Source organism: Balearica regulorum, chromosome 2 (assembly GCF_011004875.1).
Source record: "Balearica regulorum gibbericeps isolate bBalReg1 chromosome 2, bBalReg1.pri, whole genome shotgun sequence".
Taxonomy (NCBI): Eukaryota; Metazoa; Chordata; class Aves; order Gruiformes; family Gruidae; genus Balearica; species Balearica regulorum.
In genome coordinates this window covers 46,186,776-46,240,427 of record NC_046185.1, presented here as the reverse complement: position 1 = coordinate 46,240,427, position 53,652 = coordinate 46,186,776, and the positions used below count along the sequence as shown (strand labels likewise).

The following is a 53,652-nucleotide window of genomic DNA, read 5'->3' as shown; positions in this document are numbered from 1 at the left end:
TGGGGAATGAATTCCTTGCTTTGCTTTGCTTGTGTGCACGGCTTTTGCTTTACCTATTAAACTGTCTTTATCTCAACCCACGAGTTTTCTCACTTTTACTTTTCCAATTCTCTCCCCCATCCTGATGGGGGGGAGTGAACGAGTGGCTACGTGGTGCTCAACTGCCGGCTGGGGTAAAACCACGACAGGAAGATTAAAGTGATTTACTTAAACTGAGAATGTTTTCCTTACTCTATGCAATAGTCTCAAGCTCTGTAACATGATTTACTGCTGTATTTACCCTATGCTGTTAGTAGTTAAAATTAAGCTCATTGAAAAAACTCAAGTCTTTAAAGACTGGAATATGCAACCAGGGCAAAGCACTCCTGCCAGAAACTGGATATTCTTAACATCAGAAATGACATAGAAAAAAGGCATTACAGTCTTCTACACATTCCACAAAAGGCATTTAAAAAAAAAAAAGCCTATTGGCAGGAATTATTTATAATATATCGTATTGAGAGACCACAGTTGAAGCAATCTGCTATCATGTCTAACACTATAAAGAAGCTGCTGGTGAAGTGAAATAGAATGGTACTCTTCTGTTTCCTAGCACAGAATGCAATCACCGGTTACTGGAGGTGGGCAGGGAACCAGTACACGATAAACCAAAAATGTTATTTGCTACCACTGCTACTGGTTTCAAAGCTTGTACTTAATTTCTCTGCAAGCACAGATTTGATTGGAAAGTGACTTGATCCCAGTCATCCCCAGTTTTGGTAGGTGCTTCAGTAGGAACAGATGTAAACTCCAAAGTGAGAAACATCTCAAGATTACCCCATGTCCATCATAACTGAGGTAATGTACTCCTTAAGACTATATTCTAGTCAGCCTCATCAAACTTCAGTCTTTTTTTCGGCAGTCACTCTGGAGTTTTATCTTCCTAGGACTAGGCCCTAGAACTTCCAGGATTATCTCAGGAAAAGAAGAAAGTGCACTGAAGACTGCACATCAAATAGCTGGTCAGGGAAGTGATTCCATCCCATTTTTGGAGTGTATTTCTCTAGTTTGATAATCTTAGAACTATGTAACTTGCTGCCTGGCTACAGCAATATGGACTGAAGAAAAGAAGCACTTTGCATTTTTTTTCTGACCCTGCAAGACCACATGTAGTCTTTTAACAACACACGCGTACTTTACTTAAAAAAGCATGGGATTCACCATTTGTGACATAAACTGACAGTCAGTATGGAGGCTGTCATGCAATTCTCAGTTTGCATGACCACCTTAATAATGTTTGCAGACAGCCTGGCACCAGCTTGAATTAGTTAACGCTCAAACCCAAAAAGCTAGTAAATTCTGGGTTGTAAGGTCTCGAGAGTAGAGTTTGTCTATACAATAAGCACAACCAGACTCCCTTTGTGACTGGCCACTTTGGACTCCAAATGGATAGGGTAAACAAGATCATTGTATTTGCTACTATGAAAGGTATTTTAGAAGTCTCAAAATCTGAGCAGAAGACCTACTAATTATATTTATATAATTACTATATAATCATGTTGTAGATCCCTAAAGCGTTCTTTCTCGGTGCCCTGTATTTTGATTGCAGAGAAAACATTCACTTGGTTTGTTCAGTGACTCCTGATCACATCCCACCTCTCAACTGGGTAGGGTAGGAGTAGGTTTGGATTGCTTTTGCCTAAATTTGAGCTCCTTTTCTAATGGAGCATAGAGTTTCCAATTACTGTATTTTGTGAGTAGGAATCTTACCAGGAAACCACTGTAATGCCTACATAATATGCTTGGAAGATCTTGTTACATCTTCAGGTTAAATTCTTCTTTTATACACGTGATTAAAAACACCATATATTTTTATGTGGTTCTGTGGTCCAACTATCTTAACCGTTATCACACAAATTGTTTTTTTCAGTATGAAGCAAGCTTTTACTAATGCAACTTACTGACCAACTTGGATCAGACTTGCATCTAATTAAGACTCCTTTGTTAGTCTTGACCATCAAAAGCTTCAAACAATACAAGAAAAAAATCATAAAGTTTCCTCTAGTAAATAAAACCTTTCCTACCTCTGAAGCAAGAGCGATACAGTCTTTCCTAGCCTTGTGTATTGAAAACTACTAGGTGCAGTAATATCTAGACTCTTAAAAATACAGATAACTAGGTGTAGGAAAGCTACTAAACTTCCTTATGTTGGAGATCTATCAGAGAGTATCTCTGTTGACCACTAAAAGAAATGTTAGGAAGTAGAGGAACTTTTCACCCTTCCTCCATTTTAAGAGGTTAACTTTATGTTGTGGTTTAACCCTAGCCAGCAACTAAGCACCACACAGCCATTCATTTACTCCCCCTCAGTGGGATGAGGGAGAGAATTGGAAGAGTGAAAGTGAGAAAACTCATGGGTTGAGATAAAGACAGTTTAATAGGTAAAGCAAAAGCTGTGCATACAAGTAAAGCAAACCAAGGAATTCATTCACCACTTCCCATGGGCACGCAAGGTGCCAGGGCACCTGGTGATGGGCAGCCATCTCCAGGAAAGCAGGACTCCATCATGCGTAATAGTTACTTGGGAAGACAAGCACCATCACTCCAAACACCCTCCTCTTTTTTCTCACCCCAACCCCCCCAGCTTTATATTGCTGAGCATGACATCATATGGTATAGAATATCCCTTTGGTCAGTTAGGGTCACCTGTCCTGGCTGTGTCCCTTCCCAACTTCTGCACCCCTAGCCTGTTTCCTGGTAGGGTGGGGTAAGAAGCCAAAAAGTCCTTGACTTAATGGAAGCACTACTTAGCAACAGCTAAAATCAGTACGTTATCAACATTTTTCTCCTACTAAATCCACAACACAGCACTACACCAGCTACTAGGACAAAAATCAACTATCCCAGCTGACACCAGGACACTTTCTTACAGTTCTGGTGCAAGTGCTTCTGTGACTTGTGAGCTGTTACCTGTCTGATTCCTAAAGGTACTAAAAAGTTTAAAACATTCACCGTCAATAGTTCTGAATGCCTCTAACAAAGAAAAAGAGAAAGAGAAAAAAAGAAAGAAAAAGAGAAAGAAAGAGAGAGAAAGAAAAAAAGAACAAGACTAACTGTCTGTTCGTATAATTATTTTTTCTTGTCATAGTCTGTCAGGTTTGATGAGGCTTTGGGCTACTTGGTCTAGTGGAGATGTCCCTGCCCATGGCAGGAGGGCTGGAACTAGATGATCTTTAAGGTCCCTTCTAACCCAAACCATTCTATGATTCTATGTCCCAGACTGTTGTCAGAAGGATGGCATTTAGTATGACCATTCTAGGCATGTTCTGTCTACTAATCCCATTGGAAGTAGTCACTAAGACTGGTACAAACGTTTTTAGGTATGCCCAAGAGTTCGAGGGCAGGTTAAGTTTTCAGCCTCCAAAGTATAAGGAGACACACCAAGAAATGGAATAATACCAGTGTTTTGCTAGTTCCATGTACATTTTCTTCCTCAGCCAGGAACAGACGGAACATGTGAGGAAATCAGCAGACCTTTTTGCACACTGTAAGGTGCTTAGCTGACACTCAAGACACAGATCTAGCAGCACTGGTGACAAAAATCTAAAAAGCTGCACTTGCTGTGCAGCTGCTTCTGCAAGGGCCAGGGCGAAGCACACCATAAGGCAACGCACAGCATCTGGAAAAGGATCAGAAGAAACTAATAACGTGTTAGGGGAAGTCAGTGAATCAATTAGGTGGTGGAGGTTATCTCTGAAGCTCTAACACAAGCGTGGTAGGCATTCACCTCTTAAAAGCAGTTCTGTGAAAACAGAAGTAGGAGAGAAGGCTAAGGAGCTCAATTATAACCTGCACACTGACCATAACTAAAGACACAGCAGCTGTAGCATGCTTTCTGGGATACAGACTTGGGAGGACAGAGATGGCAACTTTTACCCTTAAACTTGAATTAACCAATCCAGCTCATACAATAGCTTCACGAAGATTGTAAATAAAAAGAAGATCCTGCATTTCTGGACAGGGACCAGAATGGACAGTTGGGGGAGAACAAACCAGTCTGATCAAACTATATCCTAGTTGGATAAGTGGAGAAGACATGCTGATTCGGGCCTCTAACCATCATTCATCCATTGGTTTTCACACAGCCTGGAAAAACTTACAGAATTCTCTTTCGGCCAAGCTTGACTGAAACTGGCTAGGAAGAGTCAACAGTTAGGACAGAGGATTGCTATACACAGTTATAGAGGAAGGAAGGGGGGAAATAAATTTTTCCCCAATTAAATCAAAATTAACATTTTACCACAATAGTTATATTTTTTGTTTTGGTAGTTTCTACTTCTAGGTATAACAATTTGTTTAACAAAACACTGGAGAATGCGGGCATCGATCCCGCTACCTCTCGCATGCTAAGCGAGCGCTCTACCATTTGAGCTAATTCCCCCTCCTCTTATTGTTAATAGGGATCACAAAACTCTGATCTTCAAGACGGATTTAAAATGTGCAGTTCCACATATGTACTACAGTTTTCTCTCTTGAACTGGTCTCTCTATTCACAAATGAAAACACATTCAACTGATTCCAAAACAGGAGTCAAGTAATAAATTTGTAGTTTTCCACTTAGCATTTCCAAATTAACTAGTAAGAAACAAGACAAACAAGAAAAGACATGTTTTCTAGGTGTATAAAATTAAAAAAAAAAGTTTATTACTTGCAATTCATGAGAGGAAGTACTTTCCAGCATTTGGTTTTCTCCCCATAAAAGTCAGTTTCTTCTTTTTTTTTAAATATGAGTAATTATTTTAATTTATGCTAGTCAAACATATGGCAGCATTTAAGAAATGAACTATGTACATCTAAAAAATAAGAGCTTATTTCACTTCAAAATTCCAGTTCAATAGAGGAAAACATCTTCTGTAGTTAACTGTTTTTTCTCTCACCACAAACAAAACATGACAGTGGAGAATGCGGGCATCGATCCCGCTACCTCTCGCATGCTAAGCGAGCGCTCTACCATTTGAGCTAATTCCCCCACAACACTCTCATTTATCCTGTAACCATAGATTTTAAAAACCAGAAATGGAAACTGCCTTCTCTTTACTGACTCTGCTCCTTTATCCCGGGTAGTAACCCCAGGGCAGCTGTTCAGACTACTTACTACCGTTTGACCTGCAGCTCGTCTATTTTTTTGTCCAATAGGACAAACTCCCCAAGTAACATAATAAGGCACTTCATGATAACTTGCATGACAAACTCACATCTTGCAGCCTTTCAGTGCCACCCAACTTACACTAGATTTATCCTTCTTTGAAGAGGGCAGCTCCTGCTTCTATGCTGAGGGAAGTCACATCACAGACAACACAGTGGAGCAGCTTGAAGACAATACAAAGCTCTCATTTGCCCTGATGTCCCATAAGAACACTATCTTAGAAAGCAAAAGTAAAACCTGATTAAGTTAGCTTATATCAGTTTACATTAGTGTTGCCAAAGAGATGCATCGAATTGATCTGTGTTAAATGAAAGTATGTGGACACAAAGCCTTTATAGCTGACATACCCTAGAGAAATGAAAAAACAGAATTAAGAAGGTCATTTTCAGCCATGTAGGTAAGGCAGTTCTCCCAATCAAGTAGAGAAATTCGAAAGTTTTATTCACCATCTTACATTAAAACTTAGCAATCACAACAAATTCCAGATCACAAAACAATAGACTATCAGTTATATGAAATACACATTTTAGTCACTGAAAATAGTACTATTGCAGAGGTCTTTCCTCGCCCTTATCTGACTTTAGCATCAAATAAACTGTTTTTCTGTGAGCTGAACTGTCCAAGCTTTAGGCCTTTTCAGTGGCAGCAGAGTGAGATTTGGAGGTGAAAAAACAGGGAGAGGTAATCTGCCGTTTTTAACTGACTCAGACTGCACAGGGTAGATAAAGAAAACTGTACATAGAGCTGCACCCTGTGAAATATGATATGGGAAAGATCACTGAGCCTAAGATGTGTGCCTGTGAGAAGGACTGAAACTGTTTTTGCATAATTGTTTTCCCCCTCCAGTTTACTCCAGCGACATAAAGTCAGTTACAATATATTGCAAGAAATGGTAAGAAAAATCTTTATTTACTGTTGTGCAGAGATTTAGGTAAGGCAGGAGAATATTTAAAGTCTAGAGAATATTTAAATTCTAGAGAATATTTGCAGTGATACTGCGGTTTTGGTTTCACATCTTACCCCAAATCTGGATTGTGCTAGATTTGAAGTACTACCTTACTTTAGACAAGTTGTAACTAGCTGATGCTTAATTCCGTAATTTATTTTCGTTTGACTAGATACTGTCATCCAGTAAGTTAAAGCCATTAGAGAAAAATCACCATCACGTGCATTGTTGAATTACTGCATTGTTTTACTTTACTAGCAGAACTCACTTTTCTGCATTTAAACAGCAAGTGAGAAATCTTTCATTATATCATTTTTATTGCCTTTGTTTAATAGGGTATCAGTGCAACCACTCACTGTAAACTACGTTTTTGTACTTTAAATCCAGAAAATATTCCTTGATTTAATAAGCTGTGAATAAAGCTTTGTCAATGTGCTTCCTACTGCAAAGTCAAGTGTATGACTACACTTGAACTTTTATACTTCTGAAGTGTTTTTAGTAACCCCATATATTTAACATTCAATACTATTTTAACTGAATCAAAGTCAATACAAAAAGGTAGACCTACCTAGAATATAATTTAGGAACATACAAATGAATACTTTCTCTCCACAAACTATGATAAACATGAACTTTTAAACCGTTATATTTATCATTTACATACAGCTAATTAGAAAATAAAGTTGGAAAAGAAAATAAAAAGACTTGAGAAACAAGGCAAAGAAAAATCTCATTGCCCTTCAGTGACTTCTAACAGTATACTTTCTAGATTTACAAGTCTTTTGGTATCTGCATTATAAGAGATGTAAAAAAATTCTTCTCTTTCCTTCCTGAATAAACCCCAGAGGAAGCTTTGTTAAGGAAAGTAAGTATTGTTTTATCAAAGTAACATAGCAGAAAATACATCTGTACTACTGCTTCTCATATGTCAAGTGAGTATTCTGACTTTTACGCTAACAGGCTTTCCACAAAAACACAGTGATGATTCAGTGTTATTAAATAAGCTGACTGACTCAACAAAGTAATTATATCTAAAGCACGCAAGCTATGATTCAGCAGAAGTAAATCCACCCTTCAGATTGTCAAGCAAGGGGAATTAGCTCAAATGGTAGAGCGCTCGCTTAGCATGCGAGAGGTAGCGGGATCGATGCCCGCATTCTCCAGTGTTTTGAGAGACTGAATATCTATGTTAGCTTAAGATTTTCTTCCATAAATTGTTCTGGTTTGTGAAAGAAAATATATAGCTAGTAATATATACTATTTAATGCAGCAAATCAAACAGGAACAAAAATCTCAATTAGCAGACTACACTTGTGAACTCTCTGAAAAACAATTTCTTCACAAAGGCATCTAATACCAATGTTGTTATTCTGTAATACAGGAAATAAAATTCACTTCTGTCCCTTAAAAGTGCATTGAACTTTAATGCAAGCATTTCTTTTTAAATTATTTTTTAATTATACGGAAAGGTAGTAAAATTATCTACAGGAAGATGTAAAAGTAAGTAGTTGTCTACATAATCATCAGCTCACCATAGAATTACTGCCTCTCTAGCTACCTTGCACCTGTTGTAGCTAGGATGTGCTTGACACACATGTTCTAACCCGAGTTTCAGGTGACATTCAATCTCTGACAATTTCACTCAATTTATTCTTCAACCCGTTATAAAAAAAAATAATTTGCTCATAAAAATGCTCATCTTTGATCAACATTACAACTTAAATAATTCAGATTGTGCATGTGCTTCTTAATATTAATTTTAATCCTTACAAAACTGCTACAGAAAAATGCATCTAAATTTGAAATAGCCCCACAATATAAGATAGTATAAACAAGTAACTAGAATTATATCACAGCCAAAAATTAGAAGAAACAGCGGTATCTGTCAGTGTGCTTTTGTTTCATTCTTTAAAGCCCATTAACAGGAATTTATTTCTTTTTTGTGCAGGCAGTTACCCTAATTTTAGACAAAATAGAGGTTTAGAAGCCTATTTTTTTCCAAAACAGCAAAAAAATTTACAACTGGTAACTGAAAAAATGAAGCATTGTTCACAGTAGTGATAAAAAGTAACACTTCTCAGTAGCAAATGGAGAATGCGGGCATCGATCCCGCTACCTCTCGCATGCTAAGCGAGCGCTCTACCATTTGAGCTAATTCCCCCTATGAAAAGCAAGTCCTGTTTACTGTCTCTTCCTACTTTCGTGTTTCTCACTGATAGAGTATCTCTCTACAAACTACACTGCAATTCAATCTGCTGTCTCGTGTACAAACAAACTTTTCTCCCCTAAATCACATTGATTTTCTACCTGAATAATCACATTGGTAGCCGGACAGTCAGAGCCCATTGCTGGAGTCCTAATCCTCTACCGAAGTTACTGGTAGGCAGTAACAGAACACAACTTTCCAGTGAAATGCAGATACAATTAGGTATTTCCTAAAGCACACTGTTTTTGACAGCCTTAGTGGGAATTTTGCCTAACATGAAATCTGGACTCCTTGATATAACAGCACGTGTTTTATTCAGCTGAGCTGCATCTGGGTAACAGAAGGTCTGTGTTTCCAAGCAATTGCAGATATATGTTCACACCAAACAATTATGACTGTTTAGAGAAATCTGGATATATTTAAAGATTATTTTTTTAAAAAATAGTTTTTTCCTACGTTTAATCCCTGGGTGAAAGAGAATCAGCTAAATGACTTTACTATTTCCACATTTCACAATATAATAGATTCTTAAAGTATGACTGTATCACCAGATAGACACGCACACTCACACATACTTATAAAAATCAAGAATACATAATTAAAATATAAAAAATAATCATGGCTATAATGAAACAGCAGTGAAAATTCTGTTCAGCGGTTTGGTTTCAGCTCTGCAAGATTAGAGTCAGAAAACACAAAAAAGTAGGGTCTCCAATGTTTCCTGTTATTTGAAGCTACGTACCGGAGTTTTCTCCCTTTGAAAGTGGCATTTAGAGGAAAAAAAACAACAAAGTAACTGTTTATGATTTCACACTATCATAAAATAGAAATAAAGCAAGCAAGAGATCTACTTTGCTAGAACGGGAACAGGCAGATTTGTTGACCTAATGTGACTGACATAGCAGGACAAACATGTATCAACACACTTCATATGTTTCAGCGTCTTACATCCTCAATCTCTACATACTGTCATTTAACTCGGAGGATCGAAGCCATATCCAGCATATTTAGATTTGCGCAAATAGCTGCTGATTCAGAATGCTGAAAATGATCATAATTTATGTTACTAATCAGTGATAAACTGTTCATTAGTCAGAAAATAACACTGAAATAGATAAAAGAGGAAATGGCAGACAGTAATGGAAAGACACACAATTCATTTTGCTAAAACCTTAAGAAAAGAACCTTGGGGAAACGTGGTCTTCTTCCCTGTAAAAAGAGGAAGGAGAATTTGAGTGAACCTTTCAAAAAATCTTGTAATAGTCTGGGACTTTCTTTTGCTTTGATTCTAAAAAAAAGAAAAAAAAAGTAACTCTAGAAATAACTCTCTTGCAGTTTCTTTTCTGATTTGCCCAAGATCCTTTAAGACACATGAATCACACTGACATATAAAGACCTTTCAATTCTCTCCTCTCCAAGGACTCAGTGATTTCAGAAAGTACAATAACCAAATTGCAGGACATCTAGGTTAATAGGCGATTAATATATATTTGATTTTTTTATAACTAGGATTATATGTGTGTCATGAAATAAACCAGAGTATCAAATTTTAGAAAACGTTGCTGAACCAAACATTTGAAGAACACATCCTAAGTCATCCTCTGCATACACAGTTCTTACTGTGCATATATAATTCAACAAGAATGTCTTCTGAAGTTCTCTGCAGTCAACAACTCAGTACTTAGCCATAACCAAAAGTTACAGATTCAGAGACAGCGGCGGTTTATTAGACAGTATCAAATCTCTCAAAGTCAACCCATATGTAATCACGCTTTAAAAACAGTTGACCATCCTAACATAGAAACAACTATTTGTATGGCATTTCCTCCAGACTTTCTTACCTGGTCAACCCTGAGAATTAAGCTCCTTCCCCTTGTGCTCTTCCAACTTAGATCTGACTTTCAAATGCATTACACAAATTTTTTTTTTTTTTCCTCCAGAAGACCCCAGAGAGCATGGTATTGTGGAACTATACCATGGACTAGCAGAATCTCAAAAAGGAGGAAAAAAGGTGTTAGGAGAAAAAGATTTAAAGGAGAACATCTCAAGTTTACATTTGTACATGTATGAATGGTTTTCTTACTGTAGAAAGTTCTAACTGTAGAAAGGATGGGGATACCCTGTGAAGATACATCTGGCTTTCTAATGCAACACCACTCCCTCGTTACTTTTTCTGAAGGTTCCATTCACAGTATAAGACAATTTCTGAATGACTGTGCTTTTTTCTGAACCTTTGGCTTTCTTGTCTGAGCAACCTACATCATCCTTTAGCAGTGCAAGTCACCTCCTTCTTCTTTTTCCTTTGCCCATCATGGTATCTGTAATTTCTGAACACTGTGTACATAGAACTCTTAAATGTTGACAACACATTTTAGGAACCTCACAGCATGACATGGCTCAGAATTTGCAGTGCTTCAAAAGACAGCACAGAAAACCTCTAAACAGCTTAACTAAGGGAAACCCAAGTAGGCCTGCAGTTGCAAACTCACTTTTAAGATAAAACAACAGCAGCAGTTTAAGACAAATCCAGTGGGGTTTTTTAATCCAAAGGTACTCTGGGAATATTACTATTTTAGGAATAGTAAACCAATTACCATAACAAAAGGAATAAAAACCAGACTCTTCTAGAGAATGCAGGAGAACCAAAGAGGTGAAGGAGAAGCAAGACTAATTACCATTGACCATAGAGAGAATTCACAAGCTAGCACTCCCATTAGTTATAAATCACTAATGCTAACCTCACTTTCTGAAATTGTCAAATGCTGGTGCAGCATCCAAGATGCCAATTTCCTCACTACCTGACGAGGACTGGTCTAACCCCACATCCCTGTATCAAAAGTCCTGTACACACTCTCTCATTAACAAACTCCAGTATCTTGTAACCTGCTCCCTCACTCTGATTGAAACAGCTGGCTTTGATTATTTTTAATGTAAGAGTGAGAAACATTTTTTCCCAGTGTGCAAAGAAGCATCTGAAATTAATTTGTAGAAGATAATTAAGTTCTTACAGCTGGAATTATTCTGCAGATACCATAGACGCTTCAGCAACTGAAAGCCCCACTAGTCAGTATGTCTGGCAAAGTAAGCAAGTTTGCTGCTACTTCTACTCTGTGATGTCTTCACATGACCAGTTGGATTTTTCCACCAAGACCTCTGAAACATCCAGAAGTTCCTTTGCTTAGTCATACAGTAACAAGAAACACAGCACTTAGTTACGATGAAAACATTCCAGAGCACCAGAATGACTAAATCCCACTTTTAGAAAGTGACTCAGAGTTGTGCCACCGTTATGGCACTACAGATTTCAGTACACTACAGAAACAAACTAGCTTTAAACGAGTTGGCTTGATTACTAAAAATCCCACTCAATATTTTACCTTGTTTTAGTCAGAGTACCTTCTGCTCTCTGTATGACTGACAAATGATCTAAAATCACTCACAGACAAAAAGCATGATTTTCCTCCAAAGAGGAATACATAACTCTAAGCTTTGTATTTCAAAGCAATTAAAAAACAAAACCAACTGTAACTCTTACGGATTTTCATTTGTGTTTGGTTGGTTGATCGATTTTTTTTTTCCTTAGTATTCTTTCAGAATAAAAATCACCTAAGTCTTAAAACCACCCAGAAATAACTAAATTAAGCAGTGACAAAATAACCTAAGGGCAGCTACAGTATGTTCAATTCATTCTTTTAAATAGACTAGCCTTCAAGTTTATAGATTTATCATTGAAACGAACCAAGTATGTCTCCAGTTCTGTATCCAAATCTGTATTTAAAACACTGAAGGAAATGTGTTCTGGACCTCAGAAATAATTTTACTGAAACCAATATCAAAATATAGATTTGAGCAACAAAATCAACACTCTCCCTTGGGAAAAATAAACCAAACCAAAATAAACAACTCATACTGTAAATCACACAAAAAGCCTCACAGTAAATCTGTCATGAGTCAGAAGAAATGTCCTCCCAGAATACCAGAACTATTTGTGTTCTTAATGGCCACAATAAGAATAAAATTTGATTTGTTGAAGATTTTACTGATTGCTCACAAAATTTTGCCTCCATTTTACCATCAGTCACTATTTTGTACCCAAGTCAAAAGACAAAAATGTGCTAAAAAACCCCAGAACAACTAACCAATGAAAAAAAACAAGCAATAAAACCCTAGGAAGATTTGCTACTTTTAGAAATACTCGCCACTGCCATTACCTTGTTTGAGGAAAATCAGCACAGTCCATCTGGGACGTAATATATTAGTACAAAATGCTATAATATTGATCAAAGGATCAATGTTGGAAACAGCTTAGCCAGGCAACCTAAGTAACTTCAGTTAGCAGCAGCAGCCACAACAGAAGCTTGCAAGGGCCCAAACAATTCATATTAAATATGCTGCTTTTGTAAGAAGTACAAAACCATAATGTTCTTTGTGCGTATTTACCAGATCGGCATTTAAGTTAGACTAGTGCTAAGATGGCAGTGAACTCAGATGTCAGCTCGGAAGAAGATCAGACTACCCTTTATGCTACTCTTCGGGATCGCTATCTGGACCACACAAAAGTCACCATCATGATTGCCACCCGTAACACCCCAAAACTAGACAGAAAAGTTGAAGTACTGAACAAGACATCTGAGTTACCATTCTCCTTCTTTAAAAGCATCAATGGGTTTTAAACTTCTGTCTAGATAATCACAAGGCTTCCAGATCAACAAAGATTTCATTCTGTTTCCAGATGGGGAAACTGTCAGTCATATATTAATATGACTATGCATTTAGGTTTCTTTTTTAGGAAAATGGCTACATTCACATCACAACTTCATCCTCTGATTTTTTTTTCTTAATACTTGACATCTCTACCAACTTCATGAGGGTTTAAAAAAGGTTGCAACATCGTGATGCTTGTGCACAATACCCTCCTTGAACTAAGATGGCAATATAGAAAAAAATGTATTACTCATTTTACATACCATCCAGCTTCAGAAAGCCCTTCCAAACAAACTGTTTAATAATAATAAAGATAATAAAAAATAAGGTTGCGACAAAAGCAGTGAGATTGACTATGCCTGAATCCAAATGGATCTGCAACCTTTGTCTTCTAAATCACCACTGTAACAATCCCAATTTTGCCCACATTCCCTATAACTCCAGAAAGGAGAGAATGTGCGCTGGTTATGCCTAGAGCTCTGTGCAGGCCACTTGGCTAATCAGCTATCACTAAACAGCACATACATTATCTTCCCCGTATTTCTTTAGAGGCTGTGCAGAGCCATCAATTTCCACAAAACACAGAACAATATATTTATCTTTCAGATTTTTATCCATCTTTCATTGCTGGTGCAAGTTAAACAGGGGTGGGAGTGACAAAGACTTCCCTAGTTTAGAAGATTAAGATTCCTACATCCTGTGGATTTTACTAAGGAACAGAACTACCTACTCGCTAAATAAGAATTTCTCCACAATAATAGAGTAGTCTTAAGAACAGAAACCTCATCTAAACAAACAAAACAGAAAAAAACCCCAAGGAACTCGTTACGTAGAATGATCTGAAAAACATGTTCAAAGTGCAATGTTCAAAGATTACATGTTTAAGGTACACTGAACTCACTGAAATGCAGTGTGTGTTTAGCATATGATTATTTGGGTCTATATGAAAATCTGAGAGCTTGTCTTTTTTTTAATTTATACATGACCATACTATATAGTCATTTTAGAATTAGAACAGGGAAACCAGACCTATCAGTAGAAGAGCCATGTTCACTGATGAAGCTACCTGCTTACAGTGTACTCAAAACCGACATACAGTGCAAGGCCATCACAACCAAGCTGAATTAAAACCACAGAAAGTTTGTTAGCACCCACTTCAATAAGTTCTTCAACCCATGTTACCCTCTGATTTGGTTCTTCCACTTCTTTCCTCACCTCAATGAAGCACTCTGAGTGAACTCTGGCTGAACAGCATGAGAAGAAAACAACAGCTATTAAATTTTTACTAATATAATGTAAGACTTGTGGCATAGCAGGTGTTGAGAGCTATCGAAGGAGAGCTGGAGCCTGAGTCATGGCAGCACAACACAGTAGCTAGAAGTGCCCCAGAAGAACCCACACACCCACCCCCTTCCTCTGAGGAGCAGCACCACCCACAGCACCTCGTCCTTCAAGCAAGCACCCCCATGACCTCAAAACTAGATTTCATGAGACCCACTAAGATGACCACCACGACCAGAAAACCCCTGAATAAAAGGATGCAAACAAACCTCCTCCGCCAGCTTTGTCTTTCGATGGCCTCAACCGGAACTGGCTCAGGCTGACAACAAGCTCCACGTAGCTCCTCAGAGCCGCGGATTCCCGCCTTCCCGCCCCCTCAGGGCCTGCCCTTCACACGGCGCTTCCTGACACCGAGCGCCGCCCCGCCCAGTGCTAGAACCTTCTGAGGCGGCGCCGCCCCCCACCTGTCCCGAACGGCCACAGTCGGCTGCTGGGCAACTGCCTCCCCTCCGCCTTTTTTTCTTTTTTTTTTTTTTTTTCGCTTTAAACATAGATAGTGGCGTGGAGAGGCTGTGCTGGGAGACTTGTCATTGTGTGGAACGGGGAAATGCTGTAGCTTGGTCTCTTCCTAGTCCTTGAGGCTATCGTTAGGACGGTGGATAAGTCTTCAAAAGAAAAGCCTCGCCTGTGTGGTGAGCCTTCCTGGCGGCCAGCTCTAGTGTTCCCCTCAGCTTCCTGGTGCTAAAATTGTCACTGGGAGGGAAGGCAGTGTTGGAAAGAGTGGATTTTGTCCTGGATTTCCCAAGTGCAGTGACTGTAACAGGAATAACAGATGAGTCTGTATACCTTTAAATAAATCTACTTTAATTTTCAGACTGTAAATCCATAATTAAGCTTATGCTTAATTATGCTCATGCATTTTCCTAGGCATGGCTTTGAGGGTGGAGGTTGGAAAAAGTAATTAAAAATGTGTATATTGATCTTTGTTTAAGGAGGGTAAAATTCTTGTCTTAAAACCACGCTCCTGGTGGTTTCTAGCACTTGAGAGCATGACTCTTACTTGGATACACAATATATCTTTCTCTGTCACTTTCCTTTTTTCTTAGAAATTATAAAACTTAAGGCTTGTTTGCAACTGTAAAAGCTTTTCCTGTCTTATGAAAAAATCTTGTCCTCTGAACCTTTGACACCAGACATAAGTTAACTGTGAGCAAGAAAAGGCAATTGTATTAGAAGATGGGAAAACCCACCTTTGATATATCTTGCTAGCAGGCTTGGTGAAATTGTGTAGGCTAAGCTGCTCCAGTTTGTACCCTTCTTCCTCAGTTCCTTGGAGTCTCTGAAGTTTTGGCAATAAGTATCTCGTGTGCATTTGTAACCTTGTTATCTTTGCACATTGCTAGATATGAAAACAGGCTGCCCAGGGAAGTGGTCGAGTCACCATCCTTGGAGGTCTTTGAAAGACTTCTAGATACGGTGCTTAGGGATGTGGTTTAGTGGTGGAGTTGGCAATGTTAGGTTTACGGTTGGACTCAATCTTACAGGTCTTTTCAACCCTAAAAGATGCTATGATTCTATATTTTTCTGAAAAAAAGTAAAAGAAGGAAAAACAGGAATTCAAAAATTTCTTTCAGCAAGAGCTGAGCTATTTTTGGATGACAGAAGCCTTTCTGTAGCTCATGAGTACTCTTTTTGCTAAATGTTGTTAGTAAAATTGCAGCTACTTCAGCACTTCTCAAATGAATAAAAGGTTATGCAACAAAGTTAATGGAGACAACCTGAAACAAGATCAATACAGACTTTGAATTTTTTACTAATCAATTAAGATTATAGCAACATTTGAATTGATAGTAGCCATCCCTATATTTTCTGTGAGGAAAGCTTTATCTTTTCTGAAGATAAAGACAAAAATAAGGTGACTTTGTTTAAACCCCTTTAGAATAACAATGTGCATCCAGGAAGTTATTCAGGAATGCCTGGTCTAAATATGCACTTTGTCATCACTGCTAAAAATTATTGAGCTCTACCATAGAATAAGTAGTGTTGGTTAGCTTCCTTGTTCTAAAATTCCTACAGATGATCAAGCAAGCAGGTGCTATTAGGCCCAGATGAGAGCCCAAAGGTGGTTGATTCTGCCTAAATAAGAGCCCATGAAAAACATGTGCCTTACTTCAGTTGGATTTTGTATCACAGTTTCTACTACAGGTTAAATACTTGCAATAAGAAAGCTTCCCCAAGTGAGAAATACGGTTGCAGTTTTTGTAGCTTTCCTTGTAACCATCCAAAGACTTTATTTCTGGGTTGAATTTTTTTTTCATTTAAGTCTGATTTGAGAGTTACATGCAGCTGATGATACCTTTCAAGGCTCTCCTTAAGCTTTGTGTTACAGGAGTTGATCAATTGTTTTAATTAACTTTCAGAAAGAACAAGGAGTTTTTGAGACAGAAAACTATAATGTTTTTCCACCTGGTGTTTTCAACACAGAAAACGTGCTGAAGCTTCTGTGCATGTTCTAGCAGCTGCCATAGAAAAGTGAATTATTTATATGGTAAAGATCTCTCCTTACTTCACAAATGTTACAAATACATCAATTTCATGCTATTGTTAATCTTGAAAACATTCTACAAATGTTAAAAAACCTATACACAATCATTCACTACTCCCCCCCCCCCAAAAAAAAATTTCTTGTTTTTAACTCTGGTGGGACTAGCGTTATTACTAAAAAAGAAAAAAAAAAGCATCTATCAGAACTTAAACTTACAGATGGCCATAAATCCACATCAGCTTTTTCTGATTATTACTTTCACTTGCACCATTCATGCTCTTAGAGCTGACAACTAACTATGTTTTTTTTCTGAATAGCATTATTCTTTCTTCCCCTTCCTATCTTGTGGCTGGCACTGTCAGGAGATCTATAGCAAATCAGTGCTAAAGCATGTCAAGCGCTGAGTAAAGCCAGTGGGTTACTTTCAGGCATCCCTACTTTGTGCAGCCATCTGCCAAAGAATCCAGCTCCAGGAACAACTGAATGCAAAGGGACAGTAGCTCCAAGCTACGTGTCAGGGCTAATGTGCATAAACCAGCAGATTCGGTGTCACCAGAAGCCAGTAAGACAATGTGAGAACAAGCCAGACCAGTTGGAAACCAGTCAGGTGGCGATCTTTTCCTCCATGCTCACAGTGGTTTGATTTCCCTTTAGCCTGACTGAGACTTGATGGATGAGTAACACCTCCCATTCTGCAGTCATACTCCTCTGGAGTGAGAAATTAGCTTAATTTAGTAAAGACTCAATGTCTGGTGTAGTGTTGACACAGCACAAGAACAGTCTACCTTGTAAATGAAGAAGTTTAAGCAACAGTCAGAATGTCCCCATGTGGTAGATTATGGGCTATATAGTTCGGCTTTGTGTGCAAAAGTCCATAGAGCCTATGGAGAAGAGCACGAGTGCACAGTGCATGTGGAATCAGGCAGAGTTCCTAAACTCTTCTCACCCTGTAGAAAACTAGAGTCCCAGTTCTTGTGCTCCTTTTATACACTGTAGCATGCTTATGTTTTCAAAGAGATACCTGAGGAGAGACTACTGTGGTTAAAATAGTAAGTAGGGGGAAGATGTAAAGTGCAACTGAGCCTGGGTTTGGTTGAGCTTAAAAAACCTGGGTTGATCAACTCTATGCGCGTGCAACTTGTTACAGATTCCTTCACATCGTGGTGGAGCTCAAGTTCGAGGCTGTCTGCTGAGAGCTTTCCAGTCCCTCTCCTGACTCCCTGACCACACTCCTCCTTTCATCTGTGTTTCAGGTTGTGCGCTGGGTTCAGGGAAGGAAGCAGCAGCCAGGAGGCCGGGGGAAGGAGGGGATGGAAGAGGGGGGCGGATGGATGGCAGGGGGGATTCGGGAATACCGAGGACAAGGGTTTGGGGAAGGGGAGAAGGCTGTTGAGAACCCGGGGAAGCAAATGCAGGCGCAGAGCGGTAGAGGGCGAGGCCCGGGCAGGCCCGCGAGATAGCACAGCTGCCGGCCGGGGCCCTTCCGCTCCCCGGGACGGCAGGAAGCGGGACGGCCTTGGCCTTGCCCTCGCTACCCCTGGCGGCGGCGGCGGAGGCCCTGCTCCCGCGGGGGGACAGCGACGCTTCCCCGGGGCGAGCGCGTTGCGCATGCGCCAGCCCTCCTGCCCTTAGCGGCTGCAGACAGCCGGTGTGGCGGGCCGGGGGTCTATGGTTGAGTTGGTGTAGTTCTTCCAATTTTCTGACAAATATCGGAAGGAGGACTTGTGCAGTCGGAAGCTTTTTCCAAATATACGCATTGGGCTAGTAGTAGTAATAGATAACTCTCTCTCTCTAGATCTGCATTTTGAGTTAAATGCTGGCTGTAAGCAAGTCAAGGTGAACATTAAAATGGTAAAGATAGCTTATTAGTGTACATCATTATGTTCCTTGCCTATGATGTAGGCTTTATGCTCTACGTCAAGTCCTGCTTGGGTGTGTTCATTTTTTAAAAAGCCAGTGTTTTAAGGCTGTTACGACTAGTGTATTAATTATAGGGAAGTGTGTTTGGTGAGGTAATAAATAAGAAAAATACAGATATGTTTTAATTTTGCTTGACTCTGTCACCCTAGAGAAGCCAGATGTGTTCCAAAAAGATGTGTGTTAAGGTTTTGACTATAAAACTCTGTTTCAATCAAGCATATAATATTTTTCACTCATTAAACATTTCCTGAACCAGGTTTTTCATGTGTATGCCTTGAAAATCGGAGAGAACATGGGTTTCCTTGTTTAATTTGGAACAATTGTTCAATAAAAGTTGGGGTTGTTTTTTCAATAACTCATTTGCTTTCTTGTATACAACTCAAATCTTTTTGAGAGTTTCTTGTATGAAAACAGGTAAATAACAAAGACTTGTGTTAGAAAAGAGATGAATAAGATTATTCTGGTAGTGTACACGCTGAAAGATTTATCATGATTCCAGCTGTGAGTTGCAGTCAAGTTGTTGTTAACTGGAAGGAATGACTCAGCAAGAAACAATGAATTTATAATCGAGAGTGTTTGCATTGTAGTTCTTGGTAAGCCTAGAGTGTAACTGTAAGTTTCAAAGTGTTTTTTTTCAGGTGGGGAATTAGCTCAAATGGTAGAGCGCTCGCTTAGCATGCGAGAGGTAGCGGGATCGATGCCCGCATTCTCCAGTGTATGTTTTCAACATTTACTTAATTATAAACTAAACAGCAGCATTAAAAATATTTCTTATTCACACTAATTTTTTTCTTGTATAATGGTATAAAGAAATCTGAAATAATTGTAATCTAAAAAAAGTTAAGACATTGTTTCAATGTTTCATTTTTTCTTTTCACAATCATGTTTGTTCTTTTGCATACAGGAAGAAAAAAATATAATCATTGCATGAAATACCAAAACTTAATGACATTTTAATACAATAATAAACAAAATGAACAAATTATAGAGAAAAATAAATGAGGGATTTTTAATGTGCCCTTAAGTATTTGGTTTATGATTTCATTCATTAGTTACATTTATATTTGTTGTTACAGTTTAGTGTATAATGAAAAAAATTCTATTTCTGCTGTGAGCAATACTCATTATTTTTGTTCTGGTTTGGTTGTGTGGGCTATTTATAGACTATACTACCCCAGTTTTTAATAACTGTTACCCCCAGTAGCAAGATTGTGTCCTTTGCTTGTGAGTTTTCACATCTGTGAAGTAGCATGGAATTTGCTTTGTAAAACTACACTTGCACATTTTAAGTCTTCATGATATATTTTTATTCTGATTTGATTTTCTTACTTGCTCATTCAGGTCTTTAACTGTTTGTAACTCCAGGTTGAGGCAGCATGAGGAAAAGAGCAAAATGTGCTTCCTATAAATATATTAAATTTGTGCACTCAGGATCTTGGGTGTACACATATTAAAACAAATGGAAATCAGGAAACAAAACCTACAAACTGAGTTTCAAGTTAAGGAGCGAGGAGATACTGTGCTGCATGGCTGTGCAAGTAGCACTTGTGGAGAATGTAAGGGAGCTTGGAGATCCTCCCATGACATTACAAGAAAGGAGTTAACCTCTGGATGGATGGGATAGAAATTGAATTTGCTTATTTCTTTTGTATTCTCCATGTACTGGAGAGAGAAGTAGTATTGTAACTTTAAGACTGCTAGACACTTGTCATTAAAATGAAGCCTATTGGACAGAAGAGTGTTTATGGTCTTCAGGAGTCCTCTCTGGGCTCAGGTAATGATTTAAATATCCATTTGCTTGCAATGAGACTATAGTAGTTTTCTATGTGATTACTATTGATTCTGTGTTTTCTGTGTTTCTGTTACTGCTTAATAGCTGACACTTTCTATGCTTTTATAGAGGATGAGTAATGTTGCTCTTCTCAGCTAATCAGACACGAGTTCTGCACGGATGGAATGAGTGAATTTAGTGGGGCTCTGTACAGGTGCAGTCTGCAATCACTTGCAGAACTATGGCTTCTGACTGTAAGCTCTCTAGACTAATGACTGTTTGTTACATTTATGCCCAGATTCCTGTAATGGGGCTCTTGTGTCTGTTAGGGCTTGTAAATGCACCATGATAGGAATAGAAGTAAGAGCTTTTTCTCATCCCATGTGGTGTTTGATGTCCTTACTTTTTAGGTAAACTCTCTTGTGAAGAATTCACTGGATTGAGAGAGGCAAGGGTCCTAGCTCCCAAAAGCACTACCTCTTGTGGGAGGAAATTACCTGATGATGGGTAAGTAGTTTCCGGAGCCCTGTGTCAAAGGAGTGACTACTCTGGGTCTGTCTGTGCTTTCTGAGTCAGAAGTTGCATAGAGATACTCTATGTAAAGAACTATGAGGGAATTCAACTTTTTTGATTTAATTATTATTATTGCCATTCACACAGACCTATGTCCTCTCTAATATTTGTGTTTAAATGAGTTACACAAGTTAGTTATTCTTTGAAAAATAATTTGTACTAAACTTGCTGGAAGATAATATTTTCATATGCCAGTGTTTGCTATAATCTGAGAAAGGGGAGTAATTATTCCTTACTTGTCTTTTCCCAATACTTTGCTCCAAATATTACTTAGAAAATCTTTCCGGGGTGGGATGGAGCTTGGGAACCGTCGTTCTGGCAACTGTGGAGACTGTTTTATCAAGAGGGCTGTCTGTAGAATCTGCACTCAAAAACCTCAAGTCTGTGAAACGCTTCTTTTAAATAAATTTATTCCACAATATGATTGTAATACATTGATTTGCTGCACTGAGAACGCTGCAGTTCTAAGTTTTCTTACGAGGGATGCTGTGTGATGTTTGACAATAAAGTTTACAAAAGGTTTTTGCTGTAATGATTACCATTACCCTATTTTGACCAAGTTGTAAGCCGAGGTTGCATTTCAAAGACCACTTTTTTTGAAGAGAGGGAGATGACTTCATTACCACATGTAAACACTTGATAGCTTGGAAGAGAGGGACCTTACAGCTTTGAATGTGTTCAGCTTCTAGTTGTCAGGTATTTTTCCTTTCAAGTTCAATGCTGCAAAAAAATACATTTTATCCCAGTAAACTTCCCACGATGTCAGAAAAGTGAAACAAAAGAGCTGTTAGTCATTCAGCACAGGGTTCCTCACCTAGGCCAGCGACCTTATGCTTTTTTCCCTTTTGGCCCGTGTTTTATCTTCATGTCCTGTGGTTGCAATTAGTATTGAGATAATTTGTTGCTAATAACCATAAGATGGGACCCACATCTAGTGGATGGGTGTAGTCATAGTTGGACTGTGGAGGCTGCTGTGTGCTTTCAGAGGCTCCTGGAATACAGGCCTACAGCCCTATGTGTATCATGTCTCAGAAGATATGCAGGTGTACTATTTGTTGTTAGCATAGGATCACTGAAAAAAGGAGGACCAATCCTGAGAAAACAAGGGCACAGGCATTGGGTGGCTATAGTGTGGCTTTCCAGCCTTGGAGCCGAGCAGGTTCTAGTTTTACTGCAAGTAGAAGCACAGGCTGGGGAAACGCATTTTGCTCCTCCTGGCTACATTCTGGATAACTGTGGTGGGTAAGGTTTGCGTAGTGGTCTCCCATATCCCTTTTGCATTTGCTCTTGATCACAAAGAACAGGAAAAGAAGGACAGCTCACGTGGCATTTCCTTCGGTTTGAGGCCATGCTGTTCTCTCCAGTGATGTTATAAAAGAGGAGAAAAATCTTTAAATATTGTGACTTTTTTTTCAGTATCCTTCTTGTTTCCACTAAAAGAAATATTGAAATAGGCTACAGAAGAGAATCACTACAATCAACCTGTTGTGACAACATAGTTCCACAGATCATTAAAATGCAACTTAAGAAATAAGTTTCCACTGTACTTGGAAAGCTTACTTCTAATTCTGTTGGTGTAAACATTGAAACTACTGCTTATTCCTGTTATAGAAATCTGGGCAAAACTAGTAACTTTATAAAAGGAAATAGAAATCAATGGAAGAACTAAGAGCTATGGTAGATTTTTCATTTTTTATGTATGCACAGGTACCAACCGCAGTGTTTGATCTATAATGAGCCAACAAAGGAAAAATGGAAGGAGGCAGACTGGTGTGTGCACAAGGATGGTAGCAACTTCGTCGGGGAAGGCGTTTCGGGTTAGCTGGAGGAAAAACGTTTTGCATCTTTGCTTTTGGTCTCTGCTGGAAGCATCTGTAAATGAGTGTAATCCTCCTTGTAAACTGTAAAGCAAAGAATGAAGCGTTTTTCTAAGACAGGATGTTAAGAACAGCATTTGGTCACTTGTTAGCGATGTACGTGTGGGACAGTCATTTTTGTGAGAAAGGCGCAGGGACCCTGCGCTCGGGCCGCACGGGGCCTGTGCGTGCCCTTGCCGAAGCAATCTCACCAGACCCTCCTGCTGCACCCATCTGCACAGGATACAAAACGTGCCCTCCTTCAGGTCCGCTCGCCCCCCTGTATGTCGTCGGGGAGCTTTGGTGAGCGTTTCCCTCCCCTCCGCGTGGACACTGACAGGGCGCGCTCAGATGCCGCTGTTACCGAGCCCTCTGCAAGGGAAGCTGCTTTTTCGCATCCGCCAACAAGATCCAGGCGCGCTGTCGGGTAGGAGGCGCCGGGCGCTACCGGCAACGGACGCCTCGGGCAGAGCTCGGCGTTGGTTCCCGGGGACGGGCGGACGGCGCCGGGGAAGGGGGCGGCGTGCCGTGTGGGCGCGCGTTGGGCCCCGCCCCCTTTTGCCCTTCCCCCTTCGTTCGCGCGCTCCCCTGCCCCGTGCCTTCCCGCGCGCGCCTCCGTGCTCCGGAGCTGCGGTTGCCCTGTGGGAAGTGACGGACTGCGTCAAGCGGAAGTGACGCGCATCGCGTGCAGGCCCGGACCGGTGGGGGGGGGTTTGGACAAGATGGCTGGATCCACAGGTCTGTGAGGGGGGGGGTCGGTGGGCCTGGGGCTGGTGCGGGAAAGCGGGGCGTCGGGCTCGCGCTCGGGGGGCGCCCCCCGCAAGGGCTGGAGGAGTCTTCTTTCTCGGGGAGGGGGGCGAGCCGCCTGTGACGGGAGCGACCGGAGTGGGGAGGAGGTGTCTTCTGACAGGGGGAAAAGAGAAGGTACAGGGGCGCCGGGCCGGGTAATACTCCAGACACGAGCCCTCCCGTCTGTCGGTCAGCGACGCCCCTGTGAGAGCCTGGCCTAAGGGGTGAATGGTGGGAGAAAGGTCTCCGGTGTCTGTAATGAACGTACGGGGTGCTGGAGAAGACTTATCTACTGAGAGGAATGGGTAGATGCATTTGCTCACAGGGAAGGGGGGAGATGTCACTAGCCTGGTAGAAATGCTGGAGGCAAAAGATTTGTACTAAAGACTTGTACCAGTGTACCATTTGGTGATTATAGGTATCATGGGATAGCAGTATCTAAAATTGAGGATTGTCTCTTTCCCCTCTTGATGCAGCGGAAAAGGGGTCAGGCCTGTGATGTGTTTTGGGGCAAAGGTGCTTCAGTTGGGCGGTGACTGCAGCATGGTGGGGAAGAGGAGTGAAGCATCTTGCTGTCTTTCACTAGCCAGCCATTGGAGCCAGAGGGTCTCCCTTATAGGCAAATGGAGGGGCAAAGAGCTGCAAGTCATCCCGGGAATCCCATATGAGTAACCAGTGTAGCATGTGTTGAGCATTTGCGTGGCAGAATATTGTGGAAGGACATGGCAAAGAAAAGGACAAGAATATTGCTTGAAGCACTAAATGCAGAAATTTAAGCAGCACAATTCTACTGTCTTACTTTCATTTGATGAGAGGCTTGAAATATAAAAAGACCGTTTCCAGGTACAAAAAGCTGAAGTCTTCAGGTCCTCATTTCCCCTTCTCTCACCCCTGAGACTATAAGTGGGATTGACAGCTCAGGACAGAGGAATGAATTGATCTCAGTTGTCAGTCTAGGGTGAACATTGGCCACTATTTCATTTCTGCTCCTAATCCACTGGATCATTGAGGTTTTGAGACTATAACAAAACAGAAGAAACTTCTGAGTATTGAAACTGATCTTGATAACTTGCTGTTTATTCTGTGGGGAGAACTTGGCCAGATTTTTTGGGGTAGGAGAGTCCTCTCCACTTGATAATGTGACTTTGGGGATGTGGGATTGACATAGTTGAATTTGGTAAGGTTACAACAAACTGGGGCATATAGCAGCTCTTGAACTCTGTGAAAGAGCAGTCCAAAAAGATACAATATTGCCTATGATAAACTGAGCTAGAATGGGTATATTAGAGAAACTTAAGTATTTACTTGGCTGTGGATTACTGTATTTTATTTTGATAAAATTTATTGACTTCCTGATGACTAAGTTTAAAAGGCTTTTATTATTAGTTTTATTATGCAACAACTCCCAAAGACTTCAGCTGGGCTCTGGCCTGGGATTTCCTGTAATGCACAGGAAATAAAGTTGGTTTAGGTCATGAGTATTGGCATTTGGCATCACAATCTATTCAGTCTGGCTAGTATAGAATATCAGTTACTAAAAATTTCTATAGTAAAAAAACCTTTTCTTTTTACAGAACATTCAACTCTAGAAGAAGAAGTATTTTTGACTAAACTTTCTTAGTTTTACTGCTATAGATGCTCTTTACAGTCTTACATATAATATTTTAAAATCTCCTATATATACTTAGTACAGTTGTCTTTATCTGAGAAGTACAGCCACACCTAAAGTTCAAAAAAAGTGGGAGATGTAGAAAACTATTTATGTACATATCTGCTCTGAACAATGTAAGGTGCTAGTACTGCATGTATGAACTGTTCGAGAAATTAAATTGTTTTAGTAAAATGAAGTGAGCAGACAGAATCATCAACAGAACTGCTGTAAAAATTAGTCAGGGTTTCTAAAGCAAAATACTTATTCCTGTGGAGAAAATACTGTTAGCTTTTTATTGGTATATGCATAGATTGGTGGGGGGAGAGGAGTATGTGTTTGTTCTTTCCATGTAGTATGCAGAAATTTAGATTTTTAAGTCTTTACCCAGAAAAACTGTTTTGCCAGGAAGCTGTGTTACACTCATTTGTGGAGGAGGGAAGGGAATGATTTGCTATACACATAAGATTTAACTCTACCTAGCTCTGTGAATTTAATCTGCTCTTGCTGTAAAGTTATTTATTTCAGAAAAAAATGAATATTTTGGTTGCATGGAGTCCAGGAATGAAATTCTAGCCCCAAGGAAGTCAACAGTAAAACTGTTACTCAGGTCAACTATCTTAGCTTTATCCCAGAAATTCCTTTCCTGGGATCACTAGTTCTTTGAACAATCACATGCCTTTAACAACAGATAATTTAGTTTGAAAATAGGTGTTCTTTAATGTGTGCTAAAGAAACTGTGTATGTCAGTGTTGTATTGTTATTGAATAAGTATTTTACCTGCTTTCTAAAATCGCTTATATTGACTAATTTTACATGTAGATATTGCATGTCCTAGAAATGGATATTTGTAAGCTGCAGTTTGATTAATCTTCTGATACTGCAGCTCCTTCTGTTTGAAGCTGGGCCTAGGTTGTTTGTGTGGGTAGTGCTGGAGGTCTGGGGAAAAACAAGTCAACTTTCTAAATAAGAGAACAGGTATTGTTGATATAATCAGCCAATTTCATATTGGTTAGCAGGAGATTCATTCTGTTAATCTCTTTGAAAATACAGAGCAGAAGATGTAATTAAGCATCGTTTAATAGGTTAAAAGAAATAATTTACTAAAGCATACCATTTAAAATCTCTTATGTAACTTCAGAAAAATAAACCAATCAATAACATCATTAAAAGGAGTTAATTCAGGAGTTAATTTCTGCATTTCCATAATTTGGGTTTTACTTAAGATTACCTTATGTGTACAGGATATAGATATATCTATCTAAAATGTGAATGTTTCCTAAAAGCGGTGATCATGTCACCATGTGGTTAGAACTTAGGTGTGAAAAGATGAGAATTAAGGCAGCAATGTCTAATACTGTGCTCTAACTATAGGCTGCTAAAGCTTTTGTTTCCTTTCTCTTCAACCGAGGGCTTCAGTAGCTTGGGGGAGGGTGAGTAGGCCTAAGTTAATGAAAATTCCCCTTGAAACTCTGCACTCGGGGGGGGGGGGAATCAACTGATCTACAGTCAGCAATTATATGTGAGATTCCAGGTTTACTTCTAGTATGTAGTCACAAGCAACCTTTTTTGAAAGTGTGCTTTATGTCTTTGAAGGAGTGCAGATAGATCCCAAACAAGTATTTTTTCTGTAAAATCCATACTTCTAATTTCCAGGTATTCTAATCTTTAGGGATGAATTGGCTTCTTTGTGTGACTTAGGTTGCCCATGCAAAAATACCTTTCCCTTTGAATTTATATATGATTGATTCTTTGAATAGAAATGGCACAATGCTCAATGTCAATGCCTTGTTTTCTTAACTTTGATTTTTACTTCTATTTGCAAACATTTAGCAGTGGTGAAAGCAGTTCTAAAGTGTGCATGACTGCAGCTGTAAGGAAGCTGCTATAAAAAATGAAGGACTGGAAGTGGTCTTGAGTGCATTCAGTCTAAGTCCCTGAGTTGTGAAGCAAGGACTGACTGTATCTTTCCAGGTGATTGGGGTGGGTTTTGTGTCTTGTTTTTAAAGCTTTTTTTCCCTAAAATCCTCCATTGAAAAAGATTCCATAATGTGAGATAAGGTTTTGTAATACTTTCCCTTAAATCCTTTGCAACTCTTCTCCATCACAAATCAAGCTGATGTCTCTCTGTTCTGTGCTTAGTGGGATAGAGATTGATGGATCACCGTACCCTGTGTGGAGACTCCTGGATATTGAGAGCCATTCAAAGGAGTAATAAAGGAATTTATTCATAAGTGGAATGTGGAAGTAATGTTCTAAAGAGTATTTTTTCCGTATAGGAGATGGTATAATTTAAGCTTTGTATCTAGAAAACTTGTGTGTTAAACTCTGCACAGGCAGGCTTCTCTTTCCTCTGACCTGTTGGATGCCCATTTTCTGCTTCTTTTTTTTTTTTTTTCCTTGTGGAGGAAATAGTTGTCTATGTTTATCTAGTATATTTTACTTTCAAGGATGTATTACTCTATCCCCTTTTCTCTATTATGACTCCATCACATTTTTCACTTATCTAGAACCTGTCCAAGAAGTCAATTTAAAAGCTGTTTAGGATTTTACAGTCCTCAAAGTTTGTTCTGTGTATTTATAATGTTGGCTCTGTAAGCACAGACTTCTTGAAGCTGCAAGTAATCAGACAAAACAAAAGAAGTAAAATAATCTATTCTGTGAGGCAGCAAGCACTCTGCGTGGGGCATTTTTCCATCCTGTCCTATGCGCAAGGAATTGCAACTGTGATTGTTCTGCTTGCTTAAAAACTTCTTGGCAAGCCAGAAATAATTTAGATGTGCTTCAGCTGGGTTGAGAACAATCTAGCTTACAAATGACTTTTAAACTATATATAGACCATCAGTTCTTTCCAACTTGGTGGCATATATAGGCAAGATACTCTATTTCTTCTTAGAGCTTTGCCCGTACCATTTTCCTGTCTTTGTTGCTGGTATTTTAACAACTGTCTTTAAATGCAAGCCCCAACGTACATCTTTCTGCCACAATAGCTGTGTAAGAGTATGCTTACAGGCTAAGCGCCTTACTTCTGAGATAAAAAAGTGGCCTACGTTGTAATCTTTTATTTGTTTAAGAGTTTTTTGAAGTTCAAGGATGTTATCAGGCATAGTATTAAAGCCCACCGTCTAAACTATTCTGAAAATTTTATCCTGGATGAAGATACAACACACATAGTTTCAGGAAGATACGCCCTTCAGCAGTTGGAGGCAGATGGTCCATACTATAAATCTAAGCATGGATGAGAAGGCTTCTCGTGTGAGAATTAGATTTCCAGGTCTTATGAGCAGTTGGTGGAGTTGAATTACATACGTATTTGTTAGTGTGTGTGTTTTGCCTTATGGAAGATTTTTCCAAGGGCAGTGTTAAGTACATGCTGTGAAACTGTTCAGCCTTGTTTTGTTGACAGACCTTCCTCCTCCCTCTCCCTACTTTTATGTTTTTTTCCTAGACTGTAGCTTGTACTCCGTTCTGACCAAAACTTTACATACTAGATCAGCTTCAGCTACTCGTGTCATTTGGGTTTTGTTACCTTGCTGTTTCAGTTAGCCTGTGGGAGCCTCAGCAACAGTTCTGGAAAGACAAGAAGGTGCTATGGGGAAAGTGTTCAAAATAGTCTTGATTTAAGCTGTACTCAGAAGGGTTTTGCTATATGCTGTCCTGCCTAAAAGAGTGTTTTTCTTCGTATTTGTCATTTGCAAGACACTAATGAGATATAATTCAAACAATATTTTGAATAAAATCAGTACATCAGTGCAAAAACTTATGACTCTGAAGCTGTCAGACTGGTTCTGAATAACATGAGCTTCTGTTCCACAGCCTTTTCAAAAATGTGTGGTGCTTTAAGTACGTGACTCTAAATCATTTCTATTTAGCATTTTGGAACAAACAACCTTCAACACTTAGAACTTCAGAGCTCTAAATTCTTTATTCAGAAAAATGAGAACCTTCAACTAGGTTTAAAAAAAATTGTCAGAAAAATGTCATCTAACATCTAGATAGACTCAATATCCCCTTTAAAAATTTTTTTTGCATTGGACATATTTAAACTACACAACGAAAAAATATCACCTCCTTTGCATTTGTGACTATTCAAAACTGGACAGCTAAGTGCGTTAGCAATTTGCTTGAGTAAACGTATGTACATGTAAAAATACATGTATATACAATACATGTAAAAATAATGTTATTTAGTCAGAATATCAATATAGTCTTAGTAAAATGTCTGATTTTATTCATATAACTTAAAACTCTTTCAAGGAAGAAATTGTAAGCTTTCTTTCTTCTTGCTGTAGTGGAATATGTGATCATGTAAATATTAAATAATTTGATATTTACATGATCACATATTCCACTACAGCAAGAAGAAAGAAAGCTTACAATTTTCTATATGCTATGGTACATAGAATATAGCAGGTTGAAATATGACTGTCACAAAAATAATGTAGAAAAATCAGTTAACGGCAGTTCATGTTACTAAATATGTGGTGACCAATACATTTGCTGATTATATCCGTAAATGTATGCTCACATGTACACCTGAAAGAATAATAATGGATCACATAATTTGTTTTACATGGATAAAGGATCTTTATGTTTTGGACTGTAGATGGGTGCTGAGTCATTTTGGAAAGGACCTTCATGCAAGTCTTAGAACAACTGTTTACTAATCAATGACTTGTAACCTGTTTTAGACAGCTTTACAGCTTTGCTAAACTAAATCCTTGATGATACTCCTGTTATCTGGGTCACACATTGTAGTCTTACTGTTAAAGCAGACCCTGTGAAAGCTATTCCATGACAAGACATATTGGTCTCCGCTGAGTACCCTAGTCTCCCACTCCTACTTCTGATTCTGTTACCAGATATTTTTTTTTTTTTTACATCATCACACTTTAAAAGATAGCTTAAAAAGTATGTGTTTGAAATCCTTTCTCCTCTCTGCCAACACAATCTCAGGTTTAAAATAAAACTTCCAAAAATTGAGCTTATCTGCCATTATACCTTTCCTTTAGCCTCTTGTGCTAATAAAACCATACAGCTTTATGGTTTTAATAGTGGGATTAATTTGTGCTAAACAAGTTTGGGTGGGTTTTGGTTTTGTTCTTTTTTCTTTTTTTCTTTTTTCTTAGCTTCTGAGGAGACAAATTGGAAAGATTTATTTTTCTGATAAAATCTTGATTCCTTAGACTATTAAATCACAACTAATATTGCTGGTGGTTTTTGAAGTGACGGATATCTTTTCTAAACCCTCTTTACTGGCTCTCTGCCTTACATTGTTTTGTACAAAATTGAAATAGTAATAAAATTCTCAATTTGGTAAGCATCACAATGTGTCATTTTTCATAATCTATCGCTTCATATACTAAAGCCTGTGGGAAGATAGTTGAACCGTTTAATCTCTCATCTGTGTTTCATTCAGTGGTTGCCTATAAAGAGTTAAATTTTAAACCGTAGTCAGCCTATGCATTTCCACCCTTCACCAAAACAGCTTGGATATCAATTGATGAGCTATTTAGTGACTTAACTGTTTAATTCCTGTATGGTTTTTCTTACGGTTAGGCACAACTGGACATGCAGTGTCCGACATAAGTAAAATCTGAGTTAACAGTGGTCTTGTTTATAACAACAAAAAACTTGCACTTAAATATAATATAGACTGATAAATTTGTGCCATTAATATTGGTGTAAATTTGTAAAATTAGTTTTAAGCAATTTACACTGATTTTCTTTTAGGACTGCAATCTAGTTTAGTGGTTTTACACTATAGTTTTCTATTGGTGTGATAACTATTTTTTGAGGGGTTTTTGGATGAGGTATTTTAATTATTTAAAACTTGTGTGGGTTTTGGGGTTTTTTTACTGAGAGCTTGCTTATGCCTTCACTGTTTTGTAGTCTAGCAAAATTTGTTAGTGAAGCAAGTGTCTTCATTAGTGCAATTTATATGAGCACCATTAGTAATTCTGTGCCAGCAGCTGTACTTGATATGATTCTGTTTGCGTGAAAATACTGTTAACTGTTGCATCCTTGCTAACAAAGTTGAGTCCAGCTGGAGTTTCTCTCGGATCTGGACTATATTCTGTGTGTGCACATATCCAATGTTAACTACTCTGTGTGCTTCTGCTCACTGACGTACATATGATGGCTCTTATGCTTCTTTACTGTTGAACCTTGTATGACTTTAGGATGTTTAGGGTATTGTTGCTACATAAAAAATCAGGAGGGTGAAGAGGGCGTTTGGAAGTTGGAGTGCAGTAGGTGGGGAATGGAGGTTTTCAGTGAGGCATGAACTTTGGTAAGGAGAGATGGTGCAGAATGGGAAAAACATGCTGGAATTTGTGAGAAATGGCTTTTCTGTGCATGCTGATCAGAGTGGAGCAGCTCTGAATCAGATAGTTAATGGCAGCTGAATCTCCCTCTGTCTGCTGCTCTTCTGGGAAAGGTGAGTTAAGGGGAAAGGAGTGACTGACAGTGGGGAGCAGGGAAGGAGGAGAGAGAGGAGCGGCCATGAGCATGGTTAGAAGTGAATAAAAGCTAAACACTTTCCTGGAGGAAGTTGACCATCGCAGGAAAAGTCCTGTCCACAAGGCTGCCTTCAGTAAATAATCTCATGATTTATGGAACAGAATTAGTAGAGCTCAGAATTACTAGGATCAGTTAGATCACTTCCTTCTAGTTATCTAAGAGGTAGGATAAGAGAAAAGAAGGGAGACTTCTTAGGTGAAGGTGCCTTGATAGTGGAGCTATTTGTTCTGCTAGTAATTTCTCACACTTAAAAACATAGCTAAAAAACCCTAAAATTGCACATATTTTTTCCTATGAAGTTATACATTTGAAATGCTGGAGAAGTCAAGTTTGAGGTCTCATCATTCTTTCTATGAAACCAACAGCAACTGAAACACATTGAATAAACTGATGTCGCTTTTGCAGTTTTGATATGCTGAGAATTCTTACTCCAGCATCAAGATTTGTGGTTTAAGCCATTTTTATGTGTGCTTGTAAATCAGATATGTGTTTATGACATCCCAACTACTAATGCCTAGATCTATAGAAATTAATTTCTTTCTTTCCCACCCCCCCAAACTAAATAAACTTTAATACTGTTCATATATTGAAAGCTTTATGATTTTGTGGTGTCTAAATACACTTTTTTTTTTTTTTTCCAATTCAATGTAAGCTGGGTATTACCACCTCTGTTTTCTTGTGAGGCTGTCCATCACTATATACTACGTTCTCTATTTTGTGAGTGCCGTTGGTAAGATGTATGTGAAAGGTAAATGACAGAATTGGATACCACCAGATGCATCTGAGATGGGCTCAGCCTTGAAAGTGGGAGCTGACACATAGAGGACGATACTTGTGCTTACGGCCTTTCCTTTCCGAGTTAGTCTGCCTGTCCCTAAACGTGCAAGTATAAAGTAAGTTCTGTTTTCCTTTGAAGACCTCTTGTACTGTATTTGGCAGCTGAACCCAAAGTATGAGATGGAGCAGCTTAAGTTGTATTAAATGCAAATTTTAACACAGTGCAACTACAACTACTACTGAAAAAAACAGGAAACATGCCAATATCATTCTGTTTAGAATTTATCCTTCTCAGTTAGTATTGCTAGTAGATAACTGGGAGTGTATTAATGTTACGAATACGCATAATGAAGTTGAAAGTAAAGGGGAAAAAAAAATCTGCTTCTGTAAACCTGTGTTCTGTCTTCAATGAAATTACTGTTTGTTTTGTTTTTTTTTTTTAAACACTAGTGTTTGTGCCCTCTCCTAAAGGTATAAATACCCCTACACCCCTCCAGACCTTTTCGCCTCAGCCAAAATGTGCATGCTGGGTTGCAATAAATGACTGAGGCTTCTGCTGTATTAAGAGTTTCTCATTAGGTGCCTTCTTAATATAAGCTGTATGTAGAATATTTAAGGCTGTGGCTAGACTCAAATATAAAGGAAATTCCTAAGGAAGTTGTTTTCATACAGCTGAACTTTAGTTCTGAACTGTGTCTGTTAAGATAGCAAGAAATGTAAGATTTCACTTAAGGGAATTAAATAAAGGAATATTACTTTAGTTAGCTTTAACCAAAAGGTAAGTTTTAAGATGAAAGTTTATACCTTTCACACTGCTGTGACTATAAATATATATATATAACACTTTAGTCCTGCAAAGAAGTGGACTAGCCCATTCAGTTCTTACCAGCTCTGAGTACAGGTGACTTCTTTAATTCTTGTGAGGTGGCAGTTTTCTAATGTTTAGGACTGTAGCAAAACTGGCTCTAAATTATGATGAACATGGAACACATTGACAAAATGGCCATTTGCTCTGTACGGATTCACTGATGTACATTTACTTGAGCTGTGAAAACTTACCTGCTACTCATCTCTTTTCTTACTAATTCTTAAAGTTAGTCATCTTGTTTTGTCTGTTTCTTTTGGAATGAATAATTTCATTTTACAGAGAAATGGATTTTTACCCGATTATGTCAGCTTATTTTTCTTCTTGAACTTCTATTCCTAGAAACTTTCCACAGGTAAGCTTAGTTAGGTTAGTCTTCATGAGTCTGCAGATGTAAGCTGCTCTTGCTTACAGCTTAGGCAGTTGCGGACAATAATGACAAGACACAATTCAATTGATCTGACACAATGCACACTTTAGACACCAGCAAAATAGAGAAGAAAGCATTCAAGATCACTGTTGGTTTTGAGGGCTTGCCCATGATTAATTTTGGAAGCAAATTTTGGAGTGTTCTGGGGTCTCTGTTATCTGGGGGTTTTTTTATGTCATCTATCTGCAGCGAGTGGCTTTATTAAAGTCCTTCTGTATTGTGTTTTTGGTTTTATGTGCTGAAATCAGTGATGATTGGAATGTTCCTGTGGAAAACATTATACTTGCATTATATGGATGTTTCATCAATACGTGCTAGAATTGCTTGGTACCTTATTCACCGTCCTGGTCAATGTGTACACACATATTGTTGCTAAATACCTTGATTTCACCATTGAAGATAACATAGTATTTTCCTAATTTAAACTCAAAACTGTTAACGGAGAATATTCTGTTGCCCAAAAATTTATTGCTTTGGGACATACTTACTGAAGGAAAGTAGATAAAAATAGTGTATAGTAAATGTAGCTTGATGAATACTACTGATAAACAGAATCAGGAATTTGAATTTTACTGAAGTATATCAAAACTTGATTGGAAAGCAGTTCAGAGAAGGGGGATGTACCCATAATTCTAAGACAGCAGTAGTTTCAAATAACAGAAATATCCAGATGTATCAAACCCACGTAACGAAGGTCCAGTTTTCTCAGCACAGGCTCACCATACATTCGGTAGCGCATGTTTGGGTTGATTCACAAATTGAGTTCCACAGCAGCAACTGGATGATTTCGTAGTTACTAGAAAAAAATGTATTGCTTTTCACTGAAAATGTCTATTTGCCTTGAACAAGAGTCGTGTTGTTTTCATGGTTATTGGAAACAGTGCTTTTACTATGTCTATGGTAACATTATTGATTTAAAACAACAGAAAAAGTTCACTCTTGAATTACTGCATTCCACTATTAATGTTAGTGGTGGAGGTCGTTCGTAGACAAAACTCCCATGTCTAAGTTTGTTAACAGGCAAGTTCCTAGAAATACTTAATGGTTTTTGGAGCCAAGTTACCATGATGAACCTCAGATAATTACAAAGTAATTACAATAAACCTGGTAATACTTCTTGATAGTAGGTTCCTGATAGTAAGTCAGCCTTTTTTTTTTTTTTTTTTTTTAGTGTATTCACAGAATATTTTACTAGGCAAAAGAGTATGTGATGTCATGTTTAAAAAAAACCCAGCATTTTTTTCAGAGAAGAATATCTTCCAAAAATTTAATTCCACAGGAATATTTTTTGCAGCCAGAATAGAGTATGTTTCACATGATGCAGCCCTCTTTCCTCTCTTTTTTGTGTATTGTCCATTTCAGGGCCTATTTAAGGCTTTGGTTGTTTTATGTTCTTTTTGTGGGTGTGTGGTGTGTTGTTGTTGTTAGTTCAGTATTTCAGTTTCTTGCTTTATTTTGTCCAGAGCAAGATGACTTCTGAATTGTTCAGGCTGAAAGGAACCTGTTATTTTCTATGTGTTTCTCTTTGGAATTTTTTATTCCTTCCCCTCCCTGCCCCAGGAGAAATTGTATTATGGCTTAGAATTTGCAAGACTGACATCCCTCCCTCCTTCCCTGTCATTAAAAAATACTTATTTTTATGACAGCCTGAAGCTGTTAAATGGGATTTGAGAGTTTTTGGTTTTGTTACCAAGCTATACATATTTTTTTCAGTTTCCGTTAGCTGGAAGTCAATGGGCAAAAGATAACTCATACATTCAAAATTGTTTATACTTTTCCTGACATAGCTGTCTCAATCAGGAAGAATAGCATCCCTGAGAGTATCCTGGCTGTGTTAATGTGTAATTTACTGATATAACTTGTTCTTGGGTCCATATTAAGATTTATTTTTATAGCTGTGTTGGGGAGTGTGCTGGTATAACTATGGTAAAAGGCTCCTGGTAGGGTTGTAACTTTCAGGAGTGATTGAAGCCAAGAGCTAAGGAAGGTTTTAAGAGAATCTGAATGTTGGTATGGATATTGTAATAGACAATTATTATAAAAAATATTTTTGGATATAACAGAAAACCTCACACTTTAGGCTCTGAGTCAATCATCTATGAAAAATTAGAGTTATGGCTCCCTTTTATATGCGTCAGGGAGGAGTACAGTGTAGGTTATCCCACTCTTGCCTGTCACATGGCAAAGAATCGTTTGATGTGCAGAGACCTTGGACTCCCAACTGTATTTGAAGGTGTGTGTCCATGTGATTTGTTTAAAAATGTGATTTAGTGTAGCCAGTGGGCTCTGTCAAATTTGACATGCATGCAATTGTGTGTTCTGTCTTCATGATGATTAAATCTCTGTACCACTGGGTGATCTGGCATTACCAACTGTGGAACTGTGTCTTGACATACTAGCAAGAGCAGGTCCATCGAGGCAATTCCCCTTTATTGCTTCAGTGAAAGTTGTTGGTTCTACTAAAGCATACTGAAGATTCCTTTCCCCCTGCCCTGCTCCTTGCCCACCCCCCCCCCCCCCCCGATGTTTTTTTAGGTTTTGCAGCTTCTGGATAAAAGCATAGCTCTAACTTCTTTTCTGACTTGTCCTGTGGGATAGTGTACTACTTGCTTCTATTAATTTGATGGTTTAGAATGTGATGTCTGAAGTAGCTCCATATGTATGAAAGTAGACCCTCCTGCTTAATTTAAGTCTTTATTTACTGATTCTGCTTTTATTCTTTTCTCATTGTTCCAAGGTATTAAATTCACTGTTAATTTCACGGATTTCTAATCGGTACCAGTTACTGTAGTCCAGTTTCATGATTAAACTTCTAAATTAAAAACTATTGGTATGTGTAAGCATGAGTGGATGTTGTTTTGTTTGTTTAAGTGAAATATGTTCAATTCTTGGTGAAAACTTGGTAAATACTGTTTGACAGTTCCTGTGTATGGTTTTGGGGGTATCATGGTTTAACCCCCGCCGACAACTAAGCACCACTCAGCCACTCGTTCACTCCCTTCACGGTGGGGTGAATCAGAAGACTAAAAGTGAGAAAACTCATAGGTTGAGGAAAAGACGGTAAAGCAAAAAAGTAAAGCAAAAGCCGTGCGCACAAGCAAAGCAAACCAAGGAATTCATTCACCACTTCCCATGGGCAGGCAGGTGTTCAGCCATCTCCAGGACAGCAGGGCTCCATCACACATAATGGTTACTTGGGAAGACAAACGCCATCACTCCAAACTTCCCCTCCTTCCTTCCTTCCCCCCCCCCCCCCCCCCCCCCAGCTTTATGTGCTGAGCATGATGCTGTATGGTATGGAATATCCCTTTGGTCTTGACTGTGTGTAACCACTGCTCAACAATAATGAAAACATCTCTATATTATCAACACTGTTTTCAGCACAAACCCAAAACACAGCCACATACTAGCTGCTATGAAGACAGTTAACTCTATCCCAGACAAAACCAGCACGGGGGTGGGGGGGTGGGTGTGTGTCAGGAAGTATTTGTCAGTAAAATCCACAGTGAGGTAAGCTTTACAGATAAACAAAAAAGAGGTTGAGTGGGAGAGGTTCCTTTTGTTTTGTTTAATCTTGATGAACCCAGCTACATTTTCACATGGAGAGCCATAGTCCATCATTGCAAATAGCTGTGCTGAATGCAGTGCTGTACCTAGCCGTTAGTCAACAGCCTACTGAGTGGAGCTTACCACTCATATAGCTCTGCCAATGACAAAATTGCATGACTGCTTTAATCCCCTTCACTTGGAAGTGAGAGGTTTTAGCTGGGGGATGCATGTTACAGGGAGTAAAAACAACCTGTCTGCACTTGTTTGAAGCTGGTGAGTGGTCCCATCAGCAAGTGGAATTGGGGAGAACAGTATTTGGCGAATATTGGTGGTGAAAGGCTAGAGGCATTTCTCTCTTCAATTGCCACCACTTGTTCCAGGAGGTACACCTGAGGTCTGGTGGTTGGCTGAAGAATGGGGGTGGTTTCTGTAATTTCCTGTTGCTGATGAGCTGCAAACTAGAACAGAAGGATGTTGTTTCCTTGTCCAAATTCTGTAAATGAAATACTGATTCCTACTCAGATTTCTGTCGAGAACTATTTCAAAGTCTTGAGCAGATATTTGATGAGTTGTATTGTCCAGATTAGAGACAAAGCTGCAAGTTGTGTATGCACCATTAACATACAATTCAGGTTCTGCCCTCTGGAATACATGAAATAGTGAGAAGAACAAGAATTTTTTACTTTATAGTAGGAGCAAACTTAATTTCCAAAAGATCCAGACCATCATTACTTGATCTAGATAGAAATTCTTGCTGTTGTTTCACTGGACAGAAGGTGCAGTCTTATACACATATTCTGTTCTTCAAGCTAGCTAGATTTGGATTGTGTAAAGATTTAACATGACCAAAGCAAATATGTAGAGTGCAGTAGTGTGTACAAGTGCAATGAATGGATGTTCAGGACAGCACTACCCTTGAATTCAGTTCATTTTGCTGGTAGTTTCTAAGACTAATTGTAAAGGTAAGGTGTTGGGGTTTTTTTAACCCAGTGTGTTAATTTTGAAAGCATTCTGTGTTTCTTGTCAGAAATCTATCAACAAGGATTTTCTAGTAAAGCATTCAGTAGTGACTTCAATTGAAGTATTGAGTATAAAACATTAATTATATATGCCAGGGACATAGAAGTTTAATGGAGGATTTTGGGGGTGGGGTGTGGGGGGGATGGTGGTGGTTGTTTTGTTTGTTTGGTTTTTGTTGTGTTGGGCTTTTTTGGGTTTTTTTGCAAGCTGGGAAATAGTTGACCTGGTAATCCTTTGTTTATGAAAGCTCTTGCAAATACTCATAATTAAGATGTGCATGGCTTGTTGCTCTGCGCCCCTGATGTCAGTTGACAAATCAGGGTATCTCTTTGGAAATAGAATGGGAGAGGTTGTTGTCTAAGTCTTAAATATAGGGTTTCATAAAAAGAAAGATCTTGTGCATTTCCTGTCAACTCATAGATAAAAGAGTAGAATACGGTCGTGTAAGTGAACTCAGTACCTTAAATACGGAAGTACTCTTATGAAATAGTGGTTTTATCTTAATTTATACAATTATTTCTGGTGACCGCAGCGCAAATGTAGGATGTGTAACTTTCTGAAAGGGAACCTGTTTGCACATATCTTTGGTCCAGTTTTAGTTGAGAACTAACATCTTTTTTCTGAGAATTTTTTAACGGATTGGAATCTCAGTAGGATGGTGTGGTTGGTTGGTTGTTTTGTTGTTGGATTTTTTGGTAGTTTTTGTGGGGGTTTTTTCTCTTTTTTTATACTAGGTATTTTGACTCTTAACTTCAGAGCAGTGTTTTGCTATCTAGTTCTAGCACTGATAGGAATGTTAGTGTGTGGGGAGCCTGGCACTTGCTGTCACATGTTTTGGCTCTTTTCAGAGGAGATCTAAATTATTTTCTGGACATGTTCTGGAGGTGTCCCAAGTCCTTCACTGCTCCCCTTGGGCAGTTAGAGGAACTAGTGAGCACAGAACACGTAGTGGAAAAAACGTGATGAACACAGGACAGTTGGTCATAAGGGGGTGTTATTTTCTAGTAACTGTCACCTCCTACAGTTTTGTGTGTTGAATACAATTTTATGATACAAGTGAGCCAGTCCAGTGGCTTTTTGCCACAAAAAGCTTCCTCATCCCCACACCCATGGTTTCGCAAAGGAAGGCACTGAAAGACACAGCAGTCATCTCCGGCATTTGTTGATCTTTATTCCTGAGTCAAATCACTTGATTAACTGGTTAGATTTGAATTTTTTGCCTAAAGGAAAAACAGCTTTTTGCTAAATTAGTGTGCCAGTTTGGCTAATAGAGGAGGCTGGTTAGTGCAGGAACAACAGAGTTTTGGGAGAAGGCGGCATGGAACCTCTTCTGGCAATGAGCAGTTAGATCATCTCAGCTGCACTGAAAGGTGACAGCAGGTGCTCAGAAATAAACTTTGCTTCCATCCTTTATGTGCTTTTTAAAGAGGTAAACTATAAATCAGAATTTCTTCAGTCAGAGCAAGAATTCTGAGAAATGGTGGATTGAAACCACTGGAGAAGTCTAAGATAACGGTTGGATACTAAAGTACATGGATTTTGGGGGGTGGGGGTTGTTTGTAGGGGTTTTTTGTTTGAGGCTCCACATACCAGTCAGAAGCTATTCAGTCATGTGATGCAAAACAAGAAGTTTAGTAGAAATTTTTCCTGCTGGTTTAATTTTTTTTTTTTTTTTTTTTTTTAAGTTTAGCATTAGCCTTTTACTGGCAGACTCCATTCCAGAGCACATATGAATCTGGAGCAAAACTAAAAACCTTGTGCTCTATAATGTGACAGAAGCATGATTGTCAGTTCTCATCCCTAGTCTGAATTAGATATGTAAATATACAGATCTAATGTTAATAACAAGTCAGGATGGGACCAAAGGAATGGACAAATGAATTTCAATGAAGCTTTTTAAAAGGTTCTGTGCTAAACATTGAGAAATGATCTGCTCCTTGATGTACTGTGCTAGTACTTTCAGGTAATCATATGTGAACTCTTTATGTGTGAAAATAAGCTTCCAGAGTAGTTTAACGCCATTAAACCACATTTTTACATCAAGGTTGTCTGACTTTTTGCTGGCATGGCTGCACTTTCATGCTAGGACTTGTCAGATCTGTGAGCTGGGCTGGTTTGTTAAGCTGTCGGGAGACTAAGCAAAATCTATAATTTTCTACTCAGTTAGCAAGCTGAAGTAGCTTATTATGGGCTCAGATGAGTGGCAGTACCAAAGCAGGAAGGAAGGTGAGGCCATACATGAGTGATTTCATTTCCTTTCACTGTCCTGATACTATCCTCTTAATGCTTTTCCCTGGGAATTTCGAGAACTTGGAGACAATAGCTTCTGCAACTTTTAGCAGCCTCTCCCTAGTTATTTAAAAAAAAAAAACGTTTTAAACACAGTTGAAGAGAAACCATAGTTATGCAAGATAAGCTATTTGAATAGTTGCTGAAGGGTGTGTTTGTAGTGGTCCATATGTATTGACTGAAAAATCGTCTGTTACCACTTTTAATTTTTTGCATAGAGGCGGCTTGGAATACAGACTAGATGTATTGTAAAACCTGAAATCCCAATGACTAAATAAATGATATGAAAAACAGTTTTCTCCCCCCCCCATCTTTTTCAAACTTGCATAGTATGTATTCCTTGGTAACAACATTGTATGAACCCAGTCTCAGAGTTTTAGTTTTATAGAGTACCTGGATTCTTCCAGTACAAGAAAGAATCTGTAGTAAAAATCATGGAAAACACTATAGCTATAAGTAGCTGTGAGAAAAAAAAAAAAAAAGCTATAAGCAACTATAAGAAAATTGAAGTTTTATTGTATTGTAAATTGCTGCTACATCATTGTGCATATTTTATTTGAAAATAAAAGCATACCATAATTACATGCATAACTGTTAATTAGCTTTGTTCCCTGCATCCCAGTGCTGAAATACCATTTTAGCTTCTGTGATGTAAGGCAATTAAGCATTCACTTGTGTAATACCTATCAATATCTGTTTTCATGTATAATAATCAAAATTCAGTAATTATAGTTCAGTAAGTGAATATTACTTGGTTCTCTTTAGAGGCAGTACATCTTCATATTCTGTTGTGAATATGTCATTATCTCTCTCTAACAACTTAATCAGTGTTTTTGTGCTGCTTATTTTTTTTCTCTGTTAAGTGGGAATAATAATCAGTGAATTAAAAATGACTTGATTTTTAATTTGTTTTCAGATATTAAAGTGTTTCGGTTTTAAATCAAATGAAATCAAGTGAAAATGCTTCAGTATTTCTCTTCCAGTTTAAATTTATTAAGATCATGTTAAATGTTGCATTCTTTAATTATTTTTGAGGGAAATTGCCATATTAATTTTATTTGGATTCTAGTTGACTAGAACTTGACAGACAGTGAATTGATTTTTAAAATGTACTGGTTCCCAACAGTACTGTTCTTGGGAAAGAGAATCTGAATTAAGCCATGTCTAACTAAAAAGAGCTCTCTTATTATCTCTTTTACAGTTTGTATTGCTATCACTTGGGGGTAACTAGCTTCCATTGAAGTGGTTAGTTACTTCAAAACAACTTGAGTGCTAAATCATGCAAGAAATACTTGTTTGGCTTTGAAAGTATATTCAGCAGTTGCTAGTGCATTACATATAAAAGCAATGCAATTGTTTACCTTTTCCTTAATGTAAGAAGTATTAATTACATTCTTCCCTTTTCTCTAGTTAAAGTACCTCGTAATTTTCGCTTGTTGGAAGAACTTGAAGAAGGGCAGAAAGGAGTAGGTGATGGTACAGTAAGCTGGGGCCTTGAAGATGATGAAGATATGACACTCACCAGATGGACAGGAATGATTATTGGGCCACCGAGGGTAAGTGTGATGAATTTAAAAGATTTAAGTTTGTAGGCAATACAAAATGCAAAAAAAAAAAAAAAAAAAATTACTTTGCTACAGTGGAAAGGAATTGATTAAAATTCAATGTATGAAGTTGTAGAAACACTGTATGTTCATGTTAGCATCCATCACTACCTGGCATGTTAGTCAGTGTTTTCAGTCTAGCGTCCCCTAGTACGTTTCTGCAGCTGTCTGTGTAAGCCAGTTGGGATTTGAGACTTATTTCTGAGTTAGGAATATATTCAGTCTGTATTTCCACCATTACTGCACGTAAGTGTACAGTGATAGTGCAGTAAACAGGGTAACTGTCTTTCCACGGTTGATCATCTGTGCCTAGTAATTTCAATTCTGCAGCAAATTGGCAGTATATTTTCAACTTTCACAAGTTTTGTCAAATAGTCTTTCAGTATGGCGGTTCATGCATTTCAGTTGAATCATGCCTAAAGACCAAGCAGTTTTTAATTACCTCTAATAAGATTAAATATATACACAAAGTTCAAATCCTTCTGACCTTTTAAGTTCTGTAGAATGTCATCTAGACTGATAAAACCTGCAGGAGAAGTATTCATCTCTCATGTCTGAGTATCAGTCTCATGAAATATGAATGGGACACATCGTTACTTGACTTTTGTGCACACTTTCTCATGAGTTACAATATGATACAAAAGGTCACTGTGTAAATGAGAACTTTAAACGAGTATACTTAACTAGCTCTAAGTTAGCATCTGTCTTGCACCGCTAACATGAGGTTACTGTCTAGTGTGTCCTTCAGTGCTGCAGGGCTTATTGGAAGAACAAGACAAGAACTGAGATCAGAAATTGGCTTCAGTGAAGATAATGTTTTCCAGAGTAACACTTCCAGAGTTAGATTTAGTGTAATTCAAGCTTATTTTGCAAGTCAGAGTTATTTGCAACTTGCAGCAGACTGAACAGTCTGCATAATTTTGCTGAGCTCCTAAGATTTGGATGCATTTGAGAGAGAACAAATTTAAAATATAAACGTAATGACGGTATGCTTTGGATACTAGTTTCTGTGGAATCACAGTGTTTGAATACATTTTGAAGAAAGTTTGTAGTCTTACAGGTTTTGAAAGAACTTGCAAATGTGAGCTAACAAAAGTAATGTCTCCCTGACTCTCCTAAACAGCCTCCAGAACTGCCTGTGACTGGTTTCTGGTTCAACCTAAGGTAGACTCCTAACACGTCTTTGAAGGGAGTGATTATTATGTAGGAGCCCGTATGTTTTAAAAAATAAAATAAAAAAACCCAAAACACAAACAACATGGGATGCACTTTTAATTCTGGTCAATTTATAATGCTGTCATTATATTTTCTTTATGAAAGAGTGCATTTTGGGCCATTTTAGAGACATGCGGTCTTATAGAATGACTTGCAGTATGTGGTGATTGTAGAAAGTGAAAGCCACCAGCTTCCAAGCCAGTGGTGGCACTCTGATGAGAAGAATTGCATATACAGTTTCAGGGTTTGTAGAAGATGTGTGGTTTTGGAATTGGTTGTTACGTGTATAGTGTACAGTTAGGGAGAACGCAGAGAAAGTTGCTATTACTATCCACAGCATTTATTTCTTCACGTACGTGGCTTCTCTAGAGCTGTGCAAAAATTGCTTACCAGATTTTTTCTTGCTTCATTTGAAGGGCAAACCAACATGGAGGGGGGAGGGGAAGATTTGTTTTGGATTAAAGGAAACATTTTTCTGACCCTGAAAAAATGGGGTTTTAAGGCTTTTTGCAGTGCTGGCCAGGGATGCTTGGCTTGCAGTGAAACAGAAGCAAAATTAAGAAGCCACCTGGATAGGAATAAGGGAATGAGAGCTGTTGTCAGGATTTTTCAATTGTGAGCAGTGTATATACATTTTGGCCTATTTCCATTATAACTGACAGCGTCCCTCTCTGGGGAAGTAATTTTTTTTTTTTATCCGAGTGAACAATGAGAATTTTTGTTACTATATTTTCTTGCTGTGGTAGCAGCTATGTTACCTGTAGCAGGTCAAGATTACTTTTACTGGGACTTTAACTTTTAATGAGAAAGATTAATAGAAAACCTTTTTCTTAACAGTGGATGTCCTGCTTCACCTTGTTTCTTTCTGACCCACTTGCTGCTCAGTCGCTGTGGCTCCTCAAAATTATAGGACACAGTTAGGGTGCTTCAGTAGTCTGATTTCTGCTGTGCCTTTTAATTGACCACAGAGTGGACTGTCACTTGATAACTTGACTGCATGGTTGATACTTCTACTTGGAGCGAGTGACAGCTGGCTGATGCAGAACAGCTTAAAGATGGTACTTCTGGAAAGTTCAGAGGAATGTTACTGCTGTGGGTTCATGTTAGCTGTATCTGTTGTGCCAATGGAAATACAGGTGTAGAAACTGGGTTTATCTTCCATTTGGAGCACAGAGGCATATGCATCAGCGACCAGCAATGCCACTGATACTTTTGATTGTGCATGGCCTACTTGACAAGATTTAAAAAAAAGATAGAATTGTATTCATTTCTGGTTGGACTTTCTCAAAATATATTTGCACTTAGAATGATCTGTCCCATGGTCACTTTGAAGTGATGTCTTCAGCAAACTAGCTGTCACTTTACTGTCCAAATTTTGTAAATCCTCTAGTAAACTAAGCAATCCTCAGCTATGGAAGTCTGGGATATCTTCTGGAGCGTTAATTACTTCTGTGGTATGTTTTTTGCGAGTACTATTTTCATCTTATTTTTGGTCGTGTTTTAACTGTTGGGTTAGTGGCATCTTCGTCGTTCCCCATCTCCAATTTTTTTTCAGTGTTAGATTTTTTTTTATAGGGGAAAGCAGTAATTTTCCTAAAGATTGTTGATTTTCCATCAGCCCATTACTGTGCCCAAAGTTGTTTGGGGAATGCAGGTGGGTAGGAAGGATAAGAATAAATATGAATTAAAAAAAGAATTGCATTCTGTTGAAACTTTAGTATGGTACAGTCAATAAGTAGTGTAATTTATACATATTCATCAAGTAATCAATATAACCAAAGCAGTGGAATATCAATCAGTAATTCAAGACCATCAACTGGTACATAATATTAACAGATTTATAATTTTTTCATATTTCTTAATCTTTATTCCTTTTGCCTTTTTTTATTTTATTTTAATATTCAGCTTTCAGTAAGATGCATTAGTCTGTCTTTTTGCTTTCTAGACAAACTATGAAAACAGAATATACAGTCTGAAAGTAGAGTGTGGACCTAAATATCCAGAAGCACCTCCTACAGTTAGATTTGTAACTAAAATTAATATGAATGGAATAAATAATTCCAATGGAATGGTAAGTTGAAATGGTAAGATCAACCATGTTGTTAATCTGTACTATAAATTATTTCTGTGAAAAACCTAGGTGAGGAATATGCATGTTGGACAGAGCTTTCATATTTAAATTTTACAATATAAGTACTTTGTTTAAATCAAATTTTGGTTGCCTACTACTTCAAATCTTCAGGTATTTACAATATGTTAGTGGTTCTTAGTGGCTTATCAATGAGACGAGCATTATTTATAGCATTGAAACAGTTGTGTCTTTTAAATGAAGCTGAAGATTTTAGTTTTGAACAAGAAAAAAAAGTGTTTAAGCCACATGTAGGTGTTTCCCTTGTAATACTTTATAAGAGGAGATTAGACTCATATTGTAGCAGGAGTACTACAAACTTGTATCTGATGTTTCCATTAATTAAAAATTGAGGTTATTCCTGACGAGTCTCACTCTGGGTGTAGTAACTCACCTGTAATGAACCAATGTATTTAAACCCTTATTTTCTTTATACTGGGTTTATTCAAATCCAAGGTGATTCTGAGCTTCAGTCTTAATGTCTCTTGATGTAGATAGTACTCACTTTCATTTTAAAAATCAATTTGCAATAAGTTACTTTCACTGATCCTGCGCTTAGGGTGGGATGAGTTCACATACATGATCAATGGCAGCACTTCAACCATGTTTGTTACTCCATTATTCACTAGGTACTTTTATCCTGTGAATAATTCTGAGGTACTCCATTGCCCAGTGAAAAGAGGTGTGAGTTGTCTTGCCGTTTACAGTGGTATATGTGTATATCAGCAGGAAATACAATATTATATCACACTTGTCTGTGTGTACATTTGTCTCTAGTGAATGCAAAGTATTTGGGTTAAGATAATACTTAGAGGTGAGTCAGAGAGCATCTTTGGGTTTTAAATAATTTGCAAGATTTAAAAGAAAGATAGACTTGCATTTGTGTAATTAACAGTACTGAAATGTGAAGCTCAAGTATCTCAATGACTGTAGTGGAGGGAGAGATTCTTAGGGGTTTGTTTGAGCTATTGTGGGTGGTAGGGTAGTGGTTGTCCAAAGCCAGTGCACTAACACTTCAGAAATAATCTAAAATTAATTTGAAAGTACTTGTGTAGCCAGCTTTACCTGAAGATCTTATTAAAATTGCTATCTACAAACCAGCTGTTGCCCTTCATCACAACTGTGGCTTGTTGCCTAGGTATATATGTTTATTAAAATAGATGTCTGACTAGCAAAAGCTGCCAATCTGGAATGCAGCAGAGTTTTTAGTGTGTTTGTAATATTATTTTCATATCTCTCCCTGGGAACATGTTTTATTCTGAATCAGTAAAGAAGAATGCTCTCGTTGCTTCATCTGTGCATACCTGAGAGGAGGTGTTGGTTTCCGGAAGCAGAATCTCAGACCTGCAGAGCCTGAAGGCTCGCGTTTACCAAGTCTGTTGGCTTTTGTTGAAGAAGTCTACACTCTGCTTGCTGAGGAGCAGGGTGAATACTGTGACAGGAAATCCACCTGGTGATTTTAAAAGCATTGTTGAAATCTAGGAATTGCTACACAAAAGTTTGATTTTAATAAGTTTATATGCTTATACAAAACCTTCATTCAATTTTACTTCAACTTATAAACTAGGATTTGCTATGCAGATGCATAATTATTTTTTTAATGGATTTAAATAGGACTAGATAGTTTTTAATGAAAATGCTTTTCATAACTAATGAATTTAAAATGCATTTATTATGTAATTTTTAATGTGCCCATTTAATGTGTCCTGGTAACTTGCATTTTAGCTTATTTCACCATTGTGCTCACTAGAATTGTGCTCACTAGAATCTGTCAGATAAACTGGAGGCATGTTCAGCATCCTGGAACAGTTCACATTGCTGCTTCCTGTTTTAGTTCCTTTTTGTTTCTTGCAAGATGCTCTCCCACTTTCTGATTGTCTTTCATTTAATAGATCATAAGCAGTTTGCTGCATTCTTTGAATGAGTCATAGTTTCATCTTTAGACAAGCTCTACTATCTATGCTTTTGCATACACCCTGTTTTTTGACATGTGTCCAGCTTTTGATCACATTGCTTATAGATGTCGTGAAAAAGTTGGTGACTTCCAGAAGAGAGACCAGAGATAAACAGCAACCAAAATTGTAGGTCCTAGTGGTATTATCATGCTACTCAAAATGTTTGTAACATTGTTAAGGTACACTTTACAGGAGATGTGTGCCAGTTAACACCTGAGGAAAAGTACGGCCCCCAGTGTGGGTTTAGAGCGTGATTTCTCTTCAGTTGGAGTGGGAATGGTGGAGGGGGGAGGTGTATATGTGCTAGAGTTACTGGGGGTCTAAGGAAGCTAGTCTCATACTGCCTTGTTGGCGGTGGTTCTCCACCTTCTTGACTTATGTCTTTTTACACTTTGCATGAAATGTGTATGTGTGTAATGAATTTATCAATACCGACAGTTACAAGTTTACTGATTTTTTGTTTGATTATTCTGAGAGAGGAGTTTTGCTTGTGAGTAACTTTTCCATCAGCAGCATATCTTCAGGGATCACAGAGATTGCTGTTTGATAAATTTAGTGCAGGAAAGGAGAGGCCTACTTCAGGAGTATTTTATCTCAAAAGACTAAACTTAGGTGGTCTGACTCACCCTGTTAAATTGCCGCCTTTTTCTTAGCTGCATGTTAGGTTTTGTGGTTTTCTGCTTTTCAATTTGCCTATGGAGCTACTGCATTTGTATACAGAATTAGGGTACTAAGTTCAGAAAATCTAGTCCGAGTACTTATGTAGGGCTGGACAAAATGCCTGTATGTGCTAACGGCGTTACTGTTGTAAAACTGTATTTAAATTAGCATTCTTAATGCTGCAGTGTCTTTTCTCTTGGAAACTTGTGTATCCTGTATTGATAAAACACAGGTTGCATTCTGACATGCTACTTATTTTCCCATGGTCTTTTGAGGATGTCTGATTTTTGCATCAGAGCGCTCTTCAGCAGTCTATCTTGCAGGATTTGCAGTCACTTCTGTTCATTTAGAGACCATTTACAGCTGGAAATACTTGTTTCCTTTAAACTCCTTGGGACTCTGTCAGCTGTGAGTCTGTAAATTGTTGTCCAGTTATTGCTTTGAGTATGCTTATTGTAGACTAAGCAGTTTGCTACTTCTTAAAGTTAAGATCTTGGGAACATTATAAACACTGAATACTTCGCAACATTGTGTAAAATTATTTGTTTTAATTCCAGTTGTTTAGAAAAAACGACGCATTATACATATTGATTCTCTTGCTATTGTTCAAGGATTTACAGTGGTATACTCCCAGAATAAAATAGCCTTCAGGTTGCAGTTGTCATTAGCTTTTACGTGACCTTGAAGTTTTCCCCTCTGTGTCTCAGGATGTGTACTTGAATATTACCTAACACTTTGTGTGATTTGAACATAGTTTGTGTCATTCTTCCAAATATCTTATCATTGTTCTTCATAAATTTATGAAGAACAAGTTTATTCTGCACTAACTTGGAAATAAATGCTGCAACCCAGAAAACAGAACCTGAGCCAAAATCTTTACTTCTACAGGATGTCATGAAAAAAGTTGGTGACTTGCAGAAAAGAGACTTGAGACAAACAGCAACAAAAATGTCATGTTGCAGCAGTCTACTCAGAAAACATTCATAACATCATTAAAGCAGAGTTTACTGTCTATGAATTTGTTGTTAGAAATTCCCAGCCAAGAAAGAAAAGCTGGAGGAGCTTACTTTGAAGTGATCAGGTCTCATATTCCAGTATAGCCAGTGTATGTAGAATTGCATTGTTTGAACAGCACTCGTGACTGACTGCTATGTGCTGTAATTGTGGCAGATCTCCAGACTTGAGAGAGCCTACAAAGACAAAGTTGAGGAGAAGTGAGGAGAAGCAAGATGGTATGAAAGTGGAATTGCCAGGCTGAAGATAGATGTTCATTTGGGGAGTCCCAGAGTAACTGCCTTTCCAGCCATTTTTTGCTAACCCAGTCTTTATCTGAACAGATAATTATAATAGTTTTCTTTCTCGAACCTACCAAAATCGAAACCTACGTTTTTCTTCTTAGCCATGTTGGTTTACCAGTCGTCTTCTAAAAGAGTTTAATGGGCTTCCACCCCCAAGTGCATGTCTTTCCTTGTTGGGAATCTTCTGTTGCAACCATTACCTGGTCCTTGACAGTAGTTTACTGTGGCTTCTTTCTCCCCTATTTTTCTCAGGGAGATTATTGATTTTTTTTTTTTTTTTTTTGGCAGGTCATTGACTTGCCAGTGTGAACTTTCCTCAGCTACTTTAGTAGAAAATACTGTGATTCAGACTAACATTGACATTTTCTTAAACTACTGGTCTGCCAGAGGACCTATACCTAAGAATTCAGGTGGTACTCTCATTTGTTCCATTTTGCTAAACTGAAGAGGATGTCAGGTTAGCTGTAGAGAACAAATGTTAGTAAGTATGTCTCTGTGTGAGAAAGGGGAAGTAAGCTCTTAAACATCTGCAGGTATATGCTAAGTGAACATTTAAGATCAGAGCCCTTGTATCTTCTGTTATCATGATACTTAACCACCATGAAGTTTTTCTTCTTTCTGTAGGACCCCACGAGGAGAAATGGCCACGTTTCTTGTGGCATTTTCTTTGTGGAGAACAATTTCAAGTAGTGTGATATTTACTATTCTAATTTTTGAAATGAATTCATGTTGTTCCTAGTTTGCTGGGTCCAACTTGTTGGATAGAAACTCTGGAGCGTCCTTTAATTCTGTCTAGAAGGATCAGAGCGGAAGAGATCTCTTAAGAGCTTAGTACCTCAGAACAAAGATTCAGGCTAACTAATGCCTTACTTAAGCTGCTACTTGATAACATAGGTGATCTCTTAGCAGAATTTCCCGTTTACTCACTGGTGGTTTTATCTAATAGTCTGCTTTTTAAGAAAAGACAGCCTGTTTTCCAGTTGCAAAGATTATTCTGCTCTGATATTGCCTCTTATCTACCACATTAAATCAAATAACCTTTTAAAAAAAGAAGTAAGGAAGTCCCAGAATTACCGTAATGGTCTGATCAGGTTAGTTTCAAAACCTTTCTGTATTAGCTTATACACTCGTGCATTTAAAATTGGCATGATCTTGCTGCATAGTGGAGCTTTCCTTTTGATGCTCTTTCTCTTCCTAGTTTGTTAATGTTTGCAATAATTATTAAGTAATCTGACTGCCTCTTATAATGTGGTTTGATGATATGCTGTCTTTGGCTGACAAGGGTTTTAAACTGACTTTAAGGGGTTTTTGACTCTGTGCAGAACATTATTTGTGTGAAGAGAAATGCTTATAGTGCTGAGCTGTGAATTGGATCAAGGATCCTGGCATAGGCACTTCTTTCCAAGGTGTTTTTTTAAACCAGGTGGGTTCTGTGAGTTCAGGTCAGCAAATAGCTCCACATACATTTCATGGTTCACCTGAGCTGATAGGCAGCAGCACTGTGAAAGGAATAACTGCCTAGTGAGAGGGAGCAGAAGTTTCTTGGGTTAGTATTGCTGCGCAAGCTAGCATGTTGTTAAACCTTGGCCTCGGTTTCCTCCTACAAAAAGGCTTAGTCTCATCCAGTGTTCTGAAAATAGCCTCACTTCGAACAATCTAGAACAAAATGTCTATTTAACGTTCTTATTTCTGATTCCAGTGTTGTTTTTTCTTTCAGTTTGCCCTAATTAAGGTGGGATAAGAAACTTCTTGATGTTTTATGCTGCCTAAATCATAAAGCAATGGTTTCCAGCACTTTTATAGCCATGTGGGCTGCCTGTGCTACTCTGCCAATGGAATTCAGTAGAGTGCAATAGCCCTATTCCTGCCCGTGGACCTGCTTTGCAGTTGCAGAGCTGTAGGCCCCTCTGTCATCTTAAGTTCCTTCCTGCAGGGGCTGGGTGGCCAGGACTTAACTGCTGCCAAAACAGTTCCCAAGCTGACTTTCAATTGCTGACTTTCCTATGGAAACCTCTCTGGTATAATATAATTGTGTAAATTGTCCCACAGGTTTTATAAACGCATAGGAGAAGTCCCATGTCCTTTCCTTTCTGTTCATATTCAAATTGGTAAGTGATGTACAGTAATCTTCACAGCTCCATAAGATGACTTACTGTAAGAAGGATGCAAAGAACTAAGAAATGTCCAAACATTATGAATCACTTATTTCAATATTTCAAGCCATTTCTTAGTATATGTAGTGACTCTTAATGTATCAGAAACATCATGTAATATCAATGTGAAATAAATCACTAATGATACTTATGGCAAGGGAAAAACAAGGGAAATGTTCCTTTAGAAAGGTATTCTACGGACTTTTGTGTGGCAGGTTCTTTTAAAGAACTGAGGAAAACCCAGGTGTATATATTGGCATAATGAAGGTGATTACTTTTTTCTTTTTGGAGGGTAATTTGAAACAAATTAATAAATTTTATAAGATACGGCTCCAGTTTTGCAGTGAACGCTTTGCTGATCTCCTCCTCCCCCACCCCTTTCCTTCTCACTAATATTAGTATCAGCACAGATGGAAGGGTCCACCTGCATGGATTTATTGCAGAATCTGTATCTGTGTGTAAGTATATGATTGTTTTCCTTAAAATATTTTATGAACACAGGGACTCTGTGCCACAGAGAAAGTGTCAGACCCTTTCTTAAAACAATTAGGTCAATAGCAGTTATTTATGTAGAGATTTTGTATTTCATCGTAATTTATAACTCCTCCTTCTTTTTCCAGGTGGATGCACGGAGCATACCAGTGTTAGCAAAATGGCAAAATTCTTATAGCATTAAAGTTGTACTTCAAGAGCTAAGACGTCTAATGATGTCCAAAGAAAATATGAAGCTTCCACAACCTCCAGAGGGACAAACTTACAACAATTAATTTTAGCTGATTCTCAAACTTCGGTCTTAAAACAACAACCTTCTACTCATGTTAATGTCTTGATTAAATCTCACAATGCAAACACCCACACATTAGAAGAATTTCAGCTGGTATACATGACCTGGACATTTGTAAGAATATATATAATATATGTATGCCCAATATGTTTTCAGGCACTATGGGAGAAAAAGGCAGCACAATTTTTTTTTTCTCTTATCGAGGCACTGTCATTTAAGCATAAGCCTGAAATAGCCTAAAATTGGAATTCAGGTTTTACAAGATGAAAGCATGACAGAAAGTGTCAGAATGCAGTGGAATAATATATGTTTCTGAAAATAATCTCTTGAGAAGGCAAAATATAAATGGCATGCTTTATCCATCTTGCTTAGTAAAAGAGCTGCAGTTAAATTTGTTTTAAAGTAGCAGGTACAGTGAATACCGTTGCTCATCTTGTTTAATTTTGCAAGGGTGTGGGTGCCGACTACTAGTAGTGTCACAAAGTATGTTCAGGATTGTTTTGATACCTGTATTTATAAAATGGGGGGATTAATTTCTGTTAAGCAGCTCCTGTGTGTTACATGTATCGGACATGGCAAATATTTGTTTACAGTCTTTGTTCTAATAAACCATGCATTTAAGTTTTAGTGAAACAAAGGAAATGTATGGATATGTGATTGAGATTAAAGTTAGTCTTAAAATGTAAATAAAATGTGGAAAGTGTCTGAGGCTGTGCCATTTCTATAATAGTGATGTAATATATGTACAGTAACTTGCAGAAGTAGTGGAAAGCCAAACATAATATTGCTGCTGGTTTTACATGCACCTTTTATTCTTACCACTTTTGTATGCTTAGTTTACTTGAGAGGTCAAGGTATTCAGTTTGTTGCAGCAGAGTAAGTTCTGTCATCTGTAGTACCACTTCTTTAGACAAGCTTGCACTGTGTGTGTGTGTATATATATATATATTTAAAAAAACCCAAACAAACCCCTAAACCC

The 53,652-nt window shown here is 38.3% G+C and overlaps 1 protein-coding gene and 5 non-coding genes across 8 annotated transcripts; 3 read left to right on the top strand and 3 right to left on the bottom strand.

Annotated features, from left to right (window-relative positions):
* Positions 1–4,347: 4,347 nt before the first annotated feature.
* On the bottom strand, positions 4,348–4,420 carry TRNAA-AGC (transfer RNA alanine (anticodon AGC)). Its single transcript has one exon. It is a non-coding gene; the product is annotated as a tRNA-Ala (tRNA).
* Positions 4,421–4,935: 515 nt separating this feature from the next.
* Positions 4,936–5,008, bottom strand: TRNAA-AGC (transfer RNA alanine (anticodon AGC)). The gene has a single exon. It is a non-coding gene; the product is annotated as a tRNA-Ala (tRNA).
* A 2,213-nt stretch (positions 5,009–7,221) lies between these two features.
* On the top strand, positions 7,222–7,294 carry TRNAA-AGC (transfer RNA alanine (anticodon AGC)). Its single transcript has one exon. It is a non-coding gene; the product is annotated as a tRNA-Ala (tRNA).
* A 925-nt stretch (positions 7,295–8,219) lies between these two features.
* Positions 8,220–8,292, bottom strand: TRNAA-AGC (transfer RNA alanine (anticodon AGC)). The gene has a single exon. It is a non-coding gene; the product is annotated as a tRNA-Ala (tRNA).
* An 11,135-nt stretch (positions 8,293–19,427) lies between these two features.
* TRNAA-AGC (transfer RNA alanine (anticodon AGC)) lies at positions 19,428–19,500 on the top strand. The gene has a single exon. It is a non-coding gene; the product is annotated as a tRNA-Ala (tRNA).
* Positions 19,501–23,567: 4,067 nt separating this feature from the next.
* On the top strand, positions 23,568–53,376 carry UBE2V2 (ubiquitin conjugating enzyme E2 V2). Of its 3 annotated transcripts, XM_075744119.1 has the most exons (5): positions 23,568–23,725; positions 42,287–42,432; positions 45,641–45,766; positions 52,289–52,347; positions 52,510–53,376. In XM_075744119.1, exons 1-5 carry the CDS (start codon positions 23,710–23,712, stop codon positions 52,535–52,537), a joined length of 375 nt encoding a protein of 124 aa, XP_075600234.1. In that variant the 5' UTR covers positions 23,568–23,709; the 3' UTR covers positions 52,538–53,376. The 3 variants fall into 3 exon arrangements, with proteins under 3 accessions (XP_075600234.1, XP_075600233.1, XP_075600235.1); XM_075744118.1 differs by lacking the exon at positions 52,289–52,347; XM_075744120.1 differs by lacking the exon at positions 52,289–52,347 and having other exon boundaries at positions 45,641–45,779; positions 52,510–52,717.
* Positions 53,377–53,652: the final 276 nt, after the last annotated feature.

Excerpts from the sequence above, each read along its gene's own strand:
- UBE2V2 (XM_075744118.1), top strand. Across the intron at positions 42,433-45,640 it reads TGATTATTGGGCCACCGAGG|ACAAACTATGAAAACAGAAT; the intron begins GTAAGTGTGATG and ends TTTGCTTTCTAG. Across the intron at positions 45,767-52,509 it reads TAAATAATTCCAATGGAATG|GTGGATGCACGGAGCATACC; the intron begins GTAAGTTGAAAT and ends TTCTTTTTCCAG.